General features: G+C 30.6%; 4 protein-coding genes across 7 annotated transcripts; 1 reads left to right on the top strand and 3 right to left on the bottom strand.

Moving 5' to 3' along the window:
• Positions 1-5,040: 5,040 nt before the first annotated feature.
• Positions 5,041-10,258, top strand: LOC121117212 (uncharacterized). Of its 3 annotated transcripts, XM_040711568.2 has the most exons (4): positions 5,041-5,315; positions 5,397-5,766; positions 8,965-9,368; positions 9,787-10,258. In XM_040711568.2, exons 2-4 carry the CDS (start codon positions 5,434-5,436, stop codon positions 9,812-9,814), a joined length of 765 nt encoding a protein of 254 aa, XP_040567502.1. In that variant the 5' UTR covers positions 5,041-5,315; positions 5,397-5,433; the 3' UTR covers positions 9,815-10,258. The 3 variants fall into 3 exon arrangements, with proteins under 3 accessions (XP_040567502.1, XP_040567500.1, XP_071744794.1); XM_040711566.2 differs by having other exon boundaries at positions 8,965-10,258; XM_071888693.1 differs by lacking the exon at positions 5,041-5,315 and having other exon boundaries at positions 5,328-5,766.
• On the bottom strand, positions 10,171-13,086 carry LOC121117211 (toll-like receptor 2 type-2). Its single transcript, XM_071888690.1, has 2 exons — positions 12,265-13,086; positions 10,171-12,204 (listed from the first exon to the last, which is right to left on the bottom strand). The coding sequence occupies exons 1-2, from the start codon at positions 12,932-12,934 to the stop codon at positions 10,295-10,297; spliced, it is 2,580 nt and encodes an 859-aa protein (XP_071744791.1). The 5' UTR covers positions 12,935-13,086; the 3' UTR covers positions 10,171-10,294.
• On the bottom strand, positions 13,086-17,256 carry LOC121117209 (toll-like receptor 2). Its single transcript, XM_040711564.2, has 3 exons — positions 14,712-17,256; positions 14,083-14,643; positions 13,086-13,331 (listed from the first exon to the last, which is right to left on the bottom strand). The coding sequence occupies exons 1-3, from the start codon at positions 16,703-16,705 to the stop codon at positions 13,166-13,168; spliced, it is 2,721 nt and encodes a 906-aa protein (XP_040567498.2). The 5' UTR covers positions 16,706-17,256; the 3' UTR covers positions 13,086-13,165.
• On the bottom strand, positions 16,909-34,756 carry LOC121118823 (serine/threonine-protein kinase dyf-5). Of its 2 annotated transcripts, XM_040713422.2 has the most exons (6): positions 34,490-34,756; positions 32,947-33,428; positions 23,673-23,830; positions 21,247-21,359; positions 21,045-21,187; positions 16,909-18,310 (listed from the first exon to the last, which is right to left on the bottom strand). In XM_040713422.2, the coding sequence occupies exons 2-6, from the start codon at positions 33,310-33,312 to the stop codon at positions 18,185-18,187; spliced, it is 906 nt and encodes a 301-aa protein (XP_040569356.1). In that variant the 5' UTR covers positions 33,313-33,428; positions 34,490-34,756; the 3' UTR covers positions 16,909-18,184. The 2 variants fall into 2 exon arrangements, with proteins under 2 accessions (XP_040569356.1, XP_071744792.1); XM_071888691.1 differs by lacking the exon at positions 16,909-18,310 and having other exon boundaries at positions 20,797-21,187; positions 34,490-34,685.
• Positions 34,757-60,948: the final 26,192 nt, after the last annotated feature.

Here is a 60,948-nt window from a genome sequence, read left to right as displayed (position 1 = left end):
CAAACCAAATGGTTGGCTTTAAGGTATTATCCTTTCCTCCACTGCATTAAGAGAAACTAACTTAAGTAAGAAGGAAACCGAATTGCACTGGACAAAAGAAAGCACAATACTGTTAAAAAACTTTCCAACATCCGTACACTACAGGGATCGTAGAAAAAAATTCATATTATAATTATTTCGTGTTTTGTATATACATATATCTACATGTCTGATATTAATAAAGCTAACAATACTTTAAGTTTTGAAATAATTATTTCCTGTCTTTTTATCGATTATTATATTTAGGATTTAGAAGTGTAAATCAAAATAATGTTTATTTGCTAAACTTAATCTCGAAGGAAACATTATTGTTCCAGTTACGACTCCATATTTGTTACATGATCTCATGATTCCTCATAGTAGTTTAGAATATGTGGGATTTTAGAACTCTTGAGCCTTGTTTGTTCCTCTACAGTTTATTTACTCCCATAATTAAGTCCTACGTTTAGAAAAATAGTATACCTAAGAGCTATCTCATTAACACTCGGAAAAATAAATATGGATACCAATCACCACGTATGTGTAAATGAACAATAGCTCAAAAAATGTCTTACCTTAGAATATTGAGTATGTTCTTTGAATTCTTTGCTTTTTATTTATCTTTGAAATTACTCTTCTTATGAACTCTTCAAATAATGTGACGTCATAGGCATAAATGCATATTATGGACTACTTATGTTATTTTATAAAAATGCATAACATAATTAAATAAATAAGGTTAATTGAGTTTTTATTTAAATTTTTTATTTCGTACAGTATAAAGCATTGTTCCAGATAATAATTTAGGAGATTTAATTTCACATTTTAGATGAGTCAATATATTTATAATCTTTTTTCTCAGAAATAATTTTACAGCTAAAAAAACAAAGCCAACAAAAATTCATATTATTCTTTCCATCATAACTCGTTTTTTTTAGACCGGTATTTTGGAGCAAACCTATGATTTTCAGACCAAAACGCAACACTAGTAGATGTCTGAATACTTTTGACGAAGTGTTTCTGTTCGTGCATGAAAATATTTATATACTAATGACGTCAATATTACAATAGATTGAAATCTTTACCTTGGACTGTTGTATACCTTTTTTACACTCATAGCGTGAACTCCACAGAATCTTAATTTGTGTCTGCTAAACAGATTATAAGAAAAGAGGCGAAAAGCATATAATTTTTTCTTTTTTTAAATTTCAAATTGAGTTCTGATAGGTCCAAACTGTTTTATTCCTCCAAGTTTATTTGTTTTTTGCATCATTTTTAGGCTTACGATTTTGTGGAGAAAAGTTACATTATACTTTCCTCACACTCTGCAACAATACCATCCCAAAATCATTATTATTTTATCTTTGATCGATTTTGCGTAAATGGCTGAACATAATGTATGTACATTGTACATGCTGTTTGTTACATTATTATTTTTAGAGCCGCCTCTATCCTTTGAGTCTCTTTAATATCATAAAATAACGCTAGATGGCAATAAGATCTTGAGTTTAGTTAACAAAGAACCAAAATAAACAAAGTTCATATACAAATAGGATCAGGATAAGATATAATGTAGTAAATAGATTGGACTTATTACACCATTGGTCGAGCATGCTTCTCGTCATTATCTATTATGTTTAGTGACAAATTGAGTCTCCTGTGTGATAAATACAGACAACAAGCTGGTACAACTAATAAAAGAGAGTGAATAAATATATAATGTGATTAATATGCCTTAAATTTGAATAATTAAACTTTAATTATTACATCTTGACAATTTTATTAATAAATATTCCAAGTCGTGTTCAAATATCTTTCTTTTTTTTTCACTTCATATTTATCATTTTCTGGTTGTTCAACAGACCAACTGTTGTTTATTACTTAAATTATGCTTGAGTCTCGTCTTTTTAAATGGTTTCGTAGCTTGTATGAAGCTATAAAGCAAATGGCAAAACGTAATTAATTTTTGTCTAAATACTGTTACTCTAGATTTTTTTTTCGCTATGGGGATTGAAAGTGCCCTTAATATTGCTTTACCTATAACACTAACCACTCAACCTCCATTAATTAGCAATACAAAATCGGCAATGGAAATAAACGAAATTTAAATAGGCTAATTAACAGAAATACGCATTTTTTTATTGAGGTAACTAATTGTATTGATTTGTTGAAAAATGTTATCATATAAAAATTCCTTACACATTGTGTTTGACAATTAATTGCTAGAGAAATGCAATAATTTAAATATTTTGATTAAATTGCCTTAATATGTAAAAACGCTAAAGACGTTTCTAAAATAAACAAAATCATCATAATTAAAAGGAAAAATTATATATATCATAGCAACGCTTATGGAAACAATGGAATATTGTAGAGTAAATATTATTATGTGTAATAATAACTAAGTATCGTTTGCCAAATATATAACTCGCAAAAAGGACTTGTACTGTATAAGAATGACAGTTGATCTCACCATAGTAATTTTGAATGAGCTCAATAATTTTACTCATGATAGTTATATAATGGAACATGGAATTTCAAATATGAACTGACATACATATATCTGTATACAATGTACCCATTTTGCATATCTTAGATTTTTAATCACTACACTTTTACTTTTTACGTCATGTCTAATTTAAAGCTCAAATAATAATAACACTTTTTCTTTCTAGCATTTTACATATTTTTGAAGTGATAAATTATTTCTTCTGAAATGAAATTGTTTTTTCTCTTGTTATTATGGATTTATTAATATTTATGTATGCCACTTTAATGGGGATATCATAATTCAAATGTGCGTTAGTGATGTAAATAAGTATCGAATATTCGCATTTCTATCATTTGATTATTTGCATCTCAAAACTTTTCGAATCCCTCATGCCAATAAATGCAATATTTGCATTTACATCTGCACTGGTACTTAACTGAATACCATAGGTGAAAAAATTCCTTATATTCAAAGTTCAAGTTGAGTCTCAAGTCCAGTTATAGTCCTCAAATACTTTTATTGAGTCCAGTTTGAGTCATAAGATTTATTTTGAACTCATTTCAGGTCTATGATATTAATATAGTATCCTTAGTGGTAATGTTTTTCTTGAGTTCAGTAAAAATTAGCTTTCGAGTTCAAGTCGAATCGTGAGTCTTAGTAATTGAGTCCCTGTCAAGTCTTGGGGCTTTGATTGTGAGATAAATTCGAGTACCGAGTCTCGATTCCATAGTCAACCCTCTTCGAAATACTCTTATTCGTACCTTTAGTTTTTTGAATGTGGATATTTTCGCAAATCTGACTCCACTATTAATTAAGGCGTCATCAGATAGTGAGATATATATAGAGAGATATTAAGACATAGGTGCCGGAACGGGATGGTGCAAGAAGCCATTGGTCTCCCCACTTGATAAAATACAATTGAAAGGAAATAGTGCGTGATTATGGTGTAATCCAAGGTTAATAGAAATACAAGGTAGTATCATAACGCGTGTACGACTGATGTTTGACTTCCACCACGCTTTTAATATTGACATAGTAGATGAGTGGTTGTATGTTTTGTCAAAATCTGTTTTTGTTGCCCCGCAGTAGGTACAATACATTAAATTGCAACTGTGACTACATTGTTGTCCTTCCATCGAGTAAATGCTAGGGTGACATCTTTTAAAAAACAGGTTTTTTACAACTTTTAACAGTTGAATTATCTGTTAATTCAAGGTCAGACGCTGTACATTTGTCAAATTTAATTGCATATTGAATCAAAGCAGGGACTGATAACTGGTTGTTAGACAAAGCTAGTAGGTCAAACAGTAAATCACCAGCATTATAAGGGGTCGAATCACCCTTTTTGAACTTTTGGAGGCTCGACAAATACATCACAGTCGTGAATTTCCTCATCCAAAATGTCATTCAGTGTAAGGGCTCTAAAGGAATAATAATGTTGCTTTATTCTAATAGCGTTCCCTCATGGAAACATTACAAAAAAAATACATTTTATATTCCTAAATTGCATGTTTTGTCAAAATAAGTCTGTCTTGCTTAGGAGTCGGTACGACACATCAAGTTGAAAATTCTAGGAAGCCCGATTACATGATGGTATAACTATCTATATCTGGCGTAATTTTTATACAACTTCCCCTCTTCTCCCGTTTGAATTGGTTCCGGTGCTCCTGAGAGTAAAGCAGAGGTAAAAAAAATATAAAACCTTCAAAGTCCTCTGGCTAGATTTAAAATCAATTGATCCAAGACTATAACAAGACCAAAAGAAAAAAAAATCATGTCGTTTAAAAATCTAATTGCTCTCGTCTCAAGAGCAAGACTTTCAAAGATTCGAGACTCAAAGACTATGAATTTAAGAAATCAAACCTGAGAAGAGACTGAAAGCATCCCAATCAAATATTGGCCCCAAGAGACTACATCACTAGCCATAAACAGCTGAAACATGACTTAGTAAAATTACACGGAACGAAATGCGTTTTTATTCCAACGTATAAGGTGTGCCACAAATGATAATGCACATATACATTTAAGAGTAAATTGTAATCAGATATCAGATAAGATATATTAATAAGTATTTCGTTTATAGTTTAAATTGTCACCCTGTAGTTTTGAACGTTTCAAGCATTTTTCACAATAATTAGTTGACATTTTTTTTCTCCATCTGATTAAATGTTATTTTGACTATTGTAATACGTATTTAAGAAATAAAATGTTTAAATAAGTTTATAAAAATTATAATAATAAAAGCTCCATCATGATCCAAACTTACTGAAGGGCATTGAAAATGTATAGTGTCGGTAAGAGAAATCGATTATACGTAGGTGATACTCCTAATTACTGATCTTTTAATAATTTCTTGGTGAATATATTATATATAAAGTATAAATATTATTTGATCCCAATTTTCAACAACTTCTACATAAATCCGAGACTTTCTCCTAAAAAGCAAAAGTAATTGCGGGATTTAATTGGAATGACATCTAACAAAAGGGGGATGACGGATGAAGTAGAATCAAAGAAAACTGGTGCAAACTATTCTCATTAAGGCGCACAGTAGTGTTTATTTCCAGTGTTGAAGAAAGCAGTTAACTATTAGATATATTGTTCTGCTCTCAACTTTGAACTTGAAGGAGAAAGCACCTCTCTTAAAGGACAAGTGAAATAACTTTTTTTTTTGTGTCGAAGTAGTAATCTAAGTTGTTACTATTACATTACTTTTTGCATCATCAGAGGTACTTTTGGAGCGGTTTGTGTGTGTATGTGGGGAAAAAGAGCGTAAGACATATACAAAAGAGATTTTTAAAAAAAGGTAAAAAAAAATTAAAGTAGTTGATTCGATAAAATATCCCTGCAAATATCAACTCTTCCTTTTTTATTCATTCACATCCAGTAAATCCTTCAATCACTACCAATTCACATCAAAAAAGATGTCTTACTACAAGTACTTGGTTCCTCTCTATGGTTCAAGCAATCCACAACTCAACCGGACTCTCCGCTCCTCCTCTGTGGAAAGACGACTTCCTTCTTCCTTAGAGGATAAGGCCAACTGTAACTGCGGTTGTGAGGCCTCTCTTAGAGCCAGAAGAGCTGCATCTGTGGGCCCAACCTCATATGAATATGTCGTCAAGGACTACTCTGCTCTTCCATTTACACGATCTTTGGCAATGAATTATAGGGCTACCACAGTTGAGCCTGTTTCCACCTATTCAAGGGCGTACTATAGTTCATATGCTCCTCGTTATGCTGACTATGATCTTAAGGTAAGTCGTCAAGCAATAAAGTTAAATATATATATTTTATATTGTAGTTTATGATATTCAACAAATGTTGATTAATTCTAAATAATATACTTTATTGGAATCTCAAGTGCAGATTGATTTAACATGCATGTACTTAATTCAAGTTCTTAACTTATTGTTTCCCCGCCATTTAGGTACACCTATGATATAATAAGAGTTCATCGATGAACATATTAAAATATGTATTAACAAAAAAAATAGGTATATATATTAATAATGTGAAGATTTTTCACGACTTGGTAAACAATTTTTTTCCCCATACAAATTTTGAAAGATGTTCATTCTTTACATTAAAATAAAATATATCCATGTCAATGAATTTTCCTATTATTTTCTGGGAGTAATTCATTGTTCAACGCTTCGTGTTTATCTACCTCAGAGACTGAACTATCCTTTATTTCTTGTGTATATCATATTTTTACATCACCTTCAACTTGATTAATCAACTACTTACATCATATAATGTTTGAGGAGGTTCTAGTTTCTGATTTTGTTTTATCTGTAATTAATTAGCGAGGTTTCAAGGAATGTTCACTAAGAGATTTATAACTATTGATATCCAAACGATAAATTTGTAAAAGAGAGTTGTCTTATTATTTTCTCTAACTAATATTTGAGATTCTGAATTTGTAGATATAAAATATAATTGTACATAAGTTTCAATTTGTTCACTGATGCTTATAGTTACTTATATGTAACAAATTTCAAATGCAAATAAAGTTAAAAATTGTTTAAATATTCATTTTAACGTTAAAGTAGGGAAGTAATTGTGTTAGGATTTGAAGTGGAGTAACGGAGCGTTTAAGTATTTAAAATTTGATTTGCCATAATTATAATAGAATTCCTACTATAACTAATTAATTAATGAGAAAAGTTGTTGTTTGTGTTTTCAACATCATTAATATAAATTATTACAATTTTATATCCAGGGCCTTGTCCATTCTTTTCTTTAATTCCCTTTTTTGTTTTCTAATTTATTTATTTATTAGATGTTGTTCTAGATACTTATTTAAACTTTTTGTTAAAAAAATGTGTTTTTTCTAAATTCTTTATTATGTAATAATATTTTCTTGTCCAGGAAGTAAGTTTTGTTTAATTCCAAATGACTTTTTGTACAAATGATTACCTTAAATGTTGTGAAAAGTTATTTTAAAAAATACATTATGTTATACATACGATGATATTGTATACAAGATTTAACTTGTATAAGCAAATTGTACAAGTTACTATTTTTTTGTCCTATAACGCTTTTTTAATTAGAACATCAGTCATATTAATTATTTAATTAAATAATGTTTTTATTTCAATTTGATCTGCTCAAATGACGTATTTATATATACAGTCAAACTTGTATTAAGGGATCAGTGAAAGGGAACTGAAAAATCGCCTGTTTAGTGCAAGCCAACTCTGAAAACAGTTTTTTTATTTTGTAACAATTCTTTATTTGAAAACTGGAAAAAGCCGCTTAGTACTGTGACATGCTTAAAAAAGGTGGGCGTTATAACAGGTTTTACTCTATATTTACTAGTAATATACCTTTGGGTATTTGAACTTTATAATGCGCTACCAAATACAAATTAATTAGTATTTTCATATTAAAAAGTGAAAAGTTACATCATTAACCATCAATGCAATATTCAAAATATTAAATTATCATACTAGACTAAATTCTTCAGTTAAAACTATTCAACTTTAGGTGATTATAACTAAATTTAAATATACATATAAAGCGTGACCAACCGTCCTCTTTCCTGTCGGACAAAGCCTCTTTATACATAAAATCTAGATCGTTCAGGAACTTTTCTATTAAACTAATGATTGTTCGGTGGTTTTTATAAATTAAATCGACCCCCCATTTCTAAAACATTAAAATCATTAAGCGGGCAGCATAATCTTCTTTTTGATAATCAACATATGGTCACTTTAATTTGATATGTATTTTATAGCTGAATTTGAGTGTTACTCGAACTGAAATAACTTCACTTTACACAAGCCGATAATTTTCTGAAAATTACTCCAATTCGCACAAATATAAGTCGTTTTCTGGAAAATTCCACTTCATGGAACTCAAATAATCAAACTTGAAACAATTTGAGTAGTGATAAGTCAAATTTATAGTATCACTCAATGGGACCACCAAAATCTACATAAATACGCACCTTTTATTTAAAAAAAAAAGAACAGAAGTGTCGATTACGTATTTATAAAGAGAACCCAAATTACTCATTACATTATGTGGAAGTTCTAAAAACTCGAACCTGACAGAAGTTGAAAATTATGAATCGAATACGAGATTAATATACAGTGGTGTCAACCCCATAGAGGTCAGGTGGCTATTGACCACCATCACAATTTTGAATAATTTATATAATGATCGCAATATAAAAATTCTCTTTTGTTAAAAAAAAATTAATTTCCCTTTCTTTCAAAAAAAACTTATTCATTTAGTCTCTTCTGAAAAATTAAAAATTTTTTTTTACTTGTCTTATGTAAAAAATATTATATGTCAAATTTGGTATTTATAAAAAAACAAGAAACTTTTCTGCCAAAGTTGTCAAAAAAGCCCATTAGTCCAGCGCCTTCCCAAGAAAATCCTGTGTACGGCCCTGATAACCTTAACACTATATAAATACATTCTGGTACGGGTGCCAATATAACACATTGGTTTTCTTAAGTTCTGGACTTAACATAGGAAACACGATTTTTTTTTATCTTTTGAAGTTTGGTTCTATCTGAAAATGGGGAGAATAAGAAAAAAAAATTAATCTATTTGTTAAGCTTGGGTCTTTTCAGCCCATCTGTTATTTATATTGTACATATATTTAAAAAAAATCTATAATACAGTATATTATACTACGAAAAAGTAATGGCTATTTCAAATTTAAGGGGGTGGAGATATATATAAACTCTAGAGCCTTTTGACTACAGATTTACAAAATTTGCCATCCCTCTACAATTTTCATTTAAAAAAAAGGAAATCTTGTATCTTGTGTTTTCCCCGTTAGAAAATACCCCCTTGCGGGATAGGCATAGCCCTCACAGGCCACCTCTGTAGCCAATTACAAAGAATGAGCATTTAAATTTGCAATGCGCTCCAATAATTGTTATAAGTTAAAAGGAGTGAGGATTTTTTATTAAATTTTAAATCCTTTCCATTAGGTCATGAACTATGCCCATAAATTGGATATGGAAGAAACAACTCGGGAATTTATGAACTCCTACAGATATGAACGCCCTAGCACTCTCACATACAGGCGATCCTTCAACACATCTCCAAGGCCCTTTTCATCTTCATACAACTATTATTCATCCAGGAAATTCGACAAGGATTACCTCTACAACTCCAATGATCTATTAAGCTCTTACAAGCACTATCGCATCTCCAACTCTACACTTACTGACCGAAATCAGCGAGCCAAGAGCCCTCTTCTAACTCGCGAGATTGATAGATACTATAAACCCAGACCCAACTTCATTGGAGACGTAAACTCTGGACCATCACAAACCTTCCGTCACTACAACTACAGACCCATCCCCTACTTTGGTGGCTCGGATTACTATCAGTATGTTCCTAGAATCACATCATATTGGAATAAAGAAGTGTATCCCGATTATCTACCAGTCTATTAATCCAACTAACATCTTACTTAAACAAAATATTATTGATTTTTTAAGATTGTACATTTATATAAACCCCCTGTGATTAAAATTTTGTAAAACTTTTTTTTTATGAATTCATAACTAATTAAAATTCCTCTTTATCTGACCTAAAACATTACATATATAATTCACCATTTCTTCCAATGTAGAATACATATTAATCATAATTAACTTCTAATAATAACCCATACCATACATATTGAATCATCACTATCCCACGGGCTGGCCCCATACCGATCATAATTATTTATTTATTTATTCAATTTCATGAATTTAACAAAGAAGCAAAGAAAAAAAACATATAATTATCTCCTTTTTCAGAATGATGAGACCAAAACGACACATCTAATCTGAAACCTTTTTTACATTTGTACTATTGATCTGTGTTTTTTCTACTCTATTTTGTAACATTATACTTTATCCAATGAAATATCACTTTTTTTTATATGTTACAATAACTAACAAATACAATATATGACCCATTGACACCTACATTCTGTAGAGTAAATCATATTAATAGAAGCATGACCCCAAAAATGGCCTTTATATAGATATAGAAATAACAAAATCCTTTTTATGAATAGTTTATTTGTACTTTTTTTTTCTCTTCTTTTTCCAATTCCTTTCATATTTTTCCTTAATTTTTTTAAAAAATTTCATCAACATGTTATTCAATGATATATGCACTAAATACTATCAATAAAATAATTTGTAATAAGTAAATTTATTATTAATAACGAATGTATAATCTTGTATAATCAGATATAAAGTAAATAAATTTTCTGCAAAAAAATATATATATATATATATTATAAAAAGATTACAAATCTCAATGTTTTTTAATCAATGACTTATGAAGATGACTCCAAAAGTTTTTTTTATTTTTCTCATTAAAATCCTCACGCCACTCCAAATAGGTATGCGTACAGAGAAAGTATTTCAACTCTCGAATCATCCTTGATTTTGTTCGTAGTTTAAGTCCTTTTTTCACAAGGATCAAGTCTCTAAATGGTTGTCTTTGCATTAAATCATAAGCAAGTTGATATTCAAATCGACACCACTTGCTCTCTAGATATGAGTCAGAGAGGATAACGATACATGCCCTACTCTTTTCCAGAGATTCTACAATGTTTTCTGCTATGGATTTCCCAGGAATAAAGTCTCGAGTATGAACACAGAGTTTCATATTTGAACTATTATTCTCAACATTAGGGAGGAGGTCTTTATCAATCCACTTCTCATCTCTGCTATCATAAGATACAAATGCATCGTACTCAAATGTAGACTGGATGTGTGCCCCACTTATAGTCTTTAGGTTAAACTTTGTTATGAGTTTTTTATTTTGTTTGGTTATTATGAATTTTAAATATAGCCAATTGGACCTTACTTTAAAGTATACTCCCATCATGATGAGTAAAGAAATTAAAACGACTCCACCAATAAAGGAAATTGTTAGTAACCAATTGGAGAGCGGTATTTTGTTTTTATGAATTCTAGGTATAAACGTTTCCTCACCCGAGCTTTGGCTTAGGAAATTAATAAACGAAATGACTTCACTCTTCCAGTGGCAAAAATAGCCATTTCCTCCTTTGAAGTTAACTATTTTTACAGGACATTTCAAAGATATGATATAAAAGTAAGATATAGCTTCTGAACATTTGAAAAGTGTTTCTGTCATGTCTAAATATTTAAGGCGACAAAATAATTCAGTCATTTCCTCTGTCAAACAAAATGGCACTCGATTTTTGCGAAGAATAAGACTTGTCAACTGTGTATGACTTGTCTGGTTAAAAAGAACACTTCCATTGTCACATGTATCAACAGCATTATTACTCAGATCAAGGACCTCTAGATTTTTAAACTCCTCTAGGTGATAGGCTTCTAACCTGTACTTTAAACTGCCAATTAGATATATTTTTCTAAGTTTTCCTTCATATATTTTTTCTCTCGGGGTTTTATTAGGGTGTAGGGGCAGTCCAGATAGATCCATTTCTTCCAGATATTTCATTCCATGAAAATCTTCAAATTTGAAATAGTATTTTGGAGTATATATAGTATTCTTGAGTGATAGTATCTTCAAATTTGGAAATTGTCTCTTAAATATTCCTCCTCTTTCCTTTAGACTCCTATTAAATTCATGAAATTGGATAAAACAATTTTCAAACTTTAAAATCTTCAAATTTGGAGAATGGTGGCCCATCCCTTCGAAACTTTTGATATTGAATGAAAGGTAACTGAAGTTTAGCTCCTCTATGGTAGGTATTGAAGTAATGTTAGGGTTTATTTCAAATTGCTCAATATTTTGGCTCAATCTTGGTTTTCCCATCTTTAAGACCTTTAATTTTGAAGAAATCAAGTCCTTCGGAATAGCTTGGAAATAATTATTCTGTAAATCGATTTCTTGAATACTACTAAATATTTCTCCACGTATTGATGAAAGCTTACAATCTGACAAAATTATTTTTCTAATGTTTTTGTCTTTGCTGAATAAATTTGATGTAATTGGATTAAGATAATTTCCACCGAGATCCAATGAATTTAGTTTTGGAAGACATTTAAGTATTTTGTCAATAACCACTTTTTGCATTTCTTTTTTATTTATTTCGTTATAACCAATACTTAGCGATGTTACTGATATTGGAAATTGAAACGGATGAATTATAAAGCCAGTTATGGAAAATAATTTGGAGTTATCATTCAAGACCAGAGTTTCCAAGTTTGTTAAATGTTTGAGAGCATCTACAATAAAAAGCAAAATGAGTGTATTTATATTTAGTAATTAATTAATGTTCAACTTACCAAACTCAATATAGATTAATTTGCAGCTGCTTAACGAAAGCGTTTGAAGCTTGGATTTTAATATTGGCTTAAAAAAGTTATCATTGATAGAAATAATGGGGTTTGAGTCCAAAATAAGAGTATTTAAAGTGGGCAACAATTCCAATTCTTTCGAATAAGAAAAAGAGATATTCGTTAACCGATTCTTTGATAGATTCAAATATTTCAATCCCTCGGTGTCAATGAAAATATCCCAAACCGAATTTTCTTCAGATACAAATTCAAGTTTACAATTATATATTGTAATATTTTCAAGGTTTTCGACCTTGGAAAAGGCACCTGTCTCTATCTTTTCAAAAGCTGAATTATCTGATAGAATCATGCTCCGCGTTGCTATGTGATTGAATACATTTTTTGACACTCGAATTAAGTTTTCCGTCTTGCACAGTTTCAAAACACATAGGTCGTCAAGATAAGGAATTAAGCTTAATATGGTTTTTTCTGTAACGTTGGGCCCACAGCAAACGAGATCCTCATTAAGAGACAATGAACAACTTTTATTAGTTAAGGAAGAAATATATTTTGAACTTTTTCTATCATTATAAGCATCCATCCATTCAAATGAACACTTGCAAAAGCCAATGATCAACAGGAAAACGGAATAAGTCTTCTGAATATATTTTAGCTTCATGACTTTTCCTGCGGCTATTTCATTTAATACTCAATCGAAGAAAACTTCTTCTTCCCTCTTCCATTCACAATCGACGACTACATTGTTTAATCTAGAAATATTAACACCACATAAAACAACAATAATATCTAGATAAAGTTCCAAACAGCATTCCCCCTCCCTCTCAGAAACTTCGTTGTTTTTCGGATCAACAAAAGCATAAAATAAGTGAAATTTTATGATTTGAATACTTCAAAAAATGCCTTTTCGTAATCGATTCCAAAATATGAGCCGTTCGGTCTTGCAATATACATTCGGCCAAGTTATATATGTCCATGTTTTTAAAATATAGTTGAGTCCTTTATCATTTATTTTTTTTGGTACCTTATCTTTTATGATTACCAGAAACTGTTCCTGGCTGAAAAAAAATCAATATACGTATACATATATATAGAGAGTAAGAATGTCGTCAATAATAGGTATATTAGTGTTGAGACTCGGTCCGGGACTGGTTTTATACCATTTTTGTTTTAAAAGATTTTTTCATGAACGATTTGGATCATTATTTCGGTGAAGGCCTCGATCTCAGACCGTGGACGAATTATCTTTCGGTTTCACTCTGTCGACCGATTTTCTCTCTAACCAAGTTAAACTCGTATGAACACTTTAAAGTACATATAACGTTATTATAGGGATGTTCTCAGTTTGGGTAACACACATGGTGTCATCAACAATTCCTCTATAAAATTGGTCAAGACTGAATTCTAAATAATGAGACCGATGTTGATCGATTTTGTTTTTGGGACTGTTCCAGATGGAATTTTTCTTTGAGAGCGGTCTTGACATAATTTTTTCAAGAGGCAGAATTAATTTGGCCGAATAAAAATTATAAAATTCTCAAAGTAGTTTTAATTTCGTTTTTTTTTTTTTCATTTTTCGAAAATTACATTCTGAATCTGAGTTGTAGAGCATTTATTAAAGTTTTTTGTTTGGTCAAGAAAGGAAAATATTTGTTTTAGTCAAACAAATTATATAAAAAAATATTATTTGACGAATACATTTTGTCTAGTCATAGTTGACGAAATTAACACTGTCTCAGAGCAATTTAAGATTTCCAGACCGAACCCTACACTAATAAACATGTTGTAATATTTAATCAGATCAGATACCTTTTTTTCATTTGATTTTGTGCCACATGGATCTCAAAAGCGCACCATCTACTGTTTACAAAAGAAGGGCTTAGGACAGCAATGAATTTCCTGCTCTTATCGATGCAGCTCACAATATTATCTACGACCATCATTCCGACTTTGAAGTCCCTTTCATGAACACAGACATTGAAGTCTTCCTCTAAGTGGGGAATCAATTCTGAAAAGACCCATTCACGGTCTTTATCACTGTAAGAAATAAAGGCATCATAGGTGTATGATCTATTATTGTTCTTGTTTTCATCATAATTCATTTTGGAAGTCATCCAGTGATAGCTGATGTAATAACGATTAGAGTACACGTATCGGATTCCAATCGTGAGACTAGATAAGGATATTATGAGGAGTGTAAACAATAGTTTATTAAGCCATGTAATAGTAGTTGCATTCCCTTCAATATGAGGAGGGAAAAAGTCCTTAAAATTTTCAAACAAATTTTTAAAGGACACATATCTAATGGTATGGTTTCGAGGAAAATGGCAAAATATTCCAGAGCCGTTCTCATATTCGAACACATTTAAACTGAAACAAAACTTAATATATATATATTCTAAAGATTAATTTTAAATAATGGTTATAGCTATAATTACCCTGATCTGTGCAAGGTGAGGTTATGAAAGTGTATCACATCAAAGCCACAAGTAAGTCTTAAATTATCACTCATATCCAAGAAAGATAGTTTGGAGAAATCCTTAAGCATGGATGTAGATATATGAGTAATGGCACATTGCCTCAAAAATAATGTATGAAGTTTCTTATTTTGCAAAAATATTGGTTTTTCCCATGGGATGAGTCTATTGTGGCTCAAATCAAGGGTTTTCAAATTAGGAAAGTATGACCACATTCGAACATACATTTGATCGTCTATTGAATTATCCTGAAAATCATTAAAAGTGTTGGTTAAGTTTATAAACTCTAATCTTGAACAGCATTTCAAATTCATTGAAGAGAAGTCATTGGGAATTCCGTTGAATAAATTAGTATGGGAAATATCCAAATATCGAAGATGCTGCATTGCAGCTACATGTCCCCCATTTAGATCCTTTAAATTTTTGCAATTTGATAAGTGCAACTTTTTTAGGCTTTTAAGTTCAATAAAAGAGCCCTCCTCTATGGTTTGAACAATGGAATCACTAAGATCCAATTCTTCTAAATTATATAGCCCTTCAAAAGTATATCTATGAATTATATCAGTCTTTAATCCTCTAAGTCGAAGAACTTTTAGTTTGGTCATTGGATTTTCTTTAAATATATTAGGTTCAATGACGAATTTTGGATTTTGTCCAGATACTTCTCGTTGATAAGAAAGGTCTAAAAATTCCAAAGTCGGCAGAAGAAATCCAGGCCAAAGTTTGTTGAGATGGTTCTTTCTTAGAGAAATGGCTTTTAGACTTGATCCGAGATGCAAGAAAGTGTAATTTCTGATCGAAATAACTTCAGAGTTGTCAATTATCATCACTCGAAGATGAGGCAATTTGACGGATTTATTTAGAAAATATCCAAAATGGAAATAAATATTATTGGACAAATTAAGAACTTCAACCCTGCTTGTTTGTAATTGGTACAGGATATATTGCGGAACTAAGAGCAGACCCAAATCACTCAAGCCCAAAATTTTAATATTTTTTATAAACGGATGTAGAGTAATCCAGAATGGATATTTTGCTCCAAGAGTAAAAAGTTCTTTATTACCTCGTAAGTCCAAATGATTTAAACCTTTCAGGTACTTAAAAACTTTAGTCCCAATAATTTTAATGTGACAGTTTCGAAGATTAAGTTCCACCAATGGGGAATATCGAAGTGGATAGAAAATTTTATTATGTAAAGCTCCTAGGTTTCGATTATCCATCAAACTCAAATACTCAAGTTGTAACAGAATAGGTTGCTTGATTGATGGTTGCACATAAGCTAAACTTATACAATTATTACTCAAAATAAGTCGTACCAAGTGAGGAAACCCAATAAAGGAATCCCAAAAAATAAATGAATTCAAATTACCAGTTCCATGAGAAAATTTCCCTCCGTAAATTTCGAGTCCTATGATTCGATCCGAATTTTCACCACCGTTTATCAACTCTAATGTCTCGGCATAAATTCTGAGATATCGTGTGTGGATGTTTGAAATATTTGGTAATTTTTTTAGGGTGAAATGGTTCTCTAATTGAAGAAAGTGTAGTTCTGAGTGAGTCCATGTAAAAGGGTTTGAGATTTCGTTTTCACAAAACATAATTTTTTCATTGTTTTCAAAATATCTACAATTCTTTGGGGGAATGTATGACATAGATGGGGGTTGGATGAGCTCTCTTGTAAAGCAGACGGGGATTTTTAATAAATATGCAACGTCACAAGTAGAATTAGGTCCTCTAATATTGAGTGGAGCTATATCCGCTGAGAACTTATCCATTGAACTATTCTCATGATCCACAAAGTTATCAGTGTAATGATATTGACAATTTATACTTTTAATATACAATAATGTAGAAACTATGTAGAAATTCACAGAACTAGGCATTATCTTCTCAGTGCACAAATCTTGACAAGTGAAAGAAAAAAAACTCGAGTCAAACCTTCTTGTCTGTTTCATACTACATATGTATTAGATATGTATACTGTTATCAATATCTTATCTCTGTTTGTTAAAGGAGAGTCAATCTGTCAAATCTTCATCAATATTACTTTAAACAAGGAATACTCATCACATGGTTCGCGCACTTATTTTTCTTCTTCCTGTAGTTGACCAACTTAAGGTTATTTTTTTAATTTCTATATAATGAAAATATTCATAAAACGAAACAAGGAATTTAATCAAAACAATTGTGTCATAAATTTATTAATTATATAACTTCATATTTAATACATGAGTTTTAAAATCCTCGATTTGAGCAGTTTGACAATTATTGGGTTCAAAAATTCATAGGGCACAATTGCAAATATACATGAATAATTACACAGAAAAAATAAAAATGTCTTACTAAAGACCTCCTAGTGTTATTAACGTAGGGTTAATGTTGTGTGTTTTTGAAAAATTACAGAGTAGTTATATGGAAATAATGATTAAATATTTTTATAAATATCAAATAAGACAATCAGTTTCTTTTGAATTCAAAAAATTCTCAATTTCTAACCAAAAACAAAAAAAAACGATTTAAATTTTTGTTCCCTAAAAAAAAAGTTTTTTTCAATTTACTACATCATTGTTATTAAATCACTCATTATATAATTACTCTCTAATAATATAAAAAATAATCTTTGGTTTGTCAAAAAGAAGAAGGAATTGAACAAATGAATGCACGCACGTTCCATGTATAAAGTATTCTAAACATTACAATTTTGTTATCATACATTTACTTAAGATATTTTTCAGCCCAGTTTGTACGAATTTGTTTCTTGACACCCCTGGTTTTAGAGGTAGAATTGGGATCTAGGATACTACTGGAATATGATTCAGTTTTAGTTCCTATTACAGATGTATTTTTAAAGTCCCCTAAAAAGCCAAATCCTTCTCCAAGGAAGCTAAATGACTTTTTATTACTAACTCCATTTTTTGGTTCAGAAAATACTTTCTTCGATTCGTTTTTAAAAGGAGAATCGATTGCTTTTAATCGTCTATGTCTGTCGTGCTTTGAGTGATATAGTCCGGCAGATAATATCCGTCCTCCTTCAAGTAGAAGGGAAGATTTCTCTACAGAAGGGGTTGTATTACTTTTAATGGGTTGATGAATTGTAAATTTTCGAGGTAAAATTATTTCCTCATTTTCGTTTTCGTTAAAACGAACAGATGATTCCTTATGAAGAACATTTTTTTGTTTGCTTTCCTCATCATTATTTCTATAAATGTTTTTAATAGTAAAAGCGGATAGCAAATCCCCAGATGACCTGAGAATAGGCTCCTTTATCCGGTGCTTAGTGGTACTCTCGTTGATGGAACCATTTTGCATTAAGATTGGCTCCTTATCAAAAGGTAAACTATGATGATTTGTTGGACGTAGGAGTTGCACACCTTGAACCTCACTGAGCGGACCAATATTCTGTAGTGACTTATGCTTAATATTGTCACTTTTTTTTAAATCAACCCCTTGAAAAAAGAATGTTTCAATGCATCAGGCGCTGAGCTTCTCCAAGAAGGATTCCACTCTAATAAGGTTTGTAAAAAAGAAATTGCCATGCTCGAGCAATTTGATCCAGCTATCTGCAAAATAATTATACAGTTTTTTTAATTTATTAATTTCATAAAAGATCTAAAAAGGGTCGATAGAGCGTTATTACAAAGGACCAAATTGCAAATTTTAATTGAAGGCAACGGCTTATTGGGCTTTATAGTTCATATATTTAATAAAAATATTTCTTAGAAATCTATATGAACTTGCATCAAATGGCATAAAAAAAATAACACCTGTATTAAATAGAACTTGATGTCAGTAATATTTTAATTGAATCAAACTAATAGATACTAAAAACATCTATAAAATGGAATAGACATTATAATTAATTTATATTTTGGTTGAGTTAGGAACAAGAAAAATAGGATAATCACCATAAAACATCTCATCCTAACACCTGTATTTGTTAATTTAAAGGCTCCACTCTGTAAAATATATATGCTGATGCAATTAAATATTGTCAATACATATTGGGATCTAACATACACATATAAAGCTAGACGTTAGAGATACATATTTAATTTTGATGTACAAGGTGCAGGAACAAATTTTTCCCGTCGATTTAATCGCATTTAATATTTTTTTAAAGTGAGATGTTGTGTTTTTTTTATCATGTTATAAATAAGCCTTGTTTTGATGCCGTTTTTAGTTTTGAATGGCCCACCAAATGAGTGAACATGAGGGGAAAAGGTATGGTGTATCCGACTTCCTTGGCACACCTATAGCTCAAAAAGTCATCTCTCTCATCGTTGGGGTGAATTTGAGAACCATCTACAGTATCCAATAACGTTGGCAAACGGACGTCCAGAGCTCCAGTAAGTAGAGTTTTGTACCCAATACATTTCTGATTTCAGGCCAAAAACATGTGGCCTCCGTCATTCCTGACTTGAATCCCCCTGATTATTATTGGTGGTGTGCAATCAAATCAAAAATGCAACACCATACCGAAATTGGATGATCTGAAGTACGCCATCTCCAAGATTTGGGCCAACTACCGTAAGGATAAAAATTTTCAAAAGACTGTACCAGCTTCAGGCACCGTATTGAGGTTGTTATTGCTTCTAATGGAGGCCATATCGAATAAGATGCAGCCTCTCTAATTTGTCAATCCTTTTCGTAAATATATTTTTTTTCAGATCAGTTAATAAAATTTCGAAAGATTTGTTTTTTGCGGACATGAAAAATTTGCTTCCACACTCTTTAAATGTTTAATCCTTTTTTTTTCCATTTTCAATTTTCCATCAAATACGCAGTTTACCATTTTCTTAAATCTAAATGAAAAAGGTATTTATTCATCTAAAATTTGACTCCTTAGGCCCCTAAGATGACCAATTTCATCAAATCTGACATCATTGGAAAACACTCTATTGACACATATTAATTCTTGCACAACTTACTTATACACCCTCGATTTCAACAAAAATATAGCATCTTTAGATCTCAAGCACATAAGCTTCACTCACGTAAGAGCTCTCAAATTAAATCAATTATTAATTACGTTTTTAAAAGTTTTGCAATAAGACCGGAATAAATTTCAGATTACACATACATGGGTATTTACATAGATAAATCAGATGTAAAAAATATGCTGATATAATGTAATATATTATCAGTATAACTATTATATATGTTCAAATATATTTAAGATAAAGATTTAAGTCAATATTTGAAAAGTATATTGTGATTAACGAATAATTGATAAAAGAGGCCTGTATAATAATTTTTTTTATTTCAATAATCACTCCACCCAAATGTACGGAATTGTTATCACCAATTTAAGCATTGCATTATAACTTTTTGGAGCTATTCAGTTAGCATATTTTGAAGAACTTTTACTAAATTTTGATCTACGAAATGGTAATTTTCTTTTTTTAAAGGTGAGGTTCCGTGGGAAGAAATACTATTGGCGGATAAATATGGAAACTGACGATCTAGCAGTTTTATTATGAAATCTGCAAAGGTTGGTCTTAAACTTCAACAATTTTGATTTTCAAAATGAAGATGTCATGTTACCACAAACGTTTATAATTTATGGGAAGGACAATTCCACAAAATGAATATTCATTCTGTATTTTCCACGTTATAACTTTTTATAGATTTTTTTTTTAAAACAAGTGAATTATTTTTTGTGGCATGTTCCAAATTTTTTTTTTTTTAAATCTCTTACTTTAGGAATCAAAAGGCTCATGTTGTGTCGACTCGAACAATTATCGACTCAGTTCGACTCAACTTGAGTCGAAGGTTTTTCAAGTTCGAAAAGACGCGAATCGACTTCATATTTTATTGAGTCGATTGAATTTTTATTACTAAACCTCATTAAATATTTTTAGTTGCGTTCCTAAATGATTTTCTAATGAAACCCAAATTCTAATAACGTTTTAGAAAATCCCTGAGGAATCAGCCTAGACATATACCATGGCTTATTAACGAGTTGCACGATCTCACAGTTAGAAAAACATGCTCGCCGCAATAGTACATGAAAAGTAGGTTAGTAATACACACTGAAATTATTGATTGAATGTATATTAATTAATGAATAGCGGGAACTGATTTTTTTTTTTTTTTAATTTTCTAATTTATCAACTCTAGTCACGCCAATGCAACACTAAAATATTTTTTTATTGTTGGTAGATCAAAATATCGTGTTTTTAAATATTGGTCTTTTGATAGTTTTAAAAAATAACAAGCTAAACTTGAATAAGTGGAAACAATCCTTAATTCAATATCGTTAAAAATTGAAGAATCATTTGAAATTAAGTATACCTGAGAAAGAGGGATTGGATTTTGAACCGTAGGAAATCGAAAATTAATTTTGGTGGCCAAAGTGAATCCATCCAACCAGTCTTCTTTGTTTGGACTTCCTAAGACATTACAAACTTTATACAGCTGATCAATCTCAGATGTCCCTAAGAGATAAATCCATATTAGTATTTATAAATGTAAATATCACGTTTTGGTTAAATACCTGGAAAAAGTGGTCTTTTCGTGAAAAGTTCACTTGTGATACAACCAAGAGCCCATAAATCGATAGGAGAGTTGTAGTTTGTTGAACGTAGGAGCACTTCGGGAGCTCGATACCTTTAGTGAACAATTATGATTGTTTATATATAAAGAAAAGCCTATATATTGTCAAATCTGGATTATAAGAACAAAATTCCACTAAGATCAACTTCTTCTTTTTTTTGCTTAAGATCAATATTAATAACATTGTTTTCCGAATAGGAGAAACTTCTAATACCTAACCACAAATTAGTTTCAAAAATACAAGCATAAAAATTCCACAAAATAACCAAATAAATGGTTAAAGATAATGTTTAAAACTAATGTTTGTACTAATCATACATTCAGTGCCAAAATCACGGATTTGTTATTACTACTACTAAAATAATCATTAGGTCCCTCCGGAGATTACGATCCTCAATGCATAATGATGTACGTATATGATAAATATTATTAATAATCTCTTAGCTTTTTGTCATAAAATTCTTGCAAATTAATGAGTGTTTTTTTTTTTTTTTTTAAAAGAATAGTATTATTTTTAATAAGTATCTTTATATAAGTTCATAAAACGCAGTCGCTTGCAGTTCGAATGATATATCCTAATTTTTATGAAATGAGGAGTACACAAACATGAAAGAGAAAAATTACAACCATTGGATCTTTATCAAGATCACTATAGTCTAAGGATTAAATAAGTCAATGAAGGCTGATAACCCCAGGCAAATAACTTTTTTTTTCATCTGCCAAAACGTTTACTTAAGCAGTAATGGGTTCGAACCGCAGGCTACCAATGCATGCTTATAAATATAATTAGTGATTATTAATAATTTTCAGATTGGCTAGTATCAACTTCACCTCTGTTCAAAGATGCCTTTAAAATCGAATCTATTATTACAGGGATCCAAAACGCTATTTAAGGGATAAAAATTGAAAAGAAACCTATTTCGGATGGGTCGAGAGTCTGGTTTCGAGAAATATAGAGTAATTGCACAGGTTCTCAAATCATGGAAAGAACTTTTCAAAGTTTGTGAACAATGGACTCAACAAATCTTTTATTGCAGAAAAAAGACAAAAAACGTGACGTTAGTTAATGCACGAATGTCGTGTTGTCTCCTTTGTTTTATATCTTATACCAAGCTAAATTTATGTGTATTTTACATAATGTATAATTATATTTATTTGCTTTATTGTTAGAAAATTTTAATTGTTGAATAATCTTTTTGCAAGTAGTTGAATAATAATAATAAAAAATTATAAAATAGATAGTAAAAAAAAGATTCTTAATAAAATATTGCTATACAAAGAACTCTCATTAATTTACTTATATGACATGAAAAATACCATCCTGCTCTTAAATAGATTAGTAAAATTAAGAGATTAGGAACAATATTTCGCTAATATCATTATCTACTATAATGTAATATTATAGTTCTATGGTTGTATGTCCCCTAATAAAAACGCATAGGGTATTTATTTCATAAACAGAGACAGATATAAACTTTAAGCATAAAATAAAAGTTATTCAGAATTCTAAGTTATACCTAGGGCTATGTTTTATTCTGATCAAACCAGAATCCTAGGCTCTTGAGGGCAAGTTTAGTTTTTTTAAGGTATAGGGTGCCCATTCAAAAATGCAACAAAAAAATTAAAAATCCAAAAAATGAATTATTGTACTAACGGATAAATGTAGAATGTATACTGAATGCGAATCAAAAAGGGGGAAGAAGAGAATTAGCATGTTAGTCTTAGTATGTATCTTCATTATTATGGTTCTAATTATTATATTGTCTATAGACAAGTTTACGAAATTCTGGAGTTATTTAAATAAATAGTAAAATAATTCGTAATAAAATATATAATACGTATACGTCCTATTATAATATTAAAATATGAATATATCGACATATTATACATATATTACGATTGGGAGTAGGTCATTATTTTTCCGCAAAATACCTTTGGACAAATTGTCCTTTGGTGAAATGTCTGCTCACGATAATAAATATACTGCAAATAGACTCTATACTTTTGGAAAATCGGACCTCTAATCGGTCCTTGAGATAGTCCCAAATTTTTAATTTCCACTACAGTATTAATTTAGGCCAAATTTAAGCATTTCTTATTCCTATCAAGTAACGTCACGTTCTTAAGATTAAATTCAGACTAGAGAAAAAAAATTGGGACTGAGACATCCTAGCAAAAAAATAAGGAAAATAGAATAAATACGCCCAAAAACTAATATTAAACTATATACTTCAATTTTTATGTACAAACAAAAATTTTTTTATAGAATTTTATTTGAAATTTGGATTAAAATTATAATCCAGATATAATCAACCGTTTTGCTCTTATCCGGATTTGACTGTATAAATATATATTAATTAAATTTACCAACGAGTTGAAACATAGTCAGTGAAGGCTTGATTTGATCTAATTTCCCGAGCAAGACCAAAGTCAGCTATTTTTACATTGTTTGGACCTGTTGTTAAAATATTTTCTGGTTTTAAGTCCCTATGAAAGAACCCAAGTTGATGCATATATGCCAGACCCTAAAAAGAATTATATGAATGTTACATTGAGAATATATGGTAGATATTTTGGTATCAGGTTTTATCCATTATGTCTTTATTAAGGGTCTATGTATGAGTATATATTTATTTGTAGTACTATCTATTAACGACAATTAAAAAAAAGTAAAACTAATTATCCTTAAAATGAAGAATTCATTTAATCTTTTACTTACGGATCCGGGATTATGAGTCTTTTTTTAAAGGACTCATTGACTAGTGACACATTACTGATAACCATTATCTTACTTGAGGCCTGAATAAATCTAGGATACTCCAGCGAGTGAAAGAAAGGAATATTTCAACAATAAAGACTAAAGATAAATTTCAATCCTAGAGCGGCAAATATGGAATGGTGAAATTTTTTTTTTTATAAATATAAAAATTTTCATGCCTTAAAGTTCAGCAGGAGTATCAAATAATTTGAATTTCCCCTACCCCAAAAAAAATTCTTTGGATTTTTTTTTCTATTTAGTATGCCTTTACGGGGAAAAAATCATATTACAACCAATAGATATTTTATAAGTTTCGCTTTCGGAAAAGTTCCTGCCAAAGAGAAGAGTAGATATATGAAATGAAAGACTTTTGGGCGTGTAAGAAACGTGCATAAGATGATATAAGAATAAATAAAGAAAATGGCTGGTCTACTCAACAAATATTTCAATGATCAACGCTAGTAGGTTGTCGAGCTTTTGAAAGCTAGTTAATAGTTATCTACTTATTAGTGTTAAAACATTGTACAAAAAACTACTAACTAAATGGTAACAATTGAATGCCGAACATATAATAATCAAGTAATGCCTCGATAATGATTTCATATAGATGTAAATTTGCTGTGCAAACTACCAGCTCTTAGCAGTCATTGCGTTCCTCTCTACTTGAATATAGCTCCCTGTAACAAAATGTTTGGTTGGTATTTTAATTTCTAAACTAAGGTCAAATATAAATTGGGCATTTCTCCTTTTCTGGACTTTTGTGTGAAGATTATTTTTGTATAAACTCAACTCTTGCTTCATTTTCTACTATAAAACATTAATAATAATAAAAAACGTAGTATAATTTAAATAATAATTATTATTATCAAAGAAAAAAATACATACAGCAATGAAAAAATGTATATGAAAAAAAGTTGCAAAAATGTCACTTCCTCATATACACATGAGTCTTAAATGAATGGCACTCAAGGTCGATATAAACTTACTCCCACGACTTGCAACTATGTACTTTCAAGGTTATTTTTTGTCATATTATTTTTGTCAGTTATATGTATGTTCTTATGAATTGCAAACCCCCTCCTTGAATAACTTTTCAATGTTTTCTCATTAATTGTTCGTGTGTTGAACACGCAATGTTCCTTATATATTTTTGTGTCTTTTACAAAATATAGAAACATAGTCGATATTTGTGGCTTTGATATGGATCAAAATAATTGGCGTAGAACATAGTTCAGTACATAATTAGTCAAAATATTTATATCCTTCACTCTTATAAAAACAATAAAATATATGTGTTTTTTTTGTGTATCACTATACCATTTTTTGAAGTAAAAAATACTCCACAAAAAAATGGATAAAATTTATTAAGAAAATAACCTCAATGCTCCACTGAGTTACAGATCTGAAATTACATATTTGTGCTTTCCAATGATAGTTAATTGTTTCACTTGTCAAATGATATTCAAATTAAATGGCAGAAAAAATTAAGGAAATCAACTTAGTTGCCACGGTGCTTTATTAGATTAGCGTCAACAGCTATGAGAACAAAGATATAAATACAAATCCCACTCTATATCTAGCAAGGTCAATATAAACAGTCATTACTCCGATTTCGATCCTTAATTCTACTCTGAGTCCAACAAGGCCTTGTTGTTATAACTCCTCCATAAATTATCAGCGTTACTCTGTCATTAACGCACAAAAACACCTGTGGTTATTACACAATCATAAGTTATCTCCATATGTAGAGACTTGGACGCGAGACTAGCAACTCAACTTAGCATTGAGTCTTTATTTTGAATACTTGTAATCCGACTTGATCCAATTATCTAAGGCACGGAACTTGACATGGACTCGATGGTTAAGACACAGCTTGACTTGGATATATAATATATACTGAACTTAAAAAATGCATTAACACTATGGATCCTATATTATAATTATAGACTTGAAATGAACTGAAAAGAAGGTTTAGGACTGGACTAGAATTAAACTTCTGAACACAGACTTCAGTTTTTACCTGAACTTACAATGTCAGGACTTTTTCCTACCTCTGAAACAACATAAATTAAGGAACCATAAGATTGGTAGTATTAACGAGAGCCATAAACGATCATATCAACTAGATATATTAACTTTATTATAAGAAATAATGCATATGACCAGCACTATTAATTGATAACTATAATAAAGTAAATTATATATGTCTTCATTAATTAATTATTTATATTAATGATCTAGTGGAATGTGTAGGCTAAAGAAGAGAATTTTTGTATATATTAAAAAAAATATGATTTTCATAAACAAGTAAAAAAAGATAGATTTTATCTAAATATGTGTTTTATTTAAAAAAATTTTACATAGCATTTTTTCAAAAATTATGTGTTAAAAGTTTTGTGGTACATGAAGTTCTTCATAATTTCAAAGACAGTACTAAATGTTAAAAGTTTGAAAACCACTGCACAAATAGACAAGGGGTAGTATTGTTCGGTATACCTTTACCACAGAGTTGACCTTATATTGTTGGTACACATTTTATCATTTTCTATCCGGAATGACATTGGTGCAAAATAACGGGGGAGGCAACAAGACATCTTATCTATGAGCATAGCAAGCTGACACAGTTAGAAAGAGCAAGAAGATTCTAAATTTTATCAAGAGCAACATATATTCTGCCAAAGTTTGACTCTTTTCTGATAAAGAAAAAAAAACCATTGATGCCACTGTGAATAAGTAAAACTAATCTAATGAACAGTAAGTTGCACTATATTCCCAATTATATTGAAAAATTTACAGGGTGCTGGCCGGTCAACACTTCCGATTAGTAATTAAACTCTATTTTTTGAATGAACAATCGATTTTAATAATAAAATAATTTTTATTTTTAAACCCACATTGTATTGTAAAAAAAAATTGCTATTTTTGGATGAATTTTGGTGGAGTTTTATTACTAACCGGAAGTGTTGACCGACCGGAGTTCTGTGAATTTTTGCCGGACAAAAAAATAATCTTCCGCTAGATTCTTACCAATACCAAAGCACAACTCAAGACCATAAAGGATTTTGGATTAGTTAAAGTGAGTTTCGTAGCACACATTCTAGTACAGTATAAAAAGAAGTAAATTAATATTAAATGTTTCCATAGCCTATAGTTAGTGGCCTGTTAGGCGATGATCACATTGTGATCCCACTCTAAAATTTTATCTGCAGAAACAATAAATTGGGCTACCTTCAAAAAAAAAATCGGCCAAATAAAATTTGCGGCCTGGTAGGGGTACCATTTTGAAGTACACGGCAAAAATGTGTTCGGTATTTTGACAGAAAGAAAGTAAAATCCAATCACTATGAAGGGAGTTATCATCTTTTAAAGTATAAGATGGGCACGTTTTTTTTCGACATTTTCCAGAACTTTGAACGGCCCTAAAATGGTCCCTGTGTGTCCCAGTTATCTTAAATTTCGCACAAGGAGCTTTCTTATAACGCTTAAACGTTTAATAAGTGTACCAAAAATCATCAAAATCGGTGTTGGTCATGCTGTAAATCCTAAAAAAGGATGTACACTTGACATGGAATTACCCAATATTGTAAAATATTATATTTGTGTTTTAACAATGATAAAAGGAAAGGAAGTAGATAAATCGACAGCTTACAACAAAACGCAATGTAAATTGTTTGTGGCTGAGCACGTCATTACCTTTATAGTATCTTGCAAACTTTCATACGAAAAGAAACAGAAAAAAGTGTCAAAATTGGTGGTACCAGTTAACAAATTTTTCCCAACTATGGAATTAGTATTAAATAATTGTTGAGAATAGTTCACTGCTGTTTAAAAAGAGCCCATTCAAATTCAAACTATCTATGTTCAGAACACTGAACAAGAGAAAAGAAGCAGAAGCATTAACAATTGACCACAAAACACAGTATAACATTTTATCTAAGTGTGCACGCCATTGTTGTAACTTGCAAACTTTCTTTATGAAAAAAAATAAAAAATACCCCAAAATCGGTTGCTAACTTAGTTAGTTCATTCTTCCCAAATATGGAACTATTATTCAAAAATTGTGAAGAATTGTTAATTTGTTAACACATCTTGTATATTAGTAAGCAAACGTTGTGTCAACTGTGGCATGGTTAAAAATGTTGATCAGATTTGGTTAAACAAAATATATGTTTTAAATATTTCGCTTGTATTGTATATTGTACACTTTGAATATATTATGTACATAATATTATATTATATGCAGGTAAATCAAATTTGTTATAAATCCCTAGTATACTCAAGTTTGTATGTATACTGTATACACATAATTGAGTTCCTAATCCGTTACCACATATAATGTAACAATCAAAATAAACTTTCCTTATAAAGATTCTTATGACATAATTATATGTATTCTTTGGCTAAATTATTTCATAAATGTATTCAGATGAGCATATAATCTCAGGATACCGTTTCCCCGTTATTTCTCGGGATTTTACAACTATGGAAAATTCCGGAAAATCCTTCATTTAATTAATCCATAAAATAAGTTTCATTTAATTATATATAATACCCCAAAAATAAGCTTTTTCAAAACTTTGACTAGGCTTTTACAGGGCGGATAAGGGTTATGATATTTACAGTTAAATAGGACCCGCAGGATCTAAAAAAATTCAATCCGTACACATATAGTGAGTAGGATTAGGTAAAAATTTAAAATTACTTCTTAAAATAAATCAGATGAAATGCTTGAATTCCACAGTATTTATCATTTACTAATGAGATCTTGTAATTTCTTGTAAAAAGAAAATTTCTCAGAAAAGGATCAACCCTAGTATATACATATTGTATGACCGCCAGCAATGAAAAAAATATGATGTGGCGTTATGCTAAAAAAAACGATCACTCACAATTTCAAGAAAATTAATATTTGAATTTTTTTTTTTAATTTAATTTTTTTGTGAACAGCTTACAATTTAAAGAATGTTTGAGAGAAGAGCAGCTTAGCTATGATAACGATTAATTAAATTAGCTAGGAGCAGCTAAGAGAAAAAGAAACATAAACCCCCACTCCATATCCACCAATGATATGGAGTGGAATTACTCTGATGTCGATCCTGAATTATTCTCCGAATCCAACAAGGACTTACACATATAACTCCACAACCAATCTTCAGTGCTACTCTGCGTCATTAACTCACTTGTCATTACTTCTTACTTATTGTTCTCTTTTCAAGAATAAAAGATTAGCAATAACAGCTTTAGAAAATTTAAAAAAAAAACCTTTTCAGGTTCCAACCACAATACATTCTATACAAAAGTATATTCTAATATTATACACACAGAGGTTTTAATCCTTCTATACGATGACCTCACATATACAGTGGGAATTAAATTACTGAAAGATTATTGTTGATACTATAATATATATGTATTTATACTTTTTTACATTTTTAATATTGTCCCTACAATTAACCAATCTCTCAGTTAACGTGTTTTGCCCTATTCTGAACAATTTGGCGGAGAAGCCATTTTTACACACAACCTTAGTGACTCCCATCATGGAGCCCTTATTTTCTACTGGAGCCGCTGTAGACCCAAAAAAAAATCACCACTTCGACCATGAAATTACAAGGGAGCTAATATGAAGTGAAGAGGGAGGCCAAAAGGGAGCAAAAAAGATTTTGTCTGACAAATCGACGTTACAATATTTCTCACTTAAGTAACGAAATCTCTACACACAATACTCTTAATTTAATGACGTCAAAGTTAATGGGACTCTAATTCTGCCCCCCCCCCTCTATATGTTTGTTTGTTGTATGTGCCGATATTGTAACAATACAAATAAAGGTACTTATCTAACACAATATGAACACAAACAATAGGGGATTAATGTATATTTGCTATGAGGGTATTATATTGTATTCATGTTGACCTACAGACAGTTATAAGAAGCAAAGTCATCCATCAAATATCCTTTCTGAGCCAATTACATATCCCACTCTGTGATTAAATATTGAAAGAAACAATTTAATGACTATATATAGTTATATGATTTGAAAGCAACTCAATGTTTGGTTCATGGAGAGTTTTTATTGACGTCATACACCTCGTTATATTTATTGTATATAACAATCTTCCCTCCAAAAAGATATAGGAAGAAATTGGTCAAAATCAATTGGTAGTAGACTACTAGTAGTGTTGAGACTCAGTCTGATTTGCTCTAATGTGATTTTTTCTTGGCATATTTGGACTGATATTTTACACTAAACTGTAAACCTTGCCCTTGACTCGAAAGTTATATTATACAGAACTCAAAATTCCTTAACATAGTGCCCCTATATGATAATTGTGCACTTGAAATGAGCTCAAAAGAAATCTGAGGATTCAAACTGGGCTCCATAAAAATATCAAAGGACTTTTATTTGAGATAATATAAGTACATGAAAATTTAAGCCATTGAATAATTTTGCTTTTAAATAAATGAACTCTATTTTACAAATCTAGGTCCTTTACTAAAAGAAATTCTTAAAAAATCCTTGAAATCAAACCAAACCAAAAAATGTAACCAAACCAATACTGCATTGCTGAGAAAAATATGGGTTATTGTTTTTTTACATGTTATGGTCGTAAATGCGCACAAATAATTTTTCTTGGATAAAAATAAAGTTAATTCGTTAAAAAGTAAGATTCTTTAAATGATAAACTCAAACTATTTTTTTAAACATTTTTAAAACATTAAGGACAAGAATACTTCAATGAGTAGAAATTGTTTCAATATTATTTCAAAGTCTTAAATAATTTTAAAATATTAATTTTTTTATTTTAATTATGTTTAACTTCACAACAAACTATGATTTATATCATTGTGATAAAAAATGCGGAATTTATTATATTTTTAAAGAAAAGGTAATATTTTTTTTACCTTTTTAGGGTACTTACTGGACATTTTTTCCTGATTTTGAAATAATTCAAATATTTTTTGAATATGGAAATATTTACCATAAAACTATACTTCATTTGTTTACTTTTATTTAGATCCTTCAATGAAAAAATGAAACTAAATCATTTAGATCTTGTACTAAAAAATAATCTTTAAAAAGCATTCTGTAGACCCTAAAAGCAGAAATTTTGGGTAAAATGTTTGTTTATCTATTTTTTGTGGTACAAGCAATTTGAACACACCATCTAAATTGAAAGGCAAAAAAAGTTGAAATTTTGTTGAATAGTGTAATTAATAAAAAGCAGAAATCTACTTTTTTAAAAGACTGGTAGTCAAAAATGTTCATAATCCTACTACAGTATTTTTTTTTTTTTTTTTTTTTTTGGTTCTAACTTTAATTATTATCTTTATGCAAAATGAAAATAAATAAATTGTACAATGCATTTAACATCTTCTGATTTTTTAAATCAATGACTCATGATATATCTCTACACAAAACCTTTGTATGAAAGTGTATGGATAATGTAGGAGAGACTTGTACTAGTGATGAAAATAGTGTGCCTTTTGGGCATGCTAAAAAACAAAACCGAATAATTGTAACCCTGACCTATGAAAAGGGAGGGTTGAAAGACGAAAATAAACAAGGACATCGTCAATTACTCCGATGTCGATCTTCAATTCTACTTTGACTCCTAAAAGGGCTTACAATTATAACTCCGCAACAAATCCTCAAGATTACTCTCTGTCATTTATGAGCACTCACAAATGTTCAATCAGGTTTGAATATAATTGAATGTAGTGGAAAAGGAAGTTAACTACTCAAGGGTTAAATAATAAGGACAACAGATGAGGAAAATAAAATTAATATTACAAATTCCAAAAAAAGATTTGCATCCCTACCGGGGACGCGTGTGAGGATTGTAACATACCCATTTTCTCGAACATAAAAAAATCAAAAAATTTACATTACAATTGTATGTATAATATAATTCAGATTAGTTTTTTCCTAATTTTATTTAAGATATTGTATAAAAACAATTTTTTGGGACAGTTGCAACATTTGATGGGTTGCATTCAAATTTAATTTGTAGAAAAGCTATTTACCGGTTCAATCTATAAATATACATCCCAACAATTGCAAACATATGTTTTCTAAAATTTTGCCGTATTTGAGTTAAAAAGCTCTCAGTGATTGATCCAAAGGCAAAAAATGTTACAATTGTCCCATGTGTCTTCTGCATAATATGTAAATTTGGAAGTAGGTCATTTTGCTCTAGGCTTCACTTATAAATTTGCCCAGTTAATTAAGCATTCAAATAATTTTAGATCTTGCTCTTTGATAAAATGTTAAAAAATGACCTACTTATGAATATTTTCACATTTATATCTGTCCTTGAGTCTTTTCAAACAAGGTGTTCTGAGAAAAGGAGTAATATAGCTTATAGTCAACCCCATGAACAGACTTTGAGTCGTAGCCTAATTGTATTTTGCAACCTTTTATCCAAAAATAAACAAAAAAAAAGGCCCATCATTAGTTATTATCAATTTTTCCCAACTACGGAATAATTATTCAATAGTTCACAACAGAATAAAAGTGAGGTGCAATTTAACCAACCAACGTTACAAACTCTGATTTGGTGAATAGAACCCGAAGCATCGGCAGCTAACAAAAAAACACTCAGTAAATTTTTGTGTTAGTAACCTTTATCCAAGGATGGGTACTTCAAAATTTTGAAGGGACTATAATTTTTTTTTTTTTTTTTTATTTATGTTATTATCCACCTTTCAGTAATCGTCAAAGGTTTAGAGAGCACATTAAAAATACAAGAGTGTTACTCAGAAGAATTGGAATGTGGTGTGGCCATGGACATCATGTTGAATACCCTATAGTGCCCTTGTAGTTAGTTATTATTATTTTTTTGTTTGAAAATTAGAGAAAGCAATATTCATATTCTTCTTACCTGAAGTATTTGATAAATAACATTCATGATCCAATCTTCTTCAAAGAAACCGTCTTTTTGTCGCATGACCCCCAAAAGATCACCCTTAATATAGTCGAATATGAAATATAGCCGATTGTTCTCTCGAATGACCTCTCTTAATTTGATTACATTGGGATGATGAAGTTTTTTCAGCGTCTTTACCTCCTTAAGATTCATGACTTCATCCCATGAGTAATACTTTCGTTTCATACTCTTTATTGCGACTTTTTCTTGTGTTTCAACATTCAAGGCTAAATAAACATAGCCATAGGTGCCATCGCCAATTAGGCCCACTATTTTATAGCGACGGAGACCAGTTAGTTGCTTATCCACCTTCTCAGGCATTTTTCCATAGGAAGTTGCCTTATGTGGTCTTTTTATTAGTTCTTTAGAAGTAATAGTGAGAGACCAGAGTAATGACGATGTTAATATTTAAGTTACCAAATGTCATCATTTTTATGCTGGAATTATTCATCAATTTCATAATATATTAATGTATGTAAAATAGAATGTTCAAGAAATGTTTTTGTTTTTTTAATGTCAGGGGGCGTGGGGTATAGTACCAAAATGTTGGTGTTTTTTTGGTAAAAAAAGAGGATGTATAAAGTTTTAGGCATATAAATCAATGTTTAGAGGTTGCATGCATCCATTGAAATTACAAAATGTCATATTTTTTAGGTAAAAGCTACACTTACTTAAAAAATATATAGTGTATATTATTATTCACGATGTGAAAGCACTTAATTAAACCTACATTTAATGCACACAGAACCTTGAAAAATGTATATTTGAGGCCTTCAGGGAATTTCTACATTTTATGTAGCTAATAACTTCATTATTCATTGATTCTATCAGATAATTGAATACAATTTCAAATATTTATAGCAGTATTAGTCATACGATTAATGGATTATTTTTGCAATATCTTTTTGGAAAGCAAATTATGTAGTTCTCACTATGTAATCATAAAATTGAATTAAAATACTCACTTTTTAAACAACAACTTCTTAATAAAATATATTTTTTAAACAGTAGCCAAACAACACAAACTTGTTCATAATTTTAAAAGCTTTATTAATTAATTAAATTTTGGTTACATTTGAGGAATAAATGGGCAAAAAAATTTCCTGGAAATCTTTCCAGCTTTTTTTTTTTTTTTTCATATAAATAAGCTAATAACTTTTTCAATATGTAATATTTTGGTCTCTAATGGCCTCTTTGGGGTTATTTGAATCTACACAGGGGTGCGTGGACAAAATCTTCTCAGTATTCATTCGATGCATTATTACCCACTCTTTAATTTTTAATTAAATTAATTTGTATGGTTTATGGTAAAAAAAAACCAGAAGGTCACAAAACAAATTGATATTGCTATTTGAAGTGTTTATTGCAAACCAGGTTACCAAAACTGCAATCAAGTATTTACTTGTCAAATTTTAGATGGATTAGTTTGCAAGTTTACACAACTATTATACATACAAACACAGTTTATATTGATATAGAGATTAGAAAAATGCCTTACTTTGAAAAGGTAAGTAATTTTGATAATTCACTGCTGTTTGACAATTTTTATTCGGTTATTTTTCATTCTCCTGTATTTGATGTTCTCCTCAGCAGAACTGAATATTTTTTTTCTTGTAGTATGAGAAAAAATATAAGTGTATGTTGTAATCCAGTGTCTTCAATGATAGCTCCTATACAATTAGAAGAGCATGAATAAAATGTGGGAGGACGGAGACGGGGAACAAATATCAGAAGGGGGAGGAAGAAATTGTTGTTTTAGTTGTTTTTTTTTCTTCGAAAGAAAGTTGTTTTTGGACTTATAATACCTGCTGATAATAATATGAACATACCTGAGGAAATGAATTGCGTAACATACAATACCATTTATTTTTTGATTACTTCATGCTAACTCTTTGAAGGAGAAGGATTTTCTAGAGACTAAGGTCGATAATTTTTCTTCGAGGAGGTTTGAATATTATATATAAATATGTGGAGATATTCAGAAGGCCTGAACCCAAATTGTTTGAAAATCATAATACATTCAATCAAGGTTGTGCCCGGCTCAGGTTCAGTGGTTATAATGGTCCCGGTCTCTGTTCCATTCTTCAGTCTCCTTTCTTTTTTGTAAGGCTCAGTTTGGTAACAAGCACTTAAAACATGGAGCGTCAATAGAAAATTACGGTCCAGGAATGGATATTAGATTCAAACAGGACTGCATCTACCTTATACGCAGAGTACATAGTGCCCCAAGTTTCAGCAGGTCCCCAAAAACTAAGGTGGTTTAAGAAAATGGTTTTCAAAGTGGAGGCTGTAAGGAGAGGCTAGTAGGGGAGGGATGGAGGAAGATGGAATAGAGGATTGTTTTCAGTCTATACATACATAGTACAAATGTTTCATGTAATTTATAGTTTAGGGCAGGGGTGTTCAACCTCTTTTCAACTGAGGGCTACTTAGAAAAAAATTAAGTACCCAAGAGCTACTTGCATCACATCGCACATATTTATTAATCAACTGGCTTAAGCTTCTTTTTGTACACGTGTGAAATTGCAATACGCAATGCTGATCAAAAATAACTCAACACTAATACAATAACTTAATAATTCAGCATCAAAAGTCCAAGAAAACATTAGTACACTCACTCTTTTTAAAACTTAGTGAGGTGACTGGCACTGTATGGAGTCCACCATAGAGATGTATGCTGGAGTGTATGCACTCAGGTTCACTCTAATACATTCATTGAAATGTTCATTGGTCAGTCTTGTTCTGAATTTAGATTTGATGACATTCATATCAGAAAAAGCAACTTCACAAAGGTATACCAAACCAAATAGAGCAGAAATTTTAAGTCGTGCTTGGTGAATGTCCTTGTAGTTTTCTGGGTCTACAAGGCTCCATAAATGCAGCGAGTGTTGATGAGACATAAGCTGAATATGATTCTGGAGATTTATAACCTCCATCTCCACAGGATTGACAGTGAACAGTTCAGCCATCTTTTCTGAAATCTCTGTGATATTTACCTCCATGAATGGGTTGGCAATGAATACCACACATGGATCCAGGTTATCAAAATCATTGAACCTATCCTCAAACTCCTGGCCTAGCTTTGAGATGAGGTCACAATATTTATTGAAATTCAAAACAAAGTCAGCCCTTGCATGGCTATCTAACATCCTAACTACTGTTGGGAAGTGTTGCAGTCTTTTGTTATTCAGTTGCTGGAGGTAGAATGACAGTTTGGCTTTAAAAGCCTTAACAGCACTGATCATGCCATAAATTGTTCTGTCTTTAAATGTAACTAAGTGTTGAGCTGATTGAGTTTCTCTGTCATGTCTGTTAGGAATGCAAGATCAAGCAGCCACTTAGTATCAGACAAAAGTGTAGTGTCCTCCTCTCTTGACTCCATGAAAGCCTCACATTGTCATCACATTATCAAATCTCATGACTTTGGCGCATATAGCCTGCTGGTGAATGATGAGTGATAGCTCACAATTTTAGGTAAATCCGGGTCGGGTTTGCACAGTGCAATAAATCCTGAGCGGTGTCCTGTCATAGCTGGTGCACCGTATGTTGTAATAGACACCAACTTTTCAATGGGCACGTTATTTTCAACGAAGTACTTATTCACAAGGTTGAAAATATCGACTCCTCTGGTTGTGGTTTTAGTGGAAACAACGTCAAAAGCTCCTCTCTGGTGGAAGCGTCTTCAAAAACCATCCGGACAAACACGACCATCTGAGGGGTATCAGCCGCATCCACCGACACGTCATATTTAATTGAACCCCATTTGCATTTAATCATGTCCTGCTGCAACTGACCCACTGTATCGGCAGAGACCGCAGAAAATCACCGTGCCACTGTCTGTGCACCAAGCAGTCAGTACATCAACAATAGCAGACATGACTTCAGTCTTACTTTTATGGTCCTTGAATAATGTGTAGGTCACCACTGGCACTGCTCCCTTCACCAAGCTGCCATCGATGAATGGCTTCTTGTGCTTTGTCAAAATATGCACCACTTTAAATTATGCATCCGTGGCCGCGTTGGATTTCTTCGTCAGTCCGATGAATAAACATTGCTGTTTTTTAAGGTTTGCTTTCAACTGGTTCACTTTCTCAATCCGTAGAGTGCTACCTGCTGGAAAATCCCGAGCAAAGTTACCGTGGACTTGAGTGTGGTGGCGCTCCACGTTACCTCTTTTGCAGACGAAACATTGCTCCCACATATATGGCACACACACTTGTCCTTCAAACTAGTAAAGAAGAACTCGTATTCCCACTCCAAATGGAAATTGTATATTTTCTGCTTTTGTTTTTTACTTGGCCACCTTGGTTTTCCATCTTTTTTGTTTGAATAAAGTTCTGCTAATACCACCAAACTCCTCACTTTGGCTTGGCGAGCGTACAACGTCAATCAGAGTCTCAACGTTACTTTGGCTACATTTACACCGGACACCAATGTTACATATATGTGAACGTAAGTGAGAAGAGGTGCATTTATTGTAGTCGGAATATTTTTATTTTTTTAATTATTATTACCAGGAAGTACCCGTATTATATATTTTATACTAAGTAATAATGATCCAAAAAAAGAATTAAAAAAGGGAAGAAGAGGATTACCAAGTTGTGAAGTTCATCCCTCCCTTTGGCAATTGGAAACATGCTCCTTCTTCCAACATAATGTATATTCAAACTTGCTAATTACTTTAGCACTTCTTAATTTAATTCACATAAAATACATTCATCTATTATTATAGAACCCGTTTTATAAATTTATATAACCCGCGTGACGGACAACTATAATATTATAATATAGTTAAGGTTGATAATTTTGGTAAGGATACAAAAGCGTGCGAGGAGAAGGTAATAAATACGTATGGTATCATTGATTAAGTAATAAACATCTTCCTCTATCAAGAACATTATCAATTCCTGTCTTTATTATTCAATATTAAAATAATATTAGATATACATATTTATATATTTAACATAAATATAAGATTACATATAATCTAAGCCTTCTTTTTTCAACTTGAAACTTCAAATATAATTTGAAATACTCGACTTTGTCGTTTCATTAGATATTATTCCAGGAATATAGTTCATATGGAATTACAATTTCATGGAGTGTGACGTTTTCAAATATACTGTATATACAAATATATGTCTAATTTATGGTAGTACCCTAGGTATTGGTTTTGGTAATTATTTTTTTTGTAACCGAGTAGATACAAGTAATTGTAATTGAACCGAATATTTTAATACCTGAGAGTAATTAGTAACTGCATAATTAGAGTTATTAATCTTAACAGAGTACTGTTGTTGTTTTGGCAAACTTACCAATTTTTTTGGAATTTCTAAGCCTGAAATCATTGTTCTTTTATTCTTGACGAGAGAACATATAAGCAAAGCTATAGACCAATTGGCAAAACAAATACTATATGATCAAGATTTATTAAAAGGTATTGGCGGAAGTGACACTTTTTTTTTTGTGTGTCTGCTGACAAGGTGTTACTTCGCTAACAAAAAAATACCTACTGCATTTGTTGTCAGCTATCGATTTCCTCGTCTAACTTAATATGCCATTGCAATTTCATAATTTATTCTTTTTGATAAATATACAAAATAATAAGTTATACTTAAAGAGGAACCCAGTCCTGTCCCATGTCCAATTTTTTTTAATCCTGTCTCTGTTCTCAATCCCTAAAAAATACTAAATTTTAAAGTGCTCCTATAAGTAATCATTCTCACCGATATTTTATGTAAAGTACTTTGGTTTACTAATGGAAATATTAAGTATCATTCAACACCAAGAATAGTTTACCATTATTATTAATTTAATCATAATTGAAATATTTATTATTCTTACAAATATTAGATCCTACATAGCTGAGATAGATTGATAATAATTTCACCGACTCATATCTGTGATGACGTTATTTAGAAAGGATGGTTCCATGGGAAGTCTGATTTGGACGCGTTCTTAAGATTTAGTAGATGTATTCAACAAAACAGTGTTCCAAGTCCTTTCTGCCTCACTGTAAATATTAGTACGAGTCTGCAGGTATTAGATAAACCCATCATTAGACTACATAGACCATTAGTGGAAAGGTTTCTCAGTTCTCAGGAGAGAGAAAAAAATCGGGATCCTGGGAAATATCCGGATCCTTTTAGTAAATAATAAAAATCTGTAAAGCTTATTTATTTCTTTGTATATTTTTATAAGAAATCGTAATTTTTAAGCTTTAGGGAAAAAGAGATAAGAAAAGACCTATGTAAATTAAGTTCACTCTTGCATACACCGTTGATCAAAATATATGACTAGGGGTGAGGCTTTTGTTGAGCGTGAGGAATTGTATTTATCTACAAAATCCTATCCCTAACAATAAGGAGAGTCAAAAGATGTTCATAGCGCAAGTAGACGATTTTACATCTATCAGTATTCAAGGGTATATTTTGTCCATCTGCCGCCTCTTTCTTTCATGTATTTTTATACATACCCATATATTTTGAATATCATGTTCTAGATTTTTATCATTATCTAGATTATTATCACATAATTAAACAGTAGGTGATGAAAAAAAGTATTTATAGGTGGAGTATGTAAATTAAGGTTTGATCAACCGCTACAAGTATATATAATTAGATTAAACTTTTATTAAAAATGACTAAATGCGGAGTTTCACCTAGGTATTACATCCCTAGAACTTCTGGGAAAATGGGATCCTTAGAGAGAAAACCTAATAGGGAAGTAAACATTTAATTATATTGAAAAACTGTTATGTACCTAATTAAAAGTTTTGAATGTCTACTGGAATAAGAAAAATACTTTGCACCTTTGAAATGCATAGAAACTAATGAGACAAAGACTTTATTCCATGATTAACTGTTGTACAATGCAGCAATACGTAGTGTTTAATGAAAGTAACATATGGAAACACGTTGATATTATATGTGATGACTAAGGCTTTTTAGCCTTTGTATCTAAAGCTTTCATTAAGGAAATGTAATTGTTTAATTCCTTGTTTATTTTCACATGAATGTTTATAAATATTAAGCCATTCAAACATGGATTTTCGTTAGTTACCTACTTATTCACATTTATTAATATATATTTCGTACAAGTTGTTAATTATGTAAGCAGATTATACATATAGCAACTAAAAGCAATATAAAGAATTTATGATGCCATGTATGTTTCCAAATTGAGAATATCGGCAGATTTAGGTAATAGGACTTTTAAAGTGTTTTATATTATAAGTACAGCTACTATAACTTGGTATGGGACTTGGTAGAGTGACGGCAAAAAAATTAGTCCACGATTTGAAAACTATCAAACAATAGTCTGATACCGTGTTTTCGACCAAAGCCTGTTTCCAAATAGCTTAAGACAGAACATAAAAAATGTCCTTGAATCTAGCTCAAAACACTAGTAGCAATAATTAGCTATTAGGAACTGATAGTATCGGTATTTAATAAAGAAAAGGGAAAACAAAAACAAAGTTTTTAGTCCGTTATCGCCCCCTAATAACTACGAGCAATTCCGGGTACTCCGGCTAGTATTCAAATAAGACATTAACATGAGATGTACAAATTGTAACTTTAACAATCTACTTACAATACAAGTTCCTTGACGAAGAATTAATGACAATATTAAGTATATGAAGATTAATACCATTCGCAAAAATATACTGCAAAATGGTTGGAAATAACTCAGGAAGGTATTTTGAATGCTTTGTCAATTATTACACTATGAAATAACAAAAAACTCGTTCTAAACCGGGTCTCACAAAATAATCAATGTTAATCAGTCTAATTTAATATACGTTTAAACCCGATTTTAAAGTTAAATTGTTGATAATGTCATATGTTTCTCTAATTGAAAACATGGAGACGATGACGCCCTATAAATTTGATTTAAATTTTAATTTATAAGCATAGTACAACTATTATAACTGAATAATCAGCCCAAAGAGTTAGAAAGAAAAATAAATCTATCCATAGAATGAGACCGGAACAATCAGTCCAAGTCGGTCAATTAATAATCACTTGAGACTGAACAGGGAAATGTCGGTCTTGGGTCGAGTCTCAAGTATTTATTTATTTTAATTTTTGTGCATTTCTACTGTTTCATACTATACAACTCTTAGCAAAATGCGGATTAAAATGTTTTAGAATATCATTAGAAACTATTATTTTTTTTCTTTTGAAAAACCTGTGCTACAAAAATATTCAAGTGTGAAAATACCAATAAAAGTAAAACGTATCGTATTCTAATTTTCAAATATGTACATAATCCAAGAATCTAAATGACTCAAGTTTACTAAAATAAATCAAAAAAATTCCTTTAAAAATCTCATAGACCCAAAAAAGTTGGAATGGGCAGCATTATCTAAGAGTATAATCACGGTTAATGATCTTGACAATAAGTCTTTCTTCCATAGTGAAAAGTTTTTCTTTCCTCTGAAAAGAGCTGCAATCATTCATTTCACTCCCATTTCCTGGCACTTGAGAATGAATTTTCCCTTTAACTTTGAAGAAATCGCGGATAAAATCTGAGATGGATACTTAATTTTTTTAAATTTATCTAAAACCTGGAAGAAGGGGATCAGGAGTTCCATATCTAAAATTAGGGATGGAAAGCCATTCACTGCCCAATTTCAAATATCCTCGGGTTGTCTTTTTTTTAATACTCCCTGTAAGGACTGTGGCAAAATGTTCAACACAGTTATGCATGCGGGTGTAAGTTGCCCGGCCTTCCAGATTTTGAGAGATTTTATCACACTGAACTTTGGTGGGATTAGAAAAAAATTTATAATACTTTTAATAATCTATCCTTAAAAATTCAAAGTGCACTAACAAAACAAAAGCCGTGGAGTTTGCGTTACCAAGCTGTAAAAACATGACTTCAGAGAAGTTGGCAGTAATGGAGCCTATCCGATTTGAAGAAATCAGAGCTATTCTGATCGCAGCCCCATATTGTGCCTTCTTTGTTCGGATTCCAATAGTGCATCAGTCTTCATAGAACTATGCTGGCTCAGATTACACTACTACAACTCATTGTCAGATAAAAACTTAAAATTCTTGCACCGTTTAATGTACAATTATAGGAAATTTATAAGCAATTCCTGATGTAAAGAATAATTTTTGTTTTATCCTTTTATTTACATATAATGTAACTATTACTCATTCCTTTTTTGGGAAGTTTTTAGCTATTTTGTGACTTTGTTTTTTTTATTTATTTACTGTCGAATTTTATAAAAAGAACATTTTGTTGAAAATGGATTGATAACTAACTGTGAATGATTAGTAGATTAAATAATTATCAATTGACAATTTTTGAAGGGGTCCTCAAAATGTGGGATTTTCAGATATAAATCTGGTTTTAATTACGCGATTAGGATAAATTTCACAAATTTAGAATTATTCTGTATAAATTAATCTGATAGCAAAAATTACTTTGGAGTTATTTGTATTCAAAGAATTTTGCAAATTTCAAATTATGAAAATGAATTAAAAAATCGTTTTTGTTCTTTTTTTGCATAATAGAAATTGAAGTAATTAAAAGTGTTGGGTTTCGGTCTAGAAATCCTAGACCGGTCTGAGACAGTTATACTTTTTGTTGGAATAATCTAATTCTGTCCAACAAAAAAGCTCCGTCTGAACCGGTTTCATATGAAAATTGGGTCTTCATCGGTCCAAAGGAAAAATTTGGTTTAGTTCGATGTTATAAGACCAATTTTACAGGTAAATTGATCATACTTTTTTTCAATTTAAACAGAAGTTTAAACAGAGATATCTTGGATTAATTTTGATCCTGCCATCTCTTATATGTAAACAGTATTTGTTTTATAATTTATCGTGTAATGACAGTTGATCTAGAAAAAAATGGTCTCTCATTATATATGAGACCGAAAGAAATCGGTCGATAAATTGAGACTGAAAAAAAATTGTCCATAAAGTGAGACCGAATCAAAATCGGTGTATAAAGTGAGACAGAAAAAAAACGGTCCACGGTCTAAGACCGAAGTCTGGACCAAAAAATCGATCCAAATCGGTCAAATAAAATCACTTAAGACCGAACCGAAAAAAAAATTGGCGTTGGACCGAGTCTCAACATTAGTAATTATCTCATTTTCAACAATCACACTAATAAAACTCAGGAGCTAAATTGCAATTAGTTCAAATTAAAAATCATTTTCTGTCAAACTATTTTTGGAAATATTTACTTTCAATGGCAAACCCACGTTCCTCACTATTCCAACGCATGATAGCTACTGAATTTATCTTCAAGAAAATTTTAGAATTTTGCCTATAGAATTAAACCAGGTTTATCCTGTTACTACTTCTACATTCTGATTTTCACTTATTATAAAAAGTACAATAACTACTAACATGAACACGCTATCTGAAAGATAACCAATAAAACATTAAAAAGATGTGGAAATCTTGGTAGATATAGAGAATTTTTTTTTAAATGTTTGACCTTGTGATTTATTCATTGTCATTGTCAAAGCTAACTTGTCATGTTTCTTCTTCAATCATAAAGAAGATTGAGGATACATCGCTTCACATATTAACTTGCTCATCTTCGTTCTAATTCCCTTTTTTAATTTGTATTTATAATTGGTTTTTTGGATATATAATTTTTTTGGTGCATTTTTGAATCGACGACCCATACCTTAAAAAAACTTTGAGATATGGGGAATTGATCTTGTTTTATGGAAAAAAAAATCAACTTATTTGCGAAAAATCAAACATTACTTACGTAACTAAAAATTCTGAATGTTTAAGGTCTGTATCTCTCTCTCTGTTTTTGAAATAAATACGTTTAGGTCATTATTTTTCTAAGTGGGACGTAAATCACACACAAATAAATTATTTTAATACTATGTAGGATATTGTATTACATTTATTTAAATATTTAACTATTCTAAAATTCTTTTGTGTAATGAGCGGAAATAGGTTGTAATATTTTTTTAGATCTCCTAATTTTCAGATTAACGACGCCCCGTTTTAGACGGTACCAATATGTGTGTTTGGAATTTCTTTACACAAATTTCGCAGTGCTCAATCTAAAAAAAAAAAAATTAACGTCCTCCCCAATCAGAAATAACAAAAATCTTAGTCAGTTAATTAGTTTAAAAAACCTGAATATTTCATATCTTAATCAATCTTCACCAAAAAATGTTATTCATTGAATAGCTTTCTAAAAATAGATACGAATGAGGTATAAGCTTTTATTTCAAGTAATTTAAGTTAAAGTATATCGTCAATATTATTTCTGTGGTAACAACTAAAAAACTAAGATATATATATATTCGGTAACAGGAAAAAGTCTATTAATATATTGTACCGTATTAATGCTTTAAAATATTTTATATAGTATTTTTCTATACATATAGGGGTACAACTATTGTCCAATTCATTTATTAATTTAAATTCAATTTTACTAAAGTTGATAATTTTTTTTAAATTATTATAAAATGCAATTAAAAAAATTTGAATAAACACTAACTCGAATGATCACAACTCGAATTTTTCTAATATTGATTAAACAGTAGAAATGAAGGAGTTGGATCCATATCAACAACTACCTTGCATTGAACAATCACGAGTTCCACTCAATTAATGGAAGAAGGAAGGAAAAAAACATTTTCAAATATTTTTTTAGGAAGCCACGGAATTCACATCTGTTCTAGTAACTTCGGTGCCGAGTAAGAGTTTATTTTCTACTGTTAGAGAAACCATAACAAAAAGGAACTATATAATTGGTCGTGATGCAGCTAAGAAGATAATTTGACTATACAATACATGACAACCAAAATTAATTTAATTTGTGCTTTGCTGTGGTGATATAGGTTGAAATAATTTAATATTAGGCAAATAAATATTTGCTAAAATTAACTACATTATTTGATACATAAAAATTGACTGCCATATTTAAGTAGTCAAAATAACATATTTGTTTTAATTAGATTCTATTCATTCAATGAAAAAGTATTTTTATTTACCTAATGACTTTACCCGGAATTGATCTTAACTTAACTCAACTTTAAAAAACTTGAAATTGACTCGACTCAATATTCAATTACTTAAACTTTAAAGTTATAACTCGAATCTAACACTAAGAATTACTATAAAATATAAATTCTTTTTTAAAATCTTATTGTTTAGCCAATATGTCAATGTGTTCCATCCGTTTTACGACAGTTAAGGGATATTAAAATAAACTTTATGCAAGAAAGCTTAATGAAGGAAAAATAAATCAATTTTGTCTCTTTATACGCTGACTTATTTGTTGAACTTAGATTTCATCAGCTCAATCTTGGTCTGTGTTCTTTTCTCGAACTCGACTCGGCTTATTATTTGATTACTTGAACCTGAAATAACCAGATAGTTATAACACGAATCCAACACTATATTCAATACATATTTCCATGTGACGTGTTCATCGTAAAGCTGAGTTACCACATCTACCATCCGTGTGCTATACACGTATATAATTTTGGAAAAATTACTCCTTTCAAAATATAGAGGTTTTGTGATTTTAAATGTGTATTGTTTGGGGGATTAAAAATGAAATGATAGGCTAAATTTTAGATACAAAAAAATTCATAGGTCGTGGCATTTTAACTTCCGTCAAACAAGAAGGATTATAAATTACATAACTTATATATTTTGAAAGGAATAACTCTTGAGGTTTGACAAACATAATTTTATGCAAATTTCTTATAAATAAATCACATTTACACGCATGATAGATGTGATAGTTCATGCTACGAAGAAATCAAAGTGATTTACCTCCTGAGGGTGCTTGAAAAAAGTAAAAATAAAAGCCCATGAACAAAATAAAATGCAACTTGCATTAAGAAAAAACAATGACATAATTGTTTTTGTTTGACACATTTTATTTTATTATTATTTTTTTTGACAAGTAAAAGCGTAGGAAATTATGTATTTATATTGTATCTATTTTTAACTCATGACGTAATATGAGGACAAATACACTGTCACACATACCTTGAAGGACAATATATTTTGAAGTTTTATAATTTCAGTATAAATATAAAAAATTCTTTGTTATATGCACTTTTAAATAAAATATGTCATAAAGAGAGCTTAAAAATATGTGTACATAATATGCATATTGTATAATATACAGGATTGTTCATATAAATCTGGACTACATTTAACTGGATCCTGATCAATATAGGAAGCAAATAGAGGTTTTAAATTTTATTTACAAATTTATATAATACAAAAAAAAATTATTGCATTTGTTTGCCATTTTCGCTAATCATTCTCTCAATACGAGGCCTAAAGTATTTGTAGGCCTTGACCATTTCCTCGAAGAAGACTTTCTTCCAGTACTTCATGGTAGAGATATTTAAGGATTCAATACAAACGGACTAGCATCATAACCCAAAAGGGCATGATGCTAGCCGGAAACTTGGTTTTAAAGACGTAGATCATTAGCTCTCTCTGTGGCAAATTATCTGTGGCTCTGGATGTTGTGGGATCTGTTAACAGTCCCTTGTTTATCATACGAATAAAAGATGATTCGGTTACAATAGGACTTCCGCAATTTTCTTACGTGGCCAGCCTGGGTGGCCTTCATTTTTCTGTCAGGATATGTATTTTGTAGTGCCGGTATGACTTCATTTTCAAGTCAGTGTTAATGGCACTGAAGATTGTTGCACGGATTAGTTGGCGCCTTTTGCTAATAGTGTTAATCGAACTCTCATGAGATGACTTCCAGAAATGTTTCAGGGATACGAGGAATATGAGAGTGCATTTTTTATCACACGAATATCACTTGTGGGATTTTCTCTTATATGCCCCTCCTCTTTTCAGTGGATGTAAACGTCGTAGACAGTGCTCTTTGGATATCTGAACATCTTTTTGATGTACGTATGGCTGTATCCAGCGTAAGCAAATTCGATGATGGTGTTCCTCTGGGTATCCTGCATTGTAAATACTTGTTCTACATTAAAAGTTGCACAACTATCTTAAAGCTAAGGTTCAACCCCTCACTTTTTAATTGAAATAATCTTATTGTTGAGGAAGTAATTAAATATGGTCTGGATTTACCTAACGACGCTGCATTATGTGGTCCATCAACACCAATGAAAGTAGAGCTTGGGGTATATTTGTATACTGTGTATGTTTAAATTATCCTAATATAGCATTTGACAATTAAAACTTAAAATCACAAAAATAAAATAATTATAGGCTTATATATTTTATTTGGAAGGTCATATCTGGGTCAAATGAAGGTTCTTCAAGCATATTTAACACTCTTGAATATATCAAATCATTCTTGTTGTCTTTTTTTTGGTTAGGTTTGTTTTTAATGCTGACGTACTACATATGTAAAAATACAAAATCCATTCAAAGTTCAAATTGTTAATTAAGGACTAGATATGATCAATAATGACCCATTGACTTCACATCACAAGATGGGTATGTTAAGAGGAGCCCTCAGACCGATACAATTGTATTGCCCTTCTATTCCCAGTATGAACAATGCTCGGGCCTGTATTTATAATAGTTATACCCAGGACATGGCACATTTCTCCTTCCTTCTACAACTGAGCCTGGTCACTGAAAGGAACCGGCGTGTGAGTTATGTAAAGTGCGTTGAAATCAAAACCCGGACTAAACGACTTGTTACCATTATATTTACTGTATATTTATTTAACAGAATTTAAGGTGTAGGCATAAGGATTCAGATCTACTGTTGCCCAATTATGAATAATATAAACTGAAAACCCTTTAGCTTTTTAAAAAAACTGGAAAAAAAAAAGTTCCAGACCGTGTTTCAACACTAATATTAACAAATAAATGTTGGTGTTGCTTTCTTTATTAGTTTTTTACATAAAAGTATATTTTATACTTTCAAATGATAGAAGGAAAAAATAAATTTGAATAAAGAAAGCCGAATTTCATATTAAGTATAAGTTCTCCAAGATTTTACGTATGATAGTATATATAACATATAATAAAAACTACATATTTTTGTTTAACTAACTTAACATGTTTGGAAACTATTACGTCATTAATCTATTGATCGCAATAGAGCAGAAGTTGAGAAGGAAAGACGAAAAAAGTAAACAGTGCTTTTACCCAGTTAAAACATAACTACTTATTAACAGAATAAAAAACAAAAACTAAATATGTCAGGTTGTTATAAGAAGGCAGAAATATTTGTTGGCTCCTTAGTGAAATCAATCTTTTAAATGATGGGTCTTACACATAATTAGGGATGTGTTGGAGTAGTACACGTATCTGTGAACTCGTAGCTTGAAGATGAATGTAAAACATAACAACATAATACCCACTAAAATAGCCAACTATTAAAATACTTAAAAAAGTATTCGGATCTTTATTTCAGGATTATGATCTGATAAAAAATTGTGATCAGAAATTCACTGCAATAATCAGTGCCATTTGGGATCAGCGATCCGATCAATTTAATTGTTATCATATTCAAATATTCAATTTCTTTAAACCAATAACTTAACCTTTTTAACTTAAATAAACAATTTATCCATATTTTTCAAATGTATTTATTTACAATCTTTTACTACAATAAAAAATAAAATATATGTAGAAAGAAACTAAAACATAGTCTGCCGGCGAATATTAAAATATCTACATAAATCATTTCTCTTCAAGCTCTTAATTTGATATCAACAGGAGCTGCTTTTCAAATTTGTCGTCTCTCAGCCTCTGTTTAACCCTCCTCAGGATCTGTTTTCCCTTGGAGAACAAACGCTCACTGCTGGCACGACATTGTATACTTGAAATATCTTTTTGACTCTCCGGTAGGCAAAGATCATTTCCAGACCTTCAGAGTCATCACCTTACTTACACATAGTTCCTCTATTCTTTTAAAAATTGTAATTTTAATTGAATCTATTACCATAAAATCTTCTCCCTCTCTTTAGTAATTGGAGTGCCAAAAATTCAAATTTATAAATATCGGCAAAAGTCAGTCCCCACGACATATATATATATAAGGATCTACAACAAGTCAATACCGTGGTTATAAAGTTTGAGACGAAAATCAAGACCGAGAACAGGATTTTTTAGTTCGAGATTAATTCCAACACTTTGATGTGTCGAGACCGAGACAAGACCAAAACCATGAAAAACAGTCTCAAGAAAAAGACTGGTCTCGAGAACCGCAGTAATATTGAATTATATGTAATTTTGAACAAACTGATTAGATTGCAATTGTTTTGCTATTTCTGTTGCGATATAGCGATATAAAGATTAAGACTGATTGTGATACTGCGATCAGCGATATAATATCGGCATATTGCAATAGATCGCCGGTCAGAAAAACTCCGATCAACAAGCCTGTATATATTTATAAAGTGATTTCATATCACGTCTGCATTGTTGTTTAGGGGCATTTTCGAGGCTAAACAATCAAGTTTTTTATGAATAAAAATCTTTTTTCACTATGGAAAATAGTGACGAAATATAAGGATATAAATTCTACTCTCTATCAAAAATGGCCAGTTTCATTATTTATCAGATATAGGTTTGTATTAAAAATATGATATTTCGTATTTTTATATTATAAACAATAAATTAAAATTACAATGGGAATAATGTGATATTTGTCTCTAACTATCCTACTTTTTTCAACCTTAATTCTTCAAAAAAAGAAAAAAAAAGAATTGTAAAAATTTAGCCATTTCATATTGATTTTGAGCGCATTTTACTTTTTTTGTATTCTAATATCCACTTCCTTGATTGACATCAAGCTGTATTCAATATAGTTGATAAGTTTTTTTCTATTCTTAAAGACATTTGATGAAGTTTCATCAAGATTTATAGGAAATTTTTCCATTTTATTCGGTAAAAATATCAACCATGAGTCTCAAAGACAGTATTGCTGTCTGATATGATAGAATTTATTGCGTCAGTGAAAGCGTTCCAATCCTACTGATGGATATTTCAAGTCTTTCCTTTCTGTAGGAGTACTTTTATAAAAGTCAAAGAAGTAATGTATAGTTTCGTGTGACGTCATCATTTGTCTTGAAAACTCGGCCAAGAAATGCGTACAATTATGTCACTTAAAATAGTAATTTTTTTTTATCCTGAGCTCTCACTCATCATCGGAGGTGCAGGAACCAGGGTGAGGTGCTAAAGGTTGTTTCATAAAAATGAAGTCTTATATTAATGTGAATATTATTCGTCAATTTTTTTACTGTTATGCAACTTTTTATTCCGTTAGCAGAAATTACATTTTTACTTCAATTAAAAGGTTGAATTCATAGAGGTATTCTAGAGTAATATTCAAGTATAATTATCACCCCTAATGAAAAAAAAAAAAAGTCGTGTAGACCAATGGTTCCCGAAGGGGGATGGGGTGTCGTGGGACACAACAGAGGGGTTGCAAGGTGATTCCAAAACAATAAAAGAATATAATTTAAATAGGTATTATTTTGAATTGCATCAAAACTTAAACAATGATGAATTTACATTTATTTTATTTAAGTCTCTTCTGGATCATTTTAAAAGTAATTCCAAGAAGATAGTGCTCTACAAAAACATACCTGTATACGTCCCTTTCACCGTCGTCATATTTAATCATTTGTCATTTAACACGGAAGTTGATCATATCGAACTTTCATGAGATCAATCACTAAAAACAGATTTTTAAAACACTTGAGAAAATCTGGATTTCTGTAATGAATGAGTACCTACTGCTGGCAAAAGCAGCGTTATATTTACTTAAACCATTTGGCTCAACTTATTTATGTGAGAAAAGCTTCTCCGTATTAACTTATATCATAAATAAATACAGATCACGGCTTAACGTATCCGCGAGTTACTTTATCCCGAATTAAACCTAGAATAGGCCTGTGTTTCTCAATCCAAAGTGCACATACGTCAAATTAAGACCTTAATTCGCTTATAAACTTATTTGCACATCCCCAACCTGTAATGTTACTTATTCCGGAGTCTCAATATTGACTTTATTTACCACAAAAAAAGAGAATTGATATTATAGAAATGATTCCACGTAGTACATATATCGCTGATTTTATACTTGCAATATATTCGAATATTTCTTTAATCAATTTCTTATTTTTCAAAATATATGGAAATAAAATCTTAATTTTATAATCAATATAGTCAAATAGATTATAATATTTACATCTAGGTTGAACTTTATAGGATTGATATGGCCTTTAAGTAACCTGTTTGCATAAAATGTATTCCAAATTTTATATACATCTCTCAGTAAGAATTGAAGGGGTCGCACATTGTCTAGCCACATATTTTAAGGGTGGAATTCAAAAAAGTTTAGGAACCACTAGCGTAGACCACAACTTTGAACAAACTTATTATCAAAATATATTACAATGATATATTTTATTGTACAATTTACATTATATCTCTCAATCTTTTCTCCCAGAAAGAGAAAAAAAGGACCTTCTTACTCCTACAAAATGTTGCACTGTTCATATTTAATAGTAAAAATATTTTCATAGCATCTTAACATAAGATAATTTGATTTCAACAAATCAACGTTCAAGACGCTAATAAGGATGGGTACTTGGACTTGCGACTCTACTTTGGACTCGAAATTCATTTCAATTTGTTGATCGTATATAAAGTTAGCGTTGTGTTTGTCCTGCAGTCCGTCCTAGTTCAGTCCTGCATATCAGTCCTAAAAAATTATAAAGTTCGGTCCTTGATGACGTCAAACAAATTTATATCTTCTTTAATTAATCAGTTCTAGTACTGACAGCTCCAAGTACCGACAGTCATAAGGATCGGTCCTAAGCCTGGAATGAACCCGACTGAAAAATAAGGACCTAAACAACACAATATAAAGTATTACCATGAGTATCTTTTTATTTCTGAGTACTCGATGGAAATATTCCAGGACTAGGACTTGTGAGCAAATACTTAAGGAATTTTACCCACGACTGCTTGTAAGGGACAGGAGAAGTAGAAAATTGACAGCTGACCAAAAAAACACCACTTTTTCATTTTAGTGGAATAACATTCTGACAATGAGTGCTGTGCTTCTTTATCCATTATTATATCAACACGAAATATCCAGAGAATATGAAACTCTTCATAAGGCTTCCCTCTCTTCCCTAATCTTTCTAGGTAGTACATACCTACTTAATTATTAAACTATGATTGATAACCATCAGAGACAGGGGTTACTTTGTTATAGTAGACCTAGTTTTCAAAGATACTAGAGATTATCCTCTCTGATAAGCCTGAATAAATTGCGTTCGTGAGGAACATTTAGAAATTGAATCACAAAATTCCAACGAGGGAAAAAGTTAAAAAGTGTAATTATGTAGAAAGTAAGCTGTGACCGAGTATTTTTTACTTTTCTATAGACTTTCAGAAAGGAATGAAATTCAAAAAATAATCTTACTAATATATTATGTATTTGAATATTCCGTAAATATTGTAAATAAATAATTATTTTGCCGTCATAGAAAAATACGATATATTATGTAGATATTATGCTTAATTTATAAGAAATGAGAAGTAACTTTTTGAAAAAGTGACCTGAGTTTTTAATAGTGTTGTGCTGGTCATTAATATGAGACTTAAAGCTTGTCATATCCCTATAACCTGTTCTTGAAAACGTTTCAAATTTTAGAATGTCCTTGACGTTGGAGACGAAATCTTTAAGTCTCTCTTTTAAAGATCTATTTTTCCTCCCTTTTGATATTTGAGTTTGTCAGGTATTTGCTTCCATCCTTTCCATTGTCGAGCATGGAAAGGGATCAATCAGATCTAAAACTAGTGTAAATTTTCTGAACTGGACTATGATTGGTGAATGGTTCGAGATGTACGATTTTTTTTTTGTCGTTATAGTTATATTAAAAATTAACAAAACTATATTTTATTCTGACAAGAAATGGATGTTTATAATTGCAAAAATAGCCAAAATATATTGATTTTGGCGTCTCTGGTGAATACATATGATGGCATAACTAAGCAAAGTTTCTCTCATGGGACAAATTGTGCGTCACGTATAAATGTGAAAATTTTCAAAAACTCCAACTCGACGGAATTCGAAATTTAGTATATTGCACTAACACGAACTTGATTCAAGGCGGAGATCAAAAACTCTGAACTCAAAATTTTACCTCGAATCTAACACTATTATTAAGCATTGAACGATTTCGCACTTTTGAATAAATAATTCATAGCCCAACAATTGGGAATTTTTTATCTAGTTTGTATCAGTTATTTTTTTTTTTTGAGGGAAAGTTGAAAGATAGTATAATTTTTTTTAGAATGGACATCAAACTTTTGACAACAATGTTGGATATGTCCCTAGTTTTTGCTGATTTAAAAATTGAAATAGGACACGTCGTTAATTTTATTATATCTTACAATTTTTGTTCCAAAAAAAGCAGAAAAAGGCCTAAAATAAGTTGGTAGTTAGCCAATTCTTCAAAAAAAAAAAAAATAGAATTATTATTCTAGCATTGTTAATAGCTGTTTACAGGTCAACAAGAACTAACTCGAACTGAAGGAATCAATGTTCATTTTACTAATTAAGAATAAAATAAACTAAAAAATGGATAGTTTGCAACAAAATAAATTGTATATTTTTGTGATAGTAAGATAACACCATGAGTAGAACGGTCTTAGTTTGAAAAATAGCAAAGGAAGCACTCAAGACAAATTATTATCTTGAAATCAATGTAGGCTCGGTTACTCCTAGAAAAGCAAATATACATTTCTTAAGTATATGTACTTCATGATATTTTCTAGATCAAATGGAGTAATTGTAATAGTATAATATTTACTTATACCTAATCGGTGCAACTCCATCTGACCAATGAGGGAGGGAAGGAAGGAATTGACAAATTTTGAAACTGGTATGAAGATAACGTTTTTATTGATCGATAAGAAAGTGATTGTGAACGTGTAGTAGGACTTATGCAACAAAGTTTGACACACCCCACAACAGCGATTATCTTAATTTCCTTATCTATTGATTTTACAAAGGTGCACAAAGGATTACGGAGTAGGAAGGTAAAAATAATGTTTTACGCTTTGTGTGTATTCGATAAATCAATTGAAGTTATTATTATATATATGTTGTTTCGAAACGAAAAGTTTTTGCGTAAATTCATCCAAGCTTCTTCTCCTATATTTCAAATTATTTTATTTAATCAATCCTTAATGAAGATTTACCCTTGTGTTCCTTTTACGCAGATAACCAAACTAGATGTAACATCTGAATCAATGTTAATTTTGTTAGCTTTGACCAGACGAAATGTATTCGTCAATGAATGCTTTTTTCATGTGGATTACGAGACAAAAACGGAGTCAAACATTTTTTTGTATGACTAAAACAATTTATTTCCTTTCTGAACGAAATAAAGTCGCAGTGTTAGTAATAATGATGATAAGAAACAATGATGAAAATTCAATGTAGAATGGGCATGTTAAAAAAAAGAAACCGAAAATCAACATGGTAACCCTGACAATTTGAAGAATGTTTTGGAGGCGATAATGAATAATGTTCATGACGTTTCATTAGATCAGCTAGAATAAGATGTTACTGGAAAGGAAGGCGAAAAGAATATAAGCAAGAAAATTTGCTAAAATTCCTCTATGTCGATCCCTAATTATAATCTAACAAGGACTTATAGTTATAAACCTGCAGCTCCGTCTTTTATGGGCACAAAAAAATGTTCAAATCCGGTTTAGAATGTAATTGAATCTATTTAGGAAAGTATGTTTACTACTCAGAAATGAAAGATAACTGCTAAGGAAAAGAAAATTCCTTCTTTATACTACCAATTACAAATTACAAGCCCAGCTAAAAAGCATACTGGATTTATATCATTGATAAGAAATCACTTTTTTTGCTGCTCTACGATACTGTAAATCCTCAAAAAGTTGGAGGCCATTCCCCCTCCACTTGTTGCGTTGCCCCTGATTGGTGAGGTATTGACGTGATAAATGAATATAGAGGATAGTAATAAGAGGAATAAGAATAATAGTCAATAGCTGATCAAAATAATTTGAACATTCAAGGATGGAGTTTTAAAAAATATGACCTTAGACGAGTGCGACACTTTTTGTAGTTGCAAACGGAACCGTGTTTTGTTTTATTTTCCAAGGTTGTTATCAATTATCATAACTCTTTTATTCTTCAATAAACACCTCTTAGTATAAAGTGCATGTGCTCTTGAATGAGAAAGAGTAACACCAATGATTTGTTGTGGAGTTATCCGCCAGTATTAAAACTCTGAAGTTTAAAAATATAAGAAAGTTGGAAAGCCAAGATGACAGAAGTTGACTGGGTCATAGGAACCAATCCCAATTCTCCCAATACCTTCAATATAGAAACAATTCCTGAGCAAAAATTGGGGAAATGATTTACTTAAAATACGATTCAATTAAGTATGGAAAAAATCGTTGTTAGGGAGCTCAATACATTAAGGAACTTTCCAGGAAACGTTCCTCGTTTACATTTAACCTAATTGTTACGTTTTTTTTTTAAATCACTAAAAGATGTCTACTAAATTGTATCGGTCGATTTTTTAGAATGGTTTCCCCTTATATATTTATACTTCCAGTCTATTTATTTATGACTTTTTAAATTACTTTTAATTTTTATTAAATTTTGTAAGAATATATTTACTCATTTTCATCGCTATTATATTACGGTTATTACTACACTAGTCAACAAAATTTAATTTTTTCCCCTTTGATAAAGATGGTGTATTCTCAATTTTTTAGCACGAGAAAATTGAAACAAATATTCATAATAAAAAGAAATTGGTTTAGTGCACTAAAGAGTGTGTGTTTTTTAAATTATTATACAACATCTACAGAATTTAGTCTTTTTTTCACCTTGAAATAAATATATATAAGATATAAAAACACTAAATATTGTGTGTAGGTACATGTTTCCATATTTAAAAAAAAAAATTAATTATTTCTGTATCGTTTTTTTATGTTCGAGAAAATGCCTTGTAAGTACAAAAAAAACAATAAATATTGATATTTTCTTTGAAGGTCAAATAAATTCCTCATTTTTGATCACAATGATAAAAATTTAGGTTGACGTAAAGTACGAGTACATACAACTTAATAATAAAGTACAATTCAATATTTTAAAAAGTTATTTAAGATTTGATGCTCTAAAAAATATACTTATTATGCTATGAAGGCTTATTGAAAATAAATATAATTTTGCCCTTGTAGACCACAAAACCAGAAAGTTTGTGTTATAAAGGTTACTTTCATGTTTATTGAGGCTAAAGCAATGGGGAACACACAATATCATTCCAAGGGCATACATTTTGTTTACTAAGGTTACGTTGAAATACAAATAACAATTTTTAAATATATATATACATATATATTAAGGTGTCCCATAAAATTAAAAGTAATTTTTCACAAATGTATACCCCATGGATTTTTTTTTCTATTTGATCTCAGCTACTCAAATATGAAAAAAATATACATCTAAGACAACCATAACAGATGCCTGCGAGTGTCATGCTTTTCACCCATATGAAGTAACATATTTTTTTTTATCTGAAATCAAATTTCATATAATGATAGGCGAGCTCTTAATGAAACAGTAATTGAAGTTATCACTAAATTTAAAAACATTTACGCGCCAAATCAAGAACCATCAAATACTCACAACGATGCAACATATTTTTTTGCCATGTCCCCAAATATTTTCATTATTCAAATTTACGATCATTTTTCATTAGTTTCTATATCGATATCATCATCAAGGAATGAAAGGGCAGCAGATTCATCAGTCAAATATCATTATTGAAGACTTACTTTTTATCAAAAGCTTTTGATATTATTGCGTCTATTTTTTCAAATGCTTTCAATGATTTTAACGAGCATAAATCATTATATGGTGCTTTGACTGCTAAAATACATTGAAGGTAAGGTTTAACGTACATTGTTACAATCAATAGACATATATCTGATAACGCTATTTTATCGTCTTTATTTATTTTAATCTGGTAACTTAATAAGGATATTTTCAGGGAGTATAATTGCTTTGGCCACCCAACGAGCTTAGTACATGGCACCAGGAGGTGTATTTTTTAATCATTGTCGCCATCTAAAAATATAATACATAGCTCTATGAGCTCCATGTAATTATCTCCCAAAATTTTGTCTTGAAAGTTCACTGCGATAATATTCTTATAAATCTTCAATTTCCGAAAATTTTCCAATATTCTTTTCATTTTTGAAAGAAAAGAATATTTGGACTTGTTCTACATTTTCTATTTTCAATTCAAAAATACGACAAGTAAATAAAAGCATTTATCTTTCAACCTTTTGCTCCAGCAGCATAATGGTATCATTAAGACGACCAATATTTGAAGTTGTAGCAGATAACTTACCCATTTTCTTTGAATTCTCAGTCTAAGATTGCTTTCCATATGTTAAGACAGTCGGCAAACTTTCTTCTTTCATCTTCCAGTTATTCCATGCAGACAATAACTTTCAATCCCAATCTAAGGCTACAACATCTTGTACTTTGTCTTTAAAATCAATTTTTATGGCGTTCCCCAATCTTTTCTTCGATCAATTCGTATCTTTTGGATAGAAGACTTACTAATAGGAAAGTCAGGAATATTCAACCCCAATAAAATTAATAGTTGCTTCAAGAATAAAGACTTTATATCTCATACTTAATTGACATCTATCTAATGCAGCTACTAAGTTTGGAGTAATAAAATCTTTCTTAATCATTTTTGGGTTGTTATTTCATGTGAAATTAGTTTGAGGTTGTTTAGATATAAAGAAGAAAAAAATGGAAACAGATTGTATATAAACTCTCTTCAAAGTATCTTCAGACTTAATGGAATACTACTATGATGAATGGAAAAGGTATTGTTAATCCATTCTGAAAGATAAACTCAACATCATCACTTTATCTAGAGTATGGTGGACCGGAGAAAGTTGAAACACGTATTACTAAATTACTTGGAGATACCTCAAATTAGACAGACCAAAGTTTTACACAACAGACATACATCTATATACTAATAGTCAAACGAGTTAAAATGCATTTATGATAAGTTTTTTTTTGGTATAGTCTTCATTTGAATGTAAATTTCTCAGTCCACCCTACAATCAAGTCATCGAATTGGCTTCAAGCTCTCGTCGCCACCTGCTATAGTTGTCTTAGAGATTTTTTTTTCTTTCATATTTGAGTAGCTGAGATCAATTAAAAAAAATGCAGGGTATGAATTTCAAATTTTTGAGAAAATAGTTTCGTATCTCAGAGAGATACGAAACTAAAATTTAGTGGATAATCATGTTTATCATAATAATAACAAAATGTTTATTGTAGAGGTCAGGGTCAAATCTTACTTTAAATATAAAGAATCATATCATTTCAACCAAGTATTTTGTATTTTTTACAACAGATTATTAGGTTTTCCCTGTTTAATATGTAAAAAACATGTTGGGCAGCAAAACATGCACTCGAGAGAAATGTTTAAAGAATTTTTCTAATTTAAAAAAAATATATTTTTTACAAAACTTGTAAAGAATGCCTTTGCAAACATGGTCACTCATCAATCGCAGCCTTTGCACGTCAGCGTATGACTTTGTAGGAGTTGATGACAAACTCCTCTGACAAGTAGTCCAGCACCAACACTACGGCACTCTTCAGTGAGTCCACATTTTGGTGTCCCCAAGCTGGAGAGGAACTCCAGATCTTTCTTTAAATTGTACCTTCCTCTTTCTGCTTTCCGGTACAGGTCTTCTCCAACATTCTGTATCTAAACCATCTTAAAAAGCAGGCTCCTGGACCCCTATCAAAAGGCGGTGAAGGTTCCTTGTGTATGAGGTCAATCCCAAGTCTACCTTTATAGTAACTCCGGAATCCTGTTTAGATTCTCCCATCCCCTTCCTGCTTTCTTGGGGTGATCTTCTCCATCTTTATTCATCTTGACCATCTTGAAAACCAGGCTCATGGACCACTTCATAATGTCCAAAATCATCTCCCTCTAAACTTCAGCATCGCGGAGTTTTGAGATGCGCTGCCTCTTAGCTTCTTGCTCAGTCATGATGACGAGATTACTAAATGTTTAATATAGTTTGTTCATGCACAAATTATGGTTGAACCAGAGTGTCAAAAAATAATCACAAACCTTTATTACGAAAAAAACTACAATTATTGAACCTTCCACTTTTCAAAATGGTGCAGGGATCCTGAATCTCTAATAATTTAGAAATTTAATTGATTCACATTAAAACATCAAAGAACCCCCAGTTAAACATTTATGTTACACCTATAAAAAATATATTTAAGTCACTAAAATACCATAAGCCATCATTACTTTCCTTTTTCGTAAATCTTTTGGATTCTATATTTGACTCTGGAATTACTTGACACGCTAATCACGATTTTGTAATTAGTTTTTTCGTATCAAATCTGTTTTTTTTTAGCTTTTACGTTATTAGTTTTTGAGTTTTTGAACTAATGTAAATTTGATTGTTCGTTACTAAATTTTATAAGATACTTTTTTTACTTTAGCTACTAATTACAATTCATAATTAAATTGTCAAGTTTTATGAACAATTTATCAGATATGGGATCTAACTTTTTTTAGTTTGTGTAATCCTTAAACCATTGATGTTCAAAATAATTTTATAAACTGCTTAGGTCTCAAGGGGTTGGAAAAATTATATTAAAGTTTACATAGCGGAATTATACCAACACTATAATTTTACATTATATTTGAGAATTGTAAAAAAAACATTCTTTGGATAAAGGTCCCTGAAGTATAAGACCCCCCTCCCTCCTCCTGTATAACCTTGATTATTTTAACAAGGTTATTTCCTCTATGAATATGTACGAAAGGCTTTGACTTTTCTATAAATTCATGAGGGATAACAGGCAGGACCGTTGTTACGAGGGGGTGGGGTACTTCCCCATGGAGTAGCAGAGTCGGGAAAAATAGGTTGTAACTTGGAATTTTTATCAACCTTTTACTGACTTTTAAAAGTATAGAAATGAAAGCCTTTTGAAAAATGTAATATACTTTTTTCCAGAAAAATGACTTGTTAGAAACAGAGATATAAATATTACTTTCTAAAATATAATGTCATTAAACTAACTATTATCACTGTCTAGACTCTAGGAAAATTGATCCAAAAAGATCTTTAAAAAATAATAATACTCTCTTAAAAAAATCATTATATTAAAAATGAACCTAATTATTTGTCAAAAGCACTTTTATTGTTTTTCAAAAAAAAATTAAAAGGACTAAGCATATTTATTCAAAAAAATTTAATATCATAGTAGAAAAATGAGATGCCAGTCGGAAAATCTGAAAAAAACATCCCCCCCCTTGATAAACACCTGGTACTGGCCTTGATAACAGGTTCATGAACAATGAAGAATATATTACACCAAAGTAAACGTGTCTTCATATAAATCATGAATTATCATTATTGAAGGTCAAAGAATGTTATATGTAGAATTTAGAAATGACCCACATAGAGATTGTTATAATATGATACTGTGTAGCTAGTCACAAATCTAAGTGATAGTGGTTCTATAACGAATTTATATTATAAAAGTATATTGAACAATTTAAATATCTGGTGCGTCAACATAAAATAAATCTTGGACAAAAATCAAGATGAGGACAAAATTGCAATTTATTTTTTTACTTGATGTATAGAATGTATTCATACAAACCAATATTTCAGAGACGTATTTGAGTCAATTATAAGCATTGTATTCAAAATTGTCCCTTCAGCAAAGATACTCAAGAATTTTAGCTAGAGTTTCAATTTTTATTTTATTTAAAGATTTTATACTGGCCCCGACAGGATCTTTTGAATCTGTTAATTTATCATTCTTTTATTGAAACGATCAATTTTGGCTACTTTAAGTGCAGCTTGCGGTGCCACCAAAGGGTTACTAAGAATAATTTGATGATATAAATTACCG

This window comes from Lepeophtheirus salmonis, chromosome 5 (assembly GCF_016086655.4).
Source record: "Lepeophtheirus salmonis chromosome 5, UVic_Lsal_1.4, whole genome shotgun sequence".
NCBI classification, from domain to species: domain Eukaryota; kingdom Metazoa; phylum Arthropoda; class Copepoda; order Siphonostomatoida; family Caligidae; genus Lepeophtheirus; species Lepeophtheirus salmonis.
The sequence above is the reverse complement of the archived record's forward strand: the minus strand, read 5'-3'. Positions and strand labels throughout refer to the sequence as shown.

Bases quoted from the DNA above. Each gene is read 5' to 3' on its own strand.
- LOC121117212 (XM_040711566.2), top strand. From the start codon at position 5,434: ATGTCTTACTACAAGTACTTGGTTCCTCTCTATGGTTCAAGCAATCCA. The intron at 5,767-8,964 runs GTAAGTCGTCAA...CCTTTCCATTAG, and splicing joins ATGCTGACTATGATCTTAAG to GTCATGAACTATGCCCATAA.
- LOC121117211 (XM_071888690.1), bottom strand. From the start codon at position 12,934: ATGAAGCTAAAATATATTCAGAAGACTTATTCCGTTTTCCTGTTGATC. The intron at 12,205-12,264 runs GTAAGTTGAACA...TTTTTATTGTAG, and splicing joins ATTAATCTATATTGAGTTTG to ATGCTCTCAAACATTTAACA.
- LOC121117209 (XM_040711564.2), bottom strand. From the start codon at position 16,705: ATGAAACAGACAAGAAGGTTTGACTCGAGTTTTTTTTCTTTCACTTGT. The intron at 14,644-14,711 runs GTAATTATAGCT...GTTTTGTTTCAG, and splicing joins CTCACCTTGCACAGATCAGG to TTTAAATGTGTTCGAATATG. The intron at 13,332-14,082 runs GTATCTGATCTG...ATTTTTTTTCAG, and splicing joins CAAAATCAAATGAAAAAAAG to CCAGGAACAGTTTCTGGTAA.
- LOC121118823 (XM_071888691.1), bottom strand. From the start codon at position 33,312: ATGCCTGAGAAGGTGGATAAGCAACTAACTGGTCTCCGTCGCTATAAA. The intron at 23,831-32,946 runs GTAAGAAGAATA...AATTCTTTTTAG, and splicing joins TTATTTATCAAATACTTCAG to GGTCTGGCATATATGCATCA. The intron at 21,188-21,246 runs GTATTTAACCAA...TTTATCTCTTAG, and splicing joins GAAAAGACCACTTTTTCCAG to GGACATCTGAGATTGATCAG.